Source organism: Camellia sinensis, chromosome 13 (genome assembly GCF_055761805.1).
Source record: "Camellia sinensis isolate YWXY chromosome 13, ASM5576180v1, whole genome shotgun sequence".
Lineage (NCBI taxonomy): Eukaryota > Viridiplantae > Streptophyta > Magnoliopsida > Ericales > Theaceae > Camellia > Camellia sinensis.
The window spans coordinates 134,111,214-134,183,302 of NC_138973.1; positions in this window are offsets into that span (position 1 = coordinate 134,111,214).

Consider the following 72,089-nt stretch of genomic DNA (forward strand, 5'->3'; position numbering starts at 1 on the left):
AATTTGATTTCAAATGCATGCAAACCAAATCCAACCAAACAAGGCCCAATTCCTATCATCAATTCAAGGAACAAGGCATGCATGCAAGATGCAATGCAACCTAGGCATACAAGCTAAGGATGCAACATGGCATGGCAACAAGCTTATGCAAGCATACAAGCATACATATGGCAATGCAAACCAATGGAAAGATGGACTTATACATGGATTAGGCAGCTCTAATAAGGCCCAAAACAGTAGCCATAACGCCCAAAAATGAAGGCTAAACATACATACACACATACACATGTTAAGGCCCAACACTTAGGCACAAAGCAAGCAACATTCAAGCACACTTGAAAGAGGCAATCATGAACAATTGGCATGCAACGCGAGCTCTAAAATCATGTTATAAAATGATGTCAAATCACATTAAACAAGACAAGCAAGTGCATGCAAGCATGGTCCAAGTACTTGAAGCAAGTCATGAAGCTTTGAAGCATGTTTATCACAACAAACATGGCATGCATTAAACTACTAAAACAGATTTTTAGCATGTCAAAACAAGGCCAAAGGACCCCTTAGATGGCATCTAAGTGGCTCAAATACAAAGGCATACATAGACACCAAAACATGGAGCATTGCTACACAAGCTTCCAAAGCATTAAAGAGGCATGCAAGGCAATCAAACAAGCATGGAAATGGGACTGAAATAACATGTAGAGGGACCCCAAATCACCAATTCGATGCAAAGATGTCATGCTACACATGCACATACTCAAGGCTAACAAGCCCAAATACAAAGGAGCTATATCAAGCATGCCAAAATCGACCCAAACACTTATGGACAGACCTAAAACATGGAAAAATAAGCACATAATCTTCACAAGACTAAGCCTAAAACATGCTCCCACAAAGGCTAACAACCTAAGGCACATTAAGGCATAAACATGGCATTACAAGGCAACTATGCTAAGCATGCATGGAGTACCAAAACCAACTTAAAATCATGTTATATTATGGATATATAAGCATGAAAACAGACCAAACATGCTCAACACACACTCAAGCATAATGCTCTCTCAAGAGGCCAAGATATGCCCTTTTCAAGGACAACAAGGAGAGGGGGTGGCCCTCTCCTTCTTGGGACTTCAAGGCATCATCTTCACCACTGAAATCCCTCAAGATTTCAGTGGTGAAGAGACCCCAACACCAAAATCCCGGAGCTAACACAAAATGGCTCAAAATGAGGCCTTTTAAGGCCTAAGGGTGGTCAACTACCCTCAAACAACAAAACACTCTTAATAAAAAATAAAGAGGGCTTAAAAACAGAACTTTTTTATGTTATACAATAAGCACAAAAACAGCTCTAAGATAGGTATAAAATCAATGCAAAAATGGGAGAAAATGGGACTAGATTCTCACCCTTGAAGCCTTCTTCACAAATGATGCTCCAATGGCCTCCTTTAGCTTGGATCCTACACCAAAACTTCAAAACCAGTCCTTTAGAACCTCAAGAGCCAAAGGAAGGTGAAATACTAGGTGTTTGTGTGCAATAGTATGAACTAAACACTATTTTACACACACAAGAAGGAAAAGAGAGAGAGATAGGATGTGTATCTAATCCTAACCCTAAAACCAGAGCTTGGTCTGTATTTTTCTCTCCCTCCAATGTCCAAAATCTCCAACCCTTTTTCCACAAGAGAGAGCCTCTCTCTATATGTCTTGTAAAGCTTACAAGACAAGCTTTACAAGAGGGAGATCCCTCCATACACGTGTATGGAGGGATGCAAAAGTAAGACAGCTGTCTAAAAATATCTGCAAAAGCAGATGAACAGCAATCGGCCGGCCAAAAATGCCATCTTGGCCAAAAAGAGTGCCGACCGGCACAAAATAGTGCTGACCGGCAACAAAAAGTGCCGACCGGCAATAAAAATTGCCGGTGGCAGCAAAACACCAGCCGGTGGCCTCTAGCTACTGCCGGTGGTGGGTGGGGATGGTCTACAAGCCCCACCCTGCCTCTCAAGGGCAAGATGCAAGTGTTTGGTGCAAAACCAGACACTAAACGGTCAAGTTCGGGGATCCTGAGGCAAGGCGCGCGAGCCGAGACCTCCGGGAACTCCAAACGAACACAAACATGGAAGATCACCGTGTGTTCAAACGGTGACGTCCAAGCCTTGAGGACGGTCAAAAATGGGGTGTCTACACACCGTCAACACCATCCTCGCCACAACTACCTGTTGAGTTGCCACAACTGGAGTGGGCTTCACGTTCGCTTGATAAGCTTACACAGTTCAACCTCAACTATTTTCACAATGAACCAGTCACCTCTTGGGCCGTTGAGTAGCTTCGCCTCCGACAACAGTTGGGCCTTTGCACTGTTACGGCGCTTACTTATCCTTATTTGGTGCGGCTCTTCTACCAGAACATGTACGAGTCACTAACTGAGGTATGATTTCTGTCCACTATTGATGGCCACCTTCTTAGTATCACAGAATCCATGATTGTCCGAGTGTTAGGGTTCTTTTCCAAGGCGGACCTCCAGCCCTTCTTGGAAGTTGAGGGCCGACAACCCATACACAGCCTCATCTAAGAGTATTTCTCGGGGGCCCACGATGACGCAAGTTACACATGCTTGCGTCGGAGTAAGCTGCCTGGCCGCTTGTTATTCATTGACTCAGTGATGCATAAGAATGCCCTTCCACTTGGGCATAAAGCTAAGCGCCGCTTGGAGTTTGTTCGAGTCCTACATGGTTATTAATATGGCTATCAGGTCCCACTTTCGCACGTGATCTGGATGCATACGTGAAAATTTCTACAAGAGGCCATTCAGCCTCAACCTATGCAGAACCAGACTTGGCCCCTACCATTTGCCAACTTGCTCACACTTGTCTTTGAGCTGAATGGCCTCTCAATTGATCTGAATAATGAGATTGACACAGCTTGTTCGACTTTCGGGCTGTGGGAATGGCAACATAGTATATCACGCATGCCGTAACAAGTTGGTGCCCTGGTTGATGAGGTCCATGACCCCGTCCATGACCAACCACCTCATCCTGCCTTCCCAAGGGGACCCATTATACATGACTCGCGAGAAGTACTTACAACTTCAGCACTTTGTGGATCAGTCCACAGTACAATTCATAATCACCACTAGATCCTTATGGGGTTGCGCACGGATCTTCAGGCGCATCGGGACTATGCTCAGGTGGTTTTTGACAAGCTCAACGCCGGTCAGCTTGACATTCAACAATCAATTGTATCACTGCAAACTGACTTTTATACATATCGAGTGTCCACCCGGCAGTGTTTTGACCAGCTTGGCGCTCGGGTTTAGGACGAAGCGTTTGAGACGCAGTCATTGATGAACGCTTTGTTTTCATAGTATTTCCCCCCACCGCTACCACCGGATTCTCAATAGTACTAGATTATCTTTTTCTTTGTTTTTTTTTAGTTCTTTATTTTCCTTTTAGTTGTTTCTCTTTCTTAAAAAAAGAAAAGAAAAAGGTGTGTGTGTGTGTTACTATTTGTCTACCTGGATGTGCACCTATAATCTCTAGTAATATTCTCTCTTGCCTATTTACTTAGCATTTTCTTCCATTGAGGACAATGTCATATTCAAGTTGGGGGATGAGGGTATTTTCTTTTGTGAATTTATATTTGGCTCATAATTCATGCTTATACCTGCTTCACTTGATTTCACTACTTCACTTGATGTCGACTTGCTGCTAGTAAGGTGATGATATTTGCATATGTTAAATGGGGAGCATAGTAGACTTGTATGAAAAGGGTTTATTGGGTAAACACTTGCATGTGATGTTTACACTAGGATAGTTGTTTCTGGTTGTGGTATTAGTACACATATCATAAGTACGCCTTGATTCACATGAACATACTATCATAGTGGTGACCTTTCTGTTATAATCCGTAGTGTACATCTTTGATAATTGCAAGTGTTGCAGAAAAGAATAAATGACTAGCCTTGATTCTCAAAATAAAAAAAATAAAAACAAACAAACAAAGACTTGACTTGTTTGGGTTCGTAGCCTTACTAACTTGAGTTAATAAACCCGTAGGGGTGTCTTCACACCTAGTGCCCTAAAACCGTTTGGTTTGGGAGTCATTGGCCCCATACTTGCTACATGGATTAATTAGAGAGCTTAAGGGATCTATTCATTGCACAGTTAAGGAAAAATAAGGAAAATGACTTGTTCGGATTCGTAGCATTTTCAGCTCGAGCTATTAAGCCCGTAGGGGTGTCTTCACACCTAGTGCCCTAAAATCGTCTAGTTTGAGAGTCATTGGCCCAATTCTTCTTACATAGATTGATTAGAAAGCTTAATGGATCAGGACATTGCACAGTCTTTCAAAACAAAAAAATATATATATATATATATTTTTTGAGAATCTTAGTTACAAAAGTTTAATCTTGTCTGTATATGTTGGGAGTTATTATAAGTTACACCTAGCTATTATAGTGGTCAGTTAACTAGTTATGGAGATTGCACGTTACACCAAGGTGTTCTACTAACATTCACAAGTACATAGAACTTGATTTGTGTAATACTGAATTGCGGTCTTTACTTAATAGATTCCTTCATGCTTGTCTACTATGCCTTCAATGACTCACCATGTGTTAATATTGCACTGCAGTGGCACATAAGTTGATTCCTAAGTGGTTTAGTGTGATTGATTTTGCTGGATAGATGTGAATATGTTAATGTTTGTGGGTATCATTTCTGGAATCCCTCACGAGACTTTACTCGTCCACTTGGGGTAATTTTGTGGTTTAAAGGCTTGTTGCATATGCTAAATGCAACCGTCCTTCCCATGAAAGAGGAGATAGTTAGATTTTGTTTAAGTTTATTTTTCTTTCTTTATTCCTTGCCTGAGGACTAGCAAGTTATAAGTTGGGGGACGTGATTGAGGCCAAATTGTGCAACACTGAGGCCGTTAATTAGGTTCTCTTAACTTGCTTGTCAAACTATATATTTTATGCCTGTTTAATGTCAATCAGGTTGTACGTAGTGGGAGCATAAAAGGAGCAAAAATGTAGAATTTTGGAGAGAAAAGTGCTTCCCGTATGTGCAGAGGCCCATTCCCACACATATGGCCTTTACCTCACAGCTAAACAAGGCCTAATCTTCCTGCACGTGTGGCACCCCTTCCCACACATGCGGTGACCACTTCCGCATGTTGTAGCTCGACTTTTCGTGCCCCTTTTCGGAAGACGAATAAGCCCTAAAGTACCGGACTCCCGCGGTTCTGAATCTGATCTCCTAAGTGCAATGCGAAATAGATAAACACCAAAGAGTCCAAATCCGGCAAATCTTTTCGAAAATCGATTTTGAATCAAATTGTCAAAATGGACTACATTGCCAAATACAGAGTCGCCACCTAAATATTTTGGAGAATTTATGAAACCCATGATTCGTGCCAAAGGCCACGTGTTCGTCATCACCAAGATTGTCTCGGCTCAAAAACTTAGGTACGAGAGGGGAAGGTTATGAATTGAGCACCCCCGCTCGCCTGATCAAAGATCGGCCTCTACTAATCATGATATGATTCTTATCTACACTATATGCTCTTGTTCTAATTATTAGGCTAGCATTACTATGTGATGCACACCCACAAATAAGACTAATTTGCAAGAGTTGGAACACTTCGATTCATGCTTGTTGTGAAAATTGTTTCAAATATGTATCACTTGAAAGAGTGATCGCATATAAACATTACTCAAATTATTCCAATTCAAGCAACTAGCCTTCATCCACAGGCATTCAAATAAGTATATCAACTAAGCACCTAGCCTCATAGTGAACATGCTAGATATGGCAACATCAACACTCATGCAATTATGCTAAAGCGAGTAAAGACTCACCTAGTACTCTAAGCCAATAAGAGAAACGAGTTACAAAAATGCATGATTCATAACTATGCAATATGACTAATGCAACACACGCGATATGCAATTTACTAGGCTCGGCTACTAATATAGAAAATGAAGCAATTTGATAGCATGTGGTCTAAGCATGTATTCAAAGAAGTATAAGCAAACAATACAAGTGGATGCAAACATAAAGTATTCTAAGCAAAACATGATGCTTTAAATTAACCATCATAAGCAGTTAAATAAAAGGGAGAAAGACGTGGGGTTGGAAGACATACACATTATTACAACATTTGTGCCCTTACACAGGAGAGTTCGAATAAACTAACTAGCTAACTAATTAAAGCTAAACTAATTAATTAACTATTATAAACCCAAATGAATAATTTAGCTAAATTACTTAACTAATTTATTACAATAACAAATTAATTAACTATTCTAGCTGACTAATTATTACAAGACAAGATTAGCTAACTAATTAATTACACAACGAAGTAACCAAATTACTCCTCCTTAGGAAACAAGGAATGTCCATGCATGCACAGACTTTCCACCCGAAAAAGCCACTGTTTTTGCTGCCAAATGCCTCTATTGCACAGTAGAACACTTGCATTGTTTTTTTCACCTCCAGACCAACTCTGTTCCGCTTCAAAAGTACACTGCTGGAGTTTGCACAAGTATAGCTGGCAGAGGGCTTGTCGTCCACTGATGATGGCCTGTTAGCCACCAATAGTGGTCTGTCGGCAACTGATGACTGGATTGTCCTACTGCAACAGAGAGCAAACAGAGCAGGGACTAGGTATTCTTAAGGGTTTGTTTGCACAATTTACTCCGCTTTATCATTTGAACAACTCAAAGGAGTAGTAAGTTTGATTCACAAACCACTAATAGATGCGATTTCATTACATGATGGCTTATGAATCAAGTGTGCAAGCTTAATGAATACAATAAAAGAAGACTCTCAAAACCACCTCCCCATCATGAAAAATCAAGGGAAGTAGTTGAAAATGAATCTTGAACCATTTTTATCACTAATGAGTATGAAATGACTCAAGACTCAAGGGTTCAATTAATGTCCGATTGAACCCAAACCAAATTATTATCTTGCTCCTTTTTTATTCACCAATTTTATTACTCCGTTTTAGTTACCTCTCAATTCTTGAATAAATTAAGTCCAAAGGTGAATTTAGGTCCTCTAATGGAAAAAGGGCTCAAACCAAGTGTTACTTTGGGCATGAAAGAGACATCATACTATTAGTAATGAACCCCCAAAGGGATTAAACCATTAAGCATGACACCTCAATCTCATGCTTAAACAAACAAATAGTTTGAAACCACTTTCAAAGCAAAGAAAAAAGCAAGAAAGGAAGGAGGTTGCAGAGGTGATTAAAGATCAGAACAAGTAAGAAAAACACTAAATAAATGCAATCAACTCAAATAAGGTGGTGTCTAGGGCCTAAAACAACAAACTCATGAGGACAATTATACTACAAGCATACAATATGAGGTTCAAATGCAATGATCACTTAAAAACAGTCCTAAAACAGTGTTAAATAAGTCCTAAAACATACTGGAATTAAGAAAAAAAATAGTTAGGACAATAAGCTAAAACATGGATCATGCTAGGCTAGTAAGCAAAACACAAGGAGGGGAGGCTAACCCCTCCAATTTTGGACTTCAAAACATGATTTTAGCTACTGAAATAACTTTGCAAATTAGTGTTTAAAAGCTCAAAAAAAGATAGTGTAAAGGTGGGAGACACAAGGGTAAAGGCCTTGAGAGCAAAGTGTGATGAAGAGTGAACCACCCCTCAACCTTTATTGGCCTTAAAGCCCAAGTTTCAGCCCAAAAATATTGAGTTTTTATAGCCCAAAAATAGTTGGAAAATAGTCAGAAAAAGAATAAATAAAGTAAGTAAAGAGGCAAAGATTTATACTTCTTGAAGAGGAGAACCAATTCCAGGCAATAAAACAAGGCAAACACATCCTCAAGAGCTCAAACAAGGCTCAAAGGTACCTCAGCTCAAAGATGGAGAGGTTTGGTTAAGAGTGTATAGGCAAAGGTGAAGAAATTTGCAAGAGAGAGAGAAAATTGTAGAGAGAGAGGGAGAATTTTGCACCAAAATTTTCTAACCTCTAAAGCAAGAGGGGAGGTTCTCTATATATAGATAAACATGAAGCTCCCTCAGAAACATCCAACCATACACGTGGGAGCAGATGCAAGTATCTGTGCAAAAAACTGGCACAGCTATCATAAAATATCTGCAAAACACATTGGTGGCCGATAGGTCACATCAGTGGCTAGTAGCCAAAAGTAGTGGCCAGCAGGCCACGAGAGGTTGCAGGCTTGAAAATCTAAGGTTTTGGTCCAAAAACAAGGCAACAAGGGTGTAGGGTTTGAAAGGCTCAAAGTTGTGGCATTCCACCGAGGACCTTGAGCACTTGGCAAACATATACACTCATCATTGGGTGTGCAAGCGATGACATTAAAGTCGTAAGGGCTGTAAAAAATGGGTTGTCTATAGTTGTCCTTCTTTGATAGAAGTCGGAGTCATGAAATGACGTGAGTGAATGCTAATGCCCGAAGACGACCCATTTTGACAAGGCCCTAAGAGTTGGACAAACAATCAAGACAGGAATAAAAGGTTGTGCTAGCAGGCTGCCTGCGTATCCCTTTGGAAGGAATCAAACCAGCGTAGTTCTGGGACAAGATGCAAATGATATGCACAAAGATACTTTGAAGTTGGACTCACACGCTTCGTGAAGTTGGCTAGTTTGAAAACTCATGATCATGCACGATGATGCAAGAAACAGTAACAGATGCAATAAGCAAAATAATGAGGTAATAACATATGAATGAGCAGCCTCAAGCTTAAAACCAACACAGCTTTCCTGCAAAAAGATCTAAAACATACTCTGGCCATGCCAAAACACAAGACGAGAAAAGAAAACACCGCTCAGGGTTGCGTTTCATGCGTCCTGCGAAATTGAGAAACGAAAACCGCTCGGGGTTGTGTTTTATATGCCCCGAGATAAAGCCACACAAGGTCGCGTTTCACGCGTCTTGAGAAATAGAGGCATGAAAATCGCTTGGGTTCGCGCTTTACGCGTCCCGAAATAAAAACTAGCCTAGGGCCATGCTTCACGCATCCAGAGAAACAAGAGAAATCGCTCGGGCTCACGCTTCACACGTTCTGAGATAAAAACACTTCCAGGGCCACGCTTCACGCATCTTGAGAAACAAGACAAACCGCTCAGGCTCACGCTTCACACGTCTTGAGAAATAAGAAAAACTGCTCGGGCTCGCGCTTCACGCGTCCAGTGATAAAAGAAAAATCGCTCAGGCTCGCGCTTCATGCGTTCCGAGATAAAAGAAAAACTACTCGGGCTTGTGCTCCATGCATCTCGAGAAATAAGAAAAACTGTTCGAGCTCGCACTTCACACATCTCGAGATAAAAAAAATTGCTCGGGCTTCCACTTCACACGTCCCGAGAGAAAACACGCCCAGGGCCACGCTTCATGTGTCCTGAGAAATAACAAATCGCTTAAGCTCGCGCTTCACGCGTCCCGAGATATAACAAAAATACTGAATGTAGATAGATGCACATAATGAACAAATTGATATAGTGACAATGCATATTCCTATCAAGATAGACAACCGACGTATGATATTGATTTGAATGCATGTTCTATGCAAGAAACAAAAGCATATTCTATGTATGAAACAAGAGCATATTCTATGCAAAATTGACAGCGTGTTCTACGCACAAATCATAAATGATGTAAGGCATGCATGCAACATGTGAATATTTGAAATGCACGTTCCATGCAACAGAAGAGAACAAAGACATAATTTGACAAAATGAATAAAATGATATCTGGTGATAACCTCCGATTTACCTCTCGGAAGAATTGCAACATGTTCAGAAGGATACACCTCGTTCATAGTAGCAAGTGGGACACGTTCACACCGGAACGCAGCTACAAGCTTTCGAAACAGAACCTTCCGTACACTATTCAGGAAATAGAAGCACATAACAGCACTAGGACCCATCTGAAAGCCACCGCCCACCTGCCGGTCACAGATGTGGCCTACCGGCCATGGAAGCCACCAATGGCAGATTCAAGGCAAAACTGACTTTTTGCTTCAGGTCTTTAAATATAGGCCTCAACGCTTCATTTCCTCACACCCAAAAGGCCGAAATAACTCTCTCCTTCTCTCTAGGTACTTTCTCTCTCTAGATCCATGCTTTACACACGTTTTCCAATGCCCCATGCAAACTTTTTCGTAAAACCCTTTTTGTTCTCTACATTTTGAGCCGATTAGATTTTGATTTCATTGCCTTTTCTCTGATTTTCACCTTTTTAGGTTTGTTCCCATCGAGTTTCTCTCAGGTTTCGTGAACTTTCCCGGGTTTTGATTTTTTCTTTCACTTTCTCTCTCCTAGGGTTGACTTTTTCCAAGTTTACCCTATTTCCTCCATTTTTCTTCACTTTTCACCTACTTTTCACCCATTTTCTAGATAGCGGATGAGATTCCTCATGATGGAGTTCTTTCCGAGGTTCCACCTGTGTACCCATCTGTTGCCGAGGAAGACGAACCAGTAGTTGTCGAGGCCTGCGGGGTGGTTGAGGACATTGAGGCTGACCTTGAGGGGGAGTTTGCACCAGAGTTGGATCCAAAGCCATTACGATTGAGAGTGAGGCCCTTCGATCCGGCAACGTATTATCCCGACACACACATATTACCACCTGGAGGCATTAGGCGCTTTAGCGATTTTGCTCGCGGTGTACCAAAGGACCTCCTGCTTAGGGAGTCGGCTTTCTACCTTTCTTTCAGCACTACTGAGGTATGAACTCTGTTTTCATGCATTCCTGCCTTTCCTTTCTCTGCATTTCTTGCACTGCCTTTTATCTGATTACACTTCCATCGCTGTATTTCATCTGATTCACCTGTTTTTTGCCACAAGGAGACTCCCATGCCTACAGGGGGTACAGAGCGACGACGGCGAGGGGCTGGTATGATAAGCTCCCTGCTGGGGTTCACTACATCGTTGATGAGGCTGGCTTCGGCCTTTTCTGCTCTGGACTAACATGCATCATAGCAAGCCAGCCACTTCTCGGAGCGCTAGTGGAGAGGTGGTAGGACACCACCAACTCGTTCCACCTCTCTACTACCTGGGAGATGACGATGACACCCTATGATTTTGCCATGATCACAGGCTTAGGAGTAAGGGGTGATCCAATCCCTTTTAACACTGACATGGGCGAGTGGGAGGCTGCTTGGGTCCACCTGTTGGGAGCACGCTCACCACTATACCAGCCAACCATGGTGAGATACAGTTAGTTCGCGGAGCAGTTCTGCGGGAGCGAGCCTGAGACGCTGGAGGAGATGGAGCAGTATACCCGAGGCTTCCTGATGTTTGTCCTCGGTACCAGCTTGTTTTCCAATGCATGGAACACCATGGGTTTATACCTGCTGAATGCCCTGGTGACCCTACCCCAGGTTCAGTTCTATGACTGGGGTGGAGCTACCTTCACTACCCTCTACGGCTATATGAGCTCCACCTTCTGCACGAGAGAAGAGCGGATCAGAGGCTACTGGCGAGCCTAGGAACTATGCATTTTAGTTCTCTCTTTGCACTTTGCCCTTTCTACTTCGCGTTTTCTACTTTATATTTGTTCAGCACCTGTGCTTTCTACTTTTCACTTTCTATATCTATTGGCACTTTTGATCACATCACTGCCCTTTTCATGCAGCTATGGGTTTACGCATATTTTCTGGCCCTCGCTCCAGAGCCTATGGAGGAGCTCCCTCTTGTTGTCCCTTATTCGTGACGATACGATGGTCAGTGTCGGTGCCAGAGCCGTGAGACCTTCGCCTTCTTCCGTCATTACTTTGATACAGTGGCCACCTACGAGGTAACCTGAAACTCACCGTCATTTCTGCTTTACAACTGTTCTGATTCACACTTTGGCAACTAACGGTGGCTAACAATCTCTACATCCCCTGTTTGCAAATCACGTAGCAGCCTTAGGTAATGATGCCGGTCGGGGTCAAAGACTAGTATGCGGGAGCTTGGGGCACATCGCGCTTCCAAATTCTGCTGGAAGGCCCAGTCTACCTGGCTTGGTTTTTGAGCGAGAGAGATTTGTTTGCCAAACTGTGGGCTTACCTGATCCATTCGTTCTGATGCCACCCCCGGAGTCTATGAGGACAGCGGATAGCCTATTTGTTGACACAGTCATACAGTTCATGGTGGGCTTGGACGCTAACTTCTTCAGAGGGGAGGATGATTACGTGACATTTATTCAGACCCATCTTATGCCTCTTTTGGCGGGCGCTCACGCAAGTGAGGGAGCAGGGGCTCCTGTGGCGGGTGAGGTGACTCGAGCAACTAGGGCCCATGCTAGAGGGGTTCTCCCTATTGTGCAGACTATCTGTTGGCCAGAGTTTCCCACTTCACTCACATGTTGGCGGCCTACTAGGACTACTTACCAAATTCTGATCGAGTCGGCAAAGGCTGGGCATGAGTTTGTCGGAGTTCAGCGTACATCTCAGATATGGACCACACTTCACAATTTGCACCCCACATTTCATTTCGGATATGTTTATTCCAAACATTGATCACCCAAATGCACTTGCAGGCATCTATAGAGTATACGGGGAGCCTCCTCGAGCTGGTGGCTTCTCTGATGGATATGGTGTAGAGGTTGGGAGATAATGCTTGGTCTCCACGGTATCCAAGTAATTTTCTTCAGTTCAGCATGCATTTCATTAGTAATTCTCTTTGCGCTTCATGCTATCATATTTCCACTGATACATTGGCATTTCAATCATAGTCTTCCCCAAACTGCACTGGCACACTGTACTCATACTGTATTTGATTTCTACATGATACTTATGTTGTATACTATGCTTCCATCTGATACACACAATGTAGCTGATATGTTGACAACTGTTTTTTTTCCAGATTTCATCTACACTAATGGCACCACCAGCAACACCAGCACCAGCACCAGAACTAGCACCAGCACTGGTAACACCTCCTCCAGCAGGAGGGAGGAGAGAGAGACAAGCCCCAGCCCGTGGCCGAGATGTGAGCCGCGGTCGAGGCAAGGATAAGGCCACCCGAGGCCAGAGCAGTCCTTTAGAGCCCATCTTGAGTGACGAAGAGGCTGAGACTAGTGACTCCGAGAAGGCAGTGAGTCGACATTCTGAGTCATCCGAGAGTGGAGACAATGATACTGGCTCGGGATCTGAGAGTGGAGGTGATGCCGAGGTGGGCTCTGAGGTAGGGAGCGAAGATGATACCGGCTCTAGTTAAGAGTCTGATTCAGACAACGGTGTCGATGGAGATAATGCCCTCGAGTCCTCCCCCCCCCCCCCCGGAGGAAGAGGACGAAGAGGGCCTCTCGAGCATGAGATGACTGGTGCTGATGTTTTATACTTTTTGCTTAGTTTCTTTTTGTGGTAGCATTAACACATGTATAGTTTTAGATAGGTTTATTTTGCTTTTGACACTCGTACTCCTCTTTTGTTAAAAAAAAAAATGATAATAAAACCTCACAGTTTTTTTAAGAAAAGTGTTATCATTTTTACATCATGAGCACCATATTTGCATGAGATAGACATGGAATTGAATTGGCCAAGAGAGCGCTTGATTGAAACAATGTTCTTAATCAGGTAATGAGCCGACCAACAACCGAAATACAAAATACAAAACACAACTCGAATACAAATAAACAAACTTGCTAAAACCAAAAAAGACTCAAAACAAGACCTTAAAAGACTCAAAGATCAAGAAAAGCACATGTTGCCAACACTGCCCAGCACACAGGTAGACAACAGGCCAAAAAGGAGAACTGCCGGCTAGAGATAGAGGTTGCCGGTCAGAGGAGGTGGCCAGCCTGTCAACCACCAGTGTGAGGAACCTCCAGATTGTTGACAGCTGGCATCCACTCACAGCCTTATCTTCTACAAAAGGTTCTACTTATGATTTCTTCTCCAGAACCTTATTTCAGCTGCAATTTCTTCCACAAATGGAGATATTCCTTGCCGAAAACCTCACGGATTGGATAGCTGCTTTAGACGGCACAGAAAAGGTAAATTTCTGGGGTTTTAGCATAAATGCACTTTTTCTGTTGAGTTGTACTCGACTTTATTTTTCGTTCCTCTATGTCGTGGCCCAATGTTGGGACCCAATTACACATGTCTTTCGCTTTTGGCGCACAAGAAATATGCCTGACACTTGAAGAATTTCAGGCACTAATGGAATCTTAGCGCGATAAGGAAATCATGCCTCATTCCCGTTTTGGCCATGCCTAAGCTTTGGGACAGATGTGTGTGCTCACTTTGCATGAGGCTCGATCTTTGGCCCACAACGGAGAGCTAGACATACCCAGCTCGATTCATTGATTTTTCAACATCGATGACAGAGGCGACCTTCTCTGGTGGGGTTTTCGGCAACACGCCCTCTATTTATGTATGCTTGCACATTTCCTTCTTGCCCCTAGTTTCGGCGAATTCAACATTCGATTGATCGAAGTGGCCCAAGGTTTGAAAAAAGGAAAGAGTTGCATTTGTTTGGCGCTGGCCGAGACCTTGATGGGCTTGGATGCCTTTCATCAGTGATAGACTACCAGATTCGCGGAAAGTCCACTACTTTTTCAGATATTGTTTCCCACCCTTTCTCATATGTGTTTCTCACATCACTCGGCATTCATGCTCTATTTTTCTCTCAACGTATATCTCTCTATTCTTTAATCTCTCCTTTCCTTCATCCCTTCCCAGGTGTGGCTTATGGATAAGCTGAAGGTAGTGGACTCTTGCCCTGAGTATTCAGCTCGAGGTTATTTCTTCCGCCACCGACTAGTGGATTTTCCCAACAAGGGATGGTGGTGCAACTGGATGTGTAGCAGGTTTGCTGCTGACATAGCTTGGCGTTACCCCTGGCTTAATCTGACCAAGATGAGTTACAGCATGGCTTGACAGCTTGGCATACAGTTGATCGGCCTCACACATTGTGTGTTCTATTTCCCTTTTCAGTTCAGTCGTCAGTTCGGGCCTAATCAGACCTACCCAGAGGAGAGGGTAGAGCACCCAGTTTCATTCCCAAATTGTGGTTCACACTTGGCTAGTTACCTCACTGCTTGGAGGACGAGAGAGCTTCTGGCCCCTGCCCCTAGTCTTAGTTATGCCCTTTTTGACAAGTGCTTGGCGTGGCTCGAGGATGAAGTGCAAACCAGGCCCACTTTGGATTCAAAAGCTTCCACAAGCATGAGCAGAGGATGCAGGAGCACCTGACTCACCTATGCCCCTAGTTTATTGCTTTGACCTTTCTTTTCATGTTTTTTTTTTTTGATGTAATAAAAGCAACTTTGATTTGTATCGGAGAGTTGGAGAACTCTATGTTGAAATCAATGGAATTAAAGTTGTGAGCACTAAAAATTTTCCTTTTGGTCCAAAAATGGTCTAAGTTGTAAAAGGTAAAATTTTGAACATAATAAACTTTTATTAAAACTTTTCAAAACCATTTTCAAAAAGGATCACCACCTGACACGCAAGGAATTAATCCTCAAGATGTACAACCCCGAATCAAAACATTAGAAATGCCCCTGATTGAACACCGTTGCTCTGCATTGTAACCAGCTTTGCTTCCCAGAATGAAGATTACAACCGAACTCTCAGGAAATGGACAAAGATGACCCGATCAGAAGAATAGACAGGATAGTTGAGTTAGAGATGATCACGGCCGAACTTCAACATGAAGTTGGATACGTATGCCAAAGATGGGAATCAAGCGTTACGTAGTTCGGTTCAGGTTCACTCGAGTATTAACTCTCTCCTTTTGCACTCTAACTTTTGCCAAAGTCGCGCTTTAGGGTTTTTAACCTTGCGAGCTCAGTTTTTCTTTGTTTCTAATTTTTCGTGCTTTAACTTTTGCCTAGGTCGCCCTTTCGGGTTTTCGGCCTAGCGAGCCTCTCAGGGATAGTATTTCTTCAACTTGTCCATGTTGTTCGATTGTGAAAATTCTAGGCCATCTAAGTCCATGGGAATAATAGCTCCACTCGACCAGATAGTTTTGATGATGTAAGGACCAATCCAATTGGGTCTGAACTTGCCCTGAGGTCATGAATGGAAGCTCAGTTGTCTTTCAGCACCATGTCTCCCTCCTTGAGATTCTGGGACTTAACTTTCTTGTTAAAAGCCTTGGAAATTCTGCGCTGGTAGCCCTGAACATGATACAATGGTTTCAGCCTTCTTTCATCAAATAACATCAACTCCTCAAATCTGCTCTGTTGCTAGTCCGCCTCTACTATCTGACACTCAGCCATAACTCACAGCGATGGGACCTCTATTTCAATTGGCAAGACAACTTCCATCCCGTAGATGAGAGAATAAGGAGTTGCCCTTGTAGACATCCTGATTGAAGTTCTGTAACCCTAGAGTGCGAATAACAATTTATCTGGCCAGTCCTTGTAGGTCTCAACCATCTTCTACAAGATGTTCTTGATGTTCTTGTTGGCGGTTCGACAACTCTGTTAGTTTGCGGCCTATATGTAGATGACTTATGAAAAGCCACATTGTATTTCTCCAACAAGTCTATCACCTCTTTTTTGAAGCGGGAGCCATTATCTGATATGATCTCGTTTGGGACTCCGTACCGGCAAATGATATTGTTTCTGAAGAACTTGGCCTCATGTGATGCTTTCAACACTGTATAGGACTGAGCTTCCACCCACTTTGTAAAGTAATCACTTGCCACCAAGATATATTCATGGCCATTTGATCCTTTTGGTGTGACTGCACCGATGACGTCGATTCCCCAAACTGAGAAAGGCCATGGCGAAGTCATGTTGTACAGTTTTGACAGCGGGATATTCATGTGATTGGCATGAATTTGGCATCTGTGGCATTGCTAAACAAAACCAATACAATTCTCTTATATGGTGGACCAATAGTAACCTTGCCTGAGAATCTTCTGGGCTAGCATCACACCGTTCATGTGCGCCCCACACTCTTCTCCATAGATGGCCTCAATCAGGCGCATTGATTCCTCTTCTTTGACACACAACTTATGCATTCCTAGATGACCTCTTCTATATAGTTTACCGTCGCAGATGATAAATTGGATGACCATTCGCCGTATTCCCCTTTTTTTCCTTGGTATTTGCTCTTGGTGGATAAATCTCCTTTTCCAGGAAGTTCCAAATATCGTAGTACCAAAGATTTTTGTCTTGCGCTTCATCTATTGCGACAATAGTTTCATAAGCCGGCATATATTTCTGCTCGATGATAATTGGACGCATCCGGACTCCAAGTGGGATATCTACCATAGAAGATAGAGTTGCTAAAGCATCAATGAACCTGCTGTTCTTTCTGAGTAGATGCGTGAAAGTCATCTTTTCAAACCTTGGAATCAAAACATCCAAGGTCTGGTGATAAACCTTCATCTTTTCTTCTTTGACTTTTCAGTCTCCATTTGCTTGAGAAACAACTAAGTTCGAGTCCCCGATAACATCCAACTTTTTTGCCCCTAGTTTCAGCGCGGCTTCTAAACCAGCGATACACACTTTATATTTTGCTTCATTATTGGTCACCTTGAACCGGAGTTTGAAGGCTAAAGGTATATGGGAGTCGTCGGGTGCTATCAGCAACACACCTATCCCATAACTGTAATGATTGGCTGTACCGTCAAAGTACATCGACCAAGTTTCCTCCTCAACTTGTAAAATGACTTCATTTGGGAACAAGTATTCCACCACCTCATCCCTTTCAACCGGGTGATCTGCCAAGAACTCCGCTACAACTCTTCCCTTGACCGACTAACAGGTGACATATTTGAGATCAAATTTGAAGACGAGAAGCAACCAACGGGCTAGCCTACCCGTAAGTGCTGGTTTCTCAAAGAGATTTGATGAGATCTAATCTCAAAACTAGGATTACTAAGTGAGATAACAATTAGTGCCTCAACTTCCTGGTAGCCCATACCAAGGCTAGACAAGCTTTCTCCAACGGAGTATAGCGAGTCTCATAATCTAGCATTTTCTTACTCAAGTAATAGATAGCATTATCCACCCTATCTTCCAATTTCTGAGCAAGCACGCATCCCATGGCCATGTCTGTTATTGACAGGTACAGAATCAAAGGCTTTCCCGACTCTGGCGGTAACAAAACAGACGGATTCTGGAGGTATTGTTTCACCTGTTCAAAGGCGAATTGACATCGATCATCCCATCGGAATTTCTTCCCTTTCTTCAGGAGACCAAATAGTGGTTCACAAGTCAAGGTCAATTTGGAAATAAACCATCTTATGAATTGCACTTTACCCAAAAAGCCTCGCACCTCTTTTTCACTCCTTGGTGGTGGCATTTCTAGGATGGCCATGATTTTGGAAGGATCTATTTCGATAACCCTCTGTGTGATCAAAAAGCCCAGTATTTTCGCTGCTGTTACACTGAAGGTGCATTTTTGTGGGTTTGACGTCAACATGTATTCTCTGATCCGTCGAAAGAATTTCTCCAAGGCGGTGTAATGGCCCTCTCTTTTTTTGGACTTCACAATCATGTTGTCCACATACGCCTCGACCTTTTTGTGGATCATGTCATGCAAAATGGTGGTTGCAGCCCTCTGATAGGTAGCCCCAGTATTCTTCATCCCAAACGGCGTAACCCGGTACCAGTAGGTACCCTATGGCATAGTGAATATAGTTTTCTCTCTATCCTCGGGCGCCATACCCACTAACTCATCAACATGCGACAGAGGAAAGTTATCCTTCGGACTGGCTCTGTTTAAGTCCCGGAAGTCCACACACACCTAGATTCTACCATTTTTTTTCGGCACTGGGGTGATATTGGCCAACCGAGGGGGATATTCAGATACTAACAAGAAACCTGCCTCAATCTGCTTGGTGACCACTTCCTTGATTTTCAATGCCCAATCCGGATGGATTCTACGCAACTTCTGCTTGACTGGTCGGGCCTCAGGGTCAAGAGGGATCTGATGCTGTACAATCTTAGGATCGATTCCAAGCACGTCTTTCTGTGACCATGCGAAAACATCTTTGAAATCTTTTAATAAAGCGACAAAGAGCTCATGTTCCTCCAAAGACAACATAGACCCGATCTGGACCAGATGCGGATCCTTCTCAGTACCCACATTAATAGCAATGATTTCATCAGCATAGGGTTTAGCAAACCTCTCATTCTCTTGATCAATCAATTTTTTCAAAACTAGAGGAATTTCTTCCTCTTCATTTTCATTAAAATTCTGAAAATCTTGGTTAATACAATAAATAAGAGGCACAGAGAAATACTCAAAATTGGCAGCGTTCTCATTCATAAGTTTCAATTCCTCGGTTACAATCAACTCAAAATAAAAAGAAAAATAGGACCTTGGTATCCGGGTTACCACCCCCGGGAATACCAGACTCAAACTTAGAAGAACCGGAATCTGATCTCGACTCCATAAACTCAGTGCAATCAGATTCTAGGTCATCACCCGACTCAGAACTAGATAGATAGCCTTTCTCTAGCTGCCAGATAAGAGATGGTGCCTCTGATGCATCAAAAATGCTGCTGGTTAGGTTGACACCCGATTCTTCCCCTATTATGGTGATGGTAAGGTTATCCCCCAAGTTCTGTGAGTCAGCCATAGGATCTGTAAAGAGACAAGCCAGTGTTACCCCTACTCCAAGTTAGTTGTTGTCTGAGTCACTTTCCATGCTCTGTTCAGCTTCAGTACTTGGTTCAGCCTTTTTCTCGGTATCACTATCTTGCATCTGCAAGTCAAAGAAGATTTTGAACCTAGGGACACGCAGCTTTGTGGAATTCACCCAGGGCTTAGGAAAGCTGTAAAAGGGGAAATATTCTCCCTCCCGAACAAAGTGGCCATTCAGCGTTCCCTGGATTGGCTTATGGATGAGCTCATAGTGTTTCCCGACTTGTTTGGCCCTGGCTTTGCCTCTGATTTCTCCTCCTTTCCTGATCCAGTCCTTTTTGGTGGGTACAGAGCCCAGACCAAAGGCATGTGGATTGTGTGACACATCTACCAATACTGTGACACCTTTCCGGCCACTTCTTTTGAGTCCCATTCCTGGCACATGCTGCAGTTTGTTCATGAAATAGATAGACTGGGTGCTAACATACATGCCCTCATCTGTGGCCAAAATAGTCTACACTACCCGGGCTTCAACCAGAGTGAACCCTAAAAGGAATACATCCTCCTCGCCTTGAGTGATTTTCAACACTGGTGTAGTTACCTCTGGCGAGGAATGGATAGATGAATTTTTGAAAACAATCGCCACTCTTTTCCTGTGAGGATACTTCAACATTTGATGGAGGGTGGAGGAGACAGCTTTCACATGATGTCACCAAGGCTGCCCTAATAGTAAATTGAAGGTGGCCGGCACATCTAGGATATGGAACTCAACATCTTGCTAAGCTAGGCCCACCTAGACTCTGATTTACACCGTCCTATGAACTTCTTGCTCATATTATCATATGCTCGAATTACTTGGGCTATGGGCACAAAGTCTGCTGGTCTAAGGCCGATTGCATAAGCTGTGTGGGAAGGACAAACATCGATGGCCGAACTGGTATCTACTAACACCACCGGTACCTATTTCTCCCTGTACTCAACAGATATATACAAGGGCTTGTTGTGAGATGAGCCTTTCGGTGGCATTTCTTTGTCAGAAAAGGTTAGGGTTGTCTTGGCGCCACCTGGAAAGACCAATCCTATAAGCTGTTCAAGGGTAGTGTCAATGGACAATTTAGCTTTGTCCATTGCTGACAATACTACTTGTCAATGTTCTCGAGAGGCCATGAGAAGGCCCCAGATTGAGATGTCAACTTGGATTTTCTTAAGCTGTTTCAACATTGCCTCTTCTTCCAACTGCTTCTCTTTCTGTCTCTCAATCTCTCTGTCTTTTCCAGATGCCTTAGCTTGATCTATGTGCGGTGGCTTAGAATAATGCCCACTTCTTGTCATGTGATCTATTTCCTCAGCGTATGACATGTTGTCCGAAAGGCACATAGCCTAGTCCTCATTAGTGTGAGCCAAATCCAGATCGTCATCATCCCACCATGCACCTTCAGCAACCGACAAACAATTATCCAGCTCCGATTGTATGACCTTCATATCACAGGTATCCCTCATAGGGTGTTGGGCCATTACAGCTTCCTGGTTGTCTTCAATCCTTTCTCGATCAAACTGCTTCAGTGCAACTTCCTGTTCTGTGTTTGCAATGCTCACAGCGCCCAGTTCTTGAGCTGAATCTTCTATGCCAGCATTCTCCGGTAGCTTTCCCTTCTCATCGGCCCTTCCGGCCATTGCAGCAATCCCTACTTCCTTTTCCTCTGGTTTCATTTCAGTCCTTTCTTCCTTATTCGGCTCATCACTCAGCCACCCAGAGTTGTCAATTGATCCGTTCAAATCGAACCAATCTGCACATCCCCTTGATCCTGTTCGTCAAAGAACTATAGGTTATCTAAATCCTCCTCGAGTTCTACCAAATCATCCAAACTCTGGCTCAGGACATCTTCCCTAACCACATTAACCACTACCAGAGTTGGCAATACCAATTCAAGTTTATTTTGACCAATCGGCACAATGTAGCAGCTTGGATCATACACCTCCTTAGGCAAGTCCTCAGAGCTCTCCAGCAATGGACTCGTACTTTCCTCTAAGGCCAGCCTCTCTTCTACTACAACTGTCACCACCACAGGCTTTGTTGAAGTGCGGACATGTCCATCATGCACAAATCTGTGCTTTCAGGAATGAACAACGTCGGTCTTGGTAGGTGGGAAGGGGTAATATATACACTGGGGTCGTAAGGGATAACCAGTGTATGGATTAGGTTTAGATTTTGAGGTAGAGGAACTTGATTGTGGGCCATGAGAGGGTTTGTAGTTACACTTGGTTTCTGGGGTGGTGCGTTCACCTTGTTGTCAATGAGGTCTTGAATCTCATGACATAATCGAAAGCATTGGTCGGTATCATGACCATGCTGTTGGTGAAATGTGCAGTATTTTGCTGGGTTGTGTTTGGGTGGAAGAGAATTAGGCAACGGGTGGGGTTCTAATGGTTTGAGGTGTCCTTTTTTGACCAGCACCTTCATGGCTTGAGACAGGGCCATGTAGAGTTGGGTAAAGGTCCTCTGGGATCGGGTAGGGTTGGCTGAAGTTTGTGGAGTAGTGTTGGCAAAAGGGTTGGCAGTCTTGGTTGTGGTGGTAACAACACTCACGTCTGACGGCCTTACAGCTGTGCTACCACTGGTGGTAGCATTGGAACTGTGCAGAAAAGGCCTTTTTGCCTGCTCTTTTTCATTTGTAATCAGCCCTTGTTTCATGGCATCTTCGATCTGAAACCCCATCTCATGAAGCTCGGTCAATGTGTGTAACGCCCCACTTTTTATTACTCGAAGTCATTACCAAATTCATTAGCTTAATTCAATTACAAGGATAACATGCGGAAATAAACTCATATATTCAATCCGTAGAAGTGATTAACGATACTCTCATTCCTATACAAAGTAAATATTACATGAACATACTTAATAAATTGCCCTTGGGCTTACATCACTTTAAGGTACAAAAAGAAGGGTGTAACCCTTTTGCAACAATGGCATTCCGCCAACATAACTGAGGCCTCATGGCCAATAAATAAGTCGATCCAATCTTGCAGCTCAACCTGCTTAATACCTGAAAAGGATTTAACAACGTGGGATGAACATATAGTCCAGTAGGGAACTCAACATGATCCTCAACAATAACAACTTACAGATAGCTATGATCATGAATGCTCAATCTCATACTAGAATAGTAATGTGACAGTTTACCAAAATATATGTACGAACTTTTCTTGAAAACAACCATTTCAATCAACGTCATAAGCGATTCATCTTTCCCTTTCTTTTCATTAATCCCTGTTCTCAATCTTTCATAGCATTAACAATACCTTAGGAAATAAATTCACTAAGCCCATTACTCTCTTTCATTTCCTATACATACTCAGAGGTACCTTTTCAAACATGTTTATCTTTAAAACATACGTTCTCCTCCACACTTTCCAAAAGACGACAAGACATTTTGGTTCGTTTCCATTACTATCATAACTATACATGCATATCTTTGTAAAAATATAAATTTACAACCCACCAACATGTATACAATCAACCAATGGAGTAACTCGGTCCTCCGAACTGTAACCAATCAAAATCCATGATATTTTCAGTTACAACGAAACAACAACAATCCCACTTTGCTCTACTAGCTATGTGCGTAGTAAGCCAACAATATACGGAAATAACTACAACCAACTTCGCTCTACTAGCTATGTGCGTAGTAAGCCAACAATATACCTTTTACAACAACAAGCCAGTTTACCAGGCGCTAGCTGGAGGGGTATGGTACCTTCGATTATTAGCGCAGACAGTTCTCCAGGCGCTAGCTGGAAGGTAACGGTACCTTTGATTTTAAGCGCGGGGTATAACACCAACAATCACAGCACATCAAGGCATAACCAACATGTATAATGCATATACATAAACTATCAAGACACCAGCAATGTGTTAAAGTATATGAACACATGACTATCTGCTTCCGAGCAAATATACATATACATAATGTATCTAGCAGTTCATCACATACGATGTTCAATTAATCAATGGTAAAATGCATACCCGACAATTCAACACAACCGTGTCATCCTCCACCGATGACCAAGGACAAAACCTCTAGATGCATATAGTTAGTACATCTATTAAAAGACTCAAATATCATGAATCACAAACCCAACAACAATATTAACATGGTAGTTAAAGAAACAACTTCTACACGTGTGTGTTCAACACTCATGAAACAACAATCCAATTTTCATATGTATTTCAAAATAACTTTCCCATTTCACAAAACAAGTTCCATATTCCTTTTGTTTTCACAAAATCAACTCCATCCCTTTTGTTGTTACAAAATCAAATTGATTCCTTTGTTTTACAAAACCGCTTCCATTGATAATAAAGTCATAACTCACATTAGTCCACTACATTCATTTCAAACCATTCCAAAGCCAAAGTTAATCCCTTAGGCATTAACACCTTCACCCAACCCACATCAACACTAGAGATTTACAATATAGATTCACTACCCTCCATTTTAATTTATCAATCAATATATGATTTAGGGATTTTTCCTCTATCAACTACAACATGCTAATTTACATTCCAATTAGCCCAAAACAACCATCAATGACAACATAACCATTTTCCAACACCCAACCCTAGGTTCCTTCTCATGATTTCAAACAAATCCAACATGGATGTGATTTTTATGCAATACAAAATTACCACACGTCTATCTATAGACGAAGTATTGAAAAAGAACAAGGAGAATCCCTACCTCAAATGGAGAACTCAAATGGAGAAGATGACCCGAAATCAAAGTGCTCAAAATCCCAAATTTCTTGGATCAAAACGAAGCCCTCGACGATCAACACACTTCTTACAAAGGCCCAAGGTGAGGAAAACACTCTAGCTAGATCAATCCTAAGAGAGAAGTTAGGTTTTAGAGTGAGGTGCTCTCCAATGGCTTTTGAAAAAGTAAGAGAGAGAAAGGAAATCAAAAAGTGATTCAAAAAGCTGAATCTCGGTGTGTTTTACAGGTCGCCCCGCTCGAGCGTGGAAACCCCCGCTTGAGCCTCACTCACAGACTCCCGCTCGAGCGCCAAAAACTCTGCTCGAGCAGCGGATACAACCATCCAGAAGTTTTGCAGAACAGGCCCCTGCTCGAGCGTCCAACTCCCCGCTCGAGCGTCTCACACAAACTCCCACTCGAGTGTCAAACCTCACGCTCGAGCGTCCAACACTACAGAGGAAATGCTGGGAAGGTGATTTTCCCGCTCGAGCGCCGAAACCCCCGCTCGAGCGGAGAGGTCAAAAACTGGGCAAAGATTCTAGGTTTTAAAACACAACCAACATAACCCAACAAGTCCAACACAACCCAAAACTCTAAGATAAAGAGTATGGGACAGAAAACAGAATGAGACAACAACAACAAATCTACGGAACCGAGTCCGGATTATGGTTCAAGAACAATAGGGAATATCGGGATCGTTATAACCTCCCCCCCTTAAAGAATTTCGTCCCCAAAATTAAGGATATGCCAAAACACATGGTCAACTGATCACGCGACACCAACACCCGAGTACTAGAAAAGAAATTACTCTCACTGCAAACCTTTAATCCACTCTTACCAAAGAAGAGACTAACCAAGGGAACACGTTCCAAACGACGACATTCCAGACGTGACCGTCTTCAACAAAATCAAACCTTTTGAGTAAATAATAAGAAAACATTTTCTTGCTCGAGAGACATTTCTCAAAGATAGTCAAATTTTCAATGTTGACATTTCGAAATAAACTTTGCATTTTCCATGCGAAACTCAAAAACTTTGTATACATTTTTCACCAGCACGGTGTTATCCAAAACACAATCATCCACCGTTTATTTGCCAAAAATCATTCATTTGAAATTCCTCATAACCCTTGAATTAAATCAATTTCTCAACAACACCCTTAGGCGGCCCAAACACTAGGAAAAGTTTTGTTTTCCATTTCTTTCCGAAATAACGCTATCAACAACCATCACGCACACAGTGATACCACAACCAACACAGAACATAACATTTCTATAATGATAGTTAATAGAAATAACAACAATACTATCAACACAAAAGTATAAAAACTATATCACACTTTCAAAGATAAGCATATGAGCTTTATCTACACTTCTTTAGACAAGCATAAGAGCTGTGTCATCACCACAATGGGAGAGCATACGAGCTGCATCCCTGGGTCCATCCCCCATTTTCCCTTAACCATTAACCGGTTTAGAGGTACATCCCCCATCTTCCCCTAAACCGTGGAGTACATCCCCCATCTCCTCCCATACACAAGCAATGCATATAAACACAAGGGTTCTATACACAATCAATCAATACAAAGAATTAATGTATTCAATTCACCGTCATACTCTATGACACGTCCATTCGATTAGTTTTAGTTTTCCTAATTATCATGCAAAGTCTACAACAATGAGACTAACTTCAAGGTGACCGATGTCGACCCAAAACCCGATACCCACCAGCGGACTAATCAAATCAACAAACCACCACTCTTAGTAAACCACATACTGAAGTGCCGCTAGCCCCAAATACGGAGTTCCCCACACAAACCCCCCAATTTCGGAATCTCAACGGATCTCCTAAAATCGAACCACATCAACACTGTTTCTAAGGGAATCACCACCCTCCATGGCTAGATAGCAAGCTTGCTCATCTCCTCAACCGAAGACCGACAAGGTCAACTCTAATTACGACTACCCAATCACGAAGGATAATTCAACCAACGCTATTCTCGTTACTCTAGAACTCAAACTGTTCTCCCTCCAAAGAATGCTGCCAGCATCCACTCACAAACCATACCCCACAATTGATAAGCAATCACACCACAAACATTACCCCAATACAACCGATGGGGTCACCACGGACTCACTAAGTAGCAAGGCCCAAAACACGAACCAACCAACAGGTACCATTCTCGCTAACTTGAGATACAAATCTCACATTCCTACGACATTCACACATAATCTTGCCAACATCCGCAACTCTCAAAACCACCACATCTAACACATATTCCCACGGATTCCTGTTCTCAACAAATAATCATAAAAGTGAATAAGGCACACAGGCCGTCACACAACTAACTCATCATACAGTACCAAGCAAGCAACAACATTAGGATCATTGACCCCATTAACAACTTCTCAATATAAAAGAGAGCTTAAAACCCATACATACTCCCTAATACCTGAGGATTAAACAAACAACACTATGCGTACATAAGCGATACATAAACATGGTGCCTTAGCATCCAACAGTACACCGGTCAACAACAAAATCATCCATATAATACATTACCGGTCAACAACACAAAAGTCCCCCTCCAAGGTAATACTATAGGGCTACCTACTAAGTCGCCCCTCGCGAGGCTCTGGAAGCCTGGCCCACCCGTTTCTGGTACCGATAGCGCCCCCGACTGGACGGGTACGACTGAGTCCGACTGGGTTTTGAAACACCCGAGGAATTCACACGCAAAGGGCAAAAATGTCTACCATGGCCCTGCTGGCCACAAACGAAACAACCACCAGACCCCCTACTCTGAGACTGGTCTGAAACCTGCACCTCCCCGGGCCTTCCAACCGAAGTGTCCGAAACCCCTGACGAAGAAAAGGAACCAGCCCCCGACTGAGCATGTTTCCGCCTCCACCCCTTACTGAGCCTAGAGAATTTAGGAACCGAAGGACTTACCGCAATGGTCTCCTCCTTAACCCCATCATCACTCACAACCATGGCCTCCACATGGGCCGCTGCCTCAACTAAATAATAATAATCCTTCCAAAAGGACCCAGCTACCTTCTCCCGAATATCGAAACACAACCGCCTTTCAAACTCAAAACAACGACGCTCCTCTGTTGCCACCAATTCTGGAGCAAACCTCGACAAGCTAGCAAACCGCATCTCAAACTGTGCCACAGGAGTATCATCCTGACGCAACTCCAAAAACTGATCCCTCAACCTTTCCCGAGCAGAAGGAGGGAAATACTTGGCCAGCCTCGGTAAAAGCAACCCACGTGCTACCCACATTATTCTTAACATACTTCCACCAATAACTCGCATCACTCTTCAACTGAAAAGTCGCCAAAGAAACCCTCAACTCCACATCTTCGACTCTGAGCATATCAAGAGTCTTGGTAATCTACTCTAGCCAACTCTCTGCCTCCAACGGTTTTGCCTCCCCCACAAACTCAGGTGGACTGGAGCGAAAGAACTCCTTAGTAAGCTTGAGAGCATGCCCGCTGCCGCCCTCAGTGCGAGCTAGGGCGTCCTGCACTGCTCTCACAATTTCTTGGGCGACATCCTCGCCGACAGCCGATGCTGCAGCGGCAGGTGCTAAAGGAACTGTTGTGCCCCTACCCACACTCCTACTACTCAACCGCCCTCTACTTCCTTGTGTAGACATCCTATAAAGCACAAAAGCAAACACCACACTTAGTGCACAACACAATAGCCTTCTCCGAGGCATACTCCACTACCGTTAAGGTACAAGACACACTTAGTCTCAAAATTTACATCTCTATTGCATATAATCATCTAAACATATAAACACATAATCGAATCAAGTCCACAAAGATAGCCACTGATCCCGGAACTCTCAAGGAATTCCTATCAGAAACCACGTTAATCAGGCGTGTTTCCAAAAGGACCTCAAAGCAAGTTCACCGGCTATGAATATTATCCGAGAGACAAAATCCCATGATCACATAAATGAAACACATAAGTCCTAATTCTCATGGTATCTATATGCAACGTCCTTACTGTACGTAGTAAACCCACTCTGGTAAAAACCACTTCCCACGAGCCCAAAGTATTCAAACCCGGCTCGCTCTGATACCAAGTTGTAACGCCCCACTTTTTATTACTCGAAGTCATTACCAAATTCATTAGCTTAATTCAATTACAAGGATAACATGCGGAAATAAACTCATATATTCAATCCGTAGAAGTGATTAACGATACTCTCATTCGTATGCAAAGTAAATATTACATGAACATACTTAATAAATTGCCCTTGGGCTTACATCACTTTAAGGTACAAAAAGAAGGGTGTAACCCTTTTGCAACAATGGCATTCCGCCAACATAACTGAGGCCCCGTGGCCAGTAAATAAGTAGATCCAATCTTGCAGCTCAACCTGCTTAATACCTTAAAAGGATTCAACAACGTGGGATGAACATATAGTCCAGTAGCGAACTCAACATGATCCTCAACAATAACAACTTACAGATAGCTATGATCATGAATGCTCAATCTCATACTAGAATAGTAATGTGACAGTTTATCAAAATATATGTATGAACTTTTCTTGAAAACAACCATTTCAATCAACGCCATAGGCGATTCATCTTTCCCTTTCTTTTCATTAATCCCTGTTCTCAATCTTTCATAACATTAACAATACCTTAGGAAATAAATTCACTAAGCCCATTACTCTCTTTCGTTTCCTATACATACTCAGAGGTACCTTTTCAAACATGTTTATCTTTAAAACATACGTTCTCCTCCACACTTTCCAAAAGACAAAAAGACATTTTGGTTCGTTTCCATTACTATCATAACTATACATGCATATCTTTGTAAAAATATAAATTTACAACCCACCAACATGTATACAATCAACCAATGGAGTAACTCGGTCCTCCGAACTGTAACCAATCAAAATCCATGATATTTTCAGTTACAACGAAACAACAACAATCCCACTTTGCTCTACTAGCTATGTGCGTAGTAAGCCAACAATATACGGAAATAACTACAACCAACTTCGCTCTACTAGCTATGTGCGTAGTAAGCCAACAATATACCTTTTACAACAACAAGCCAGTTTACCAGGCGCTAGCTGGAGGGGTATGGTACCTTCGATTATTAGCGCAGACAGTTCTCCAGGCGCTAGCTGGAAGGTAACGGTACCTTTGATTTTAAGCGCGGGGTATAACACCAACAATCACAGCACATCAAGGCATAACCAACATGTATAATGCATATACATAAACTATCAAGACACCAGCAATGTGTTAAAGTATATGAGCACATGACTATCTCCTTCCGAGCAAATATACATATACATAATGTATCTAGCACTTCATCACATACGATGTTCAATTAATCAATGGTAAAATGTATACCCGACAATTCTACACAACCGTGTCATCCTCCACCGATGACCAAGGACAAAACCTCTAGATGCATATAGTTAGTACATCTATTAAAAGACTCAAATATCATGAATCACAAACCCAACAACAATATTAACATGGTAGTTAAAGAAACAACTTCTACACATGTGTGTGTTCAACACTCATGAAACAACAATCCAATTTTCATACGCATTTCAAAATACCTTTCCCATTTCACAAAACAAGTTCCATATTCCTTTTGTTTTCACAAAATCAACTCCATCCATTTTGTTGTTACAAAACCAAATTCATTCCTTTGTTTTACAAAACCGCTTCCATTGATAATAAAGTCATAACTCACATTAGTCCACTACATTCATTTCAAACCATTCCAAAGCCAAAGTTAATCCCATAGGCATTAACACCTTCACCCAACCCACATCAACACTAGAGATTTACAATATAGATTCACTACCCTCCATTTTAATTTATCAATCAATATATGATTTAGGGCTTTTTCCTCTATCAACTACAACATGCTAATTTACATTCCAATTAGCTCAAAACAACCATCAATGACAACATAACCATTTTCCAACACCCAACCCTAGGTTCCTTCTCATGATTTCAAACAAATCCAACATGGATATGATTTTTATGCAATACAAAATTACCACACGTCTATCTATAGACGAAGTATTGAAAAAGAACAAGGAGAATCCCTACCTCAAATGGAGAACTCAAATGGAGAAGATGACCCGAAATCAAAGTGCTCCAAATCCCAAATTTCTTGGATCACAACGAAGCCCTCGACGATCAACACACTTCTTACAAAGGCCCAAGGTGAGGAAAACACTCTAGCTAGATCAATCCTAAGAGAGAAGTTAGGTTTTAGAGTGAGGTGCTCTCCAATGGCTTTTGAAAAAGTAAGAGAGAGAAAGGAAATCAAAAAGTGATTCAAAAAGCTGAATCTCGGTGTGTTATACAGGTCGCCCAGCTCGAGCGTGGAAACCCCCGCTCGAGCCTCACTCACAGACTCCCGCTCGAGCGCCAAAAACTCCGCTCGAGCAGTGGATACAACCATCCAGAAGTTTTGCAGAACAGGCCCCTGCTCGAGCGTCCAACTCCCCGCTCGAGCGTCTCACACAAACTCCTGCTCGAGCGTCAAACCTCACGCTCGATCGTCCAAAACTACAGAGGAAATGCTGGGAAGGTGATTTTCCCGCTCGAGCGCCGAAACCCCCGCTCGAGCGGAGAGGTCCAAAACTAGGCAAAGATTCTAGGTTTTAAAACACAACCAACATAACCCAACAAGTCCAACACAACCTAAAACTCTAAGATAAAGAGTAAGGGACAGAAAAGAGAATGAGACAACAACAACAAATCTACGGAACCGAGTCCGGATTACGGTTCAAGAACAACAGGGAATATCAGGATCGCTATAATGTGAATAGAGGTAGGACGATTATTTTTTGCAACAACTTCCCGTGCAGATTACGGACTACCATCCTTATCTGATCTTTCTCAAAAGGCCTTGTGGTCATCATTGAAGCTTTAGCCCTCCACCTTGTCACAAATTCTAAGAGAAGCCCTTCTTCGACTCTTGGCGTGTTGCCTCAAGATCAATAAAGGCCTCGGCTATTTCCTCCCAATTCTATTTAACAGAATCCTCCAACTTCGCATACCAAATGGCTACTATATCAGACATGGTACGGCCAAAAAGAGACAGCTTCTGTAATCTAGTTAGGCCCATCAGCCGCAGGATGTCTGAAAATAGCCGTAGATGAACCATGGGATCTCTCGAGTCGTCAAATTGATCAATATGCGGCATTTTGAACCGATCTGACAACGTTAGTGCAGAGTTGGTATATCCGCCCTCTATATCGAGAATGGAGTTAACACATTGTGTTCTCTTGAATAACTTCTCCAGTTTGTTAACTTTAAGCGCAGTCGGATCCACCTCAAACTCAAACAGAGCCTTAGTTTGATACACAGGTGTTTTGGAGGCTTGTGTTGGGATCGGCTCTGCCAAATTGCCCTGATTTTCTTAGACATTAGCAGTATAGGCAGTGGCTCCGGGTGCTGGGATGCTCGTGGGAGGTGCATGGGATACAGAAACTGCTATAGGCTATGGTTGTTGTCGTTGTTGTAACCTGTTTATTACCTCAGCCTGACGGGCTATAACCACGGCCTGACGAGCAGCATCTTGCTGCAGGGTTTCAACTATTTGCTGAAGATGATGGATCAATTCCTCCATACTAACTGGGGGATACTCTGTCATCGGAATAGGCGAGTGATCTTGTGCTGGACTAGAAGTAGAAGACTGTCCCTGAGCTTGACTGGATGCAGGTGAATTAAAGGGTGACTGTTGTAAAAACTGAACCGTTGAATTCTGCCTGACTCTCCTCCATCGTGTAACCGATGGAAGTGAAGTAAACACGGGCTGTTCCCTAACAAGATCCTCGATTTTGCAAAGCCTTCTGAGTTGGGTCTAGAGCACTTGGGGGATATCGGAACTTTCTGAAGCTATGGTGTTAAACTACCTAGCAAAAAGAAATAAAGCAAAAATAAAGCAGTAATCAGAAACCGCACAGTACCTCAGCTAATGATGTTACCAACACAAATGTAATGAAAGTTGTAGGACTACACTTAACACTAAATTATGTCCCCAAATCAGATACCAAACTTGCAACTGATACTCACATTCCTATACAGTTTCACTGTAAAGCACATACCAGTTAAGCGAGAGCCAAAACACCCCTATAAGGGGGTAAGGTTACCCTGTCCTAGTTTCGTCAGGAACTAGAGTTCACAATTCAAACAAAGTAGTTTCACGCAATCCTGTATTTGGGTGAGCATCCTGTCCTAGTTTGGAACAGTCTCTATGGATTTTCGATATGCAACTAGGCCAAATGGTCTGAAGGGTACCTCGACAAGACTACCTAATATACCTCTCACACCTAACACCGAGAAGTGAAAGAAGGATCAAACGGTACAACGGTAGTCCAAATCCAAGGGTTGTGTTCCCATCATGGCAGAGCCCGTGACCGGTCAGCCTTTTGGCAAGCTTTTCAGGTAAGCCTCCGGCAAACCATCCAGGAATAGCAGATGGCAAATACAGTGACTTAAACGCACCAATGGAAATGCAATGCAAAGAAACATATAAGTGTAGATAAAATTTCATATCATGAATTTCGAGTCAAGTTCTCTGATTCCCCAGCAGAGTTGCCAAAAACTGTAGCTCGACTTTTCATGCCCCCTTTCGGAAGACAAATAAGCACTACAGTGTTGGACTCCCGTGGTTCTGAAACTGATCTCATAAGTGCAATGCGAAATAGATAAACACCAAAGAGTACAAATCCGACAAATCTTTTGGAAAATCAATTTTGAATCAAATTGCAAAAATGGACTACTTTGCCAGATACAGAGTCGTCACCTAAATATTTTGGAAAATTTAGAAAATCCATGGCTCGTGCCAAAGGCCATATATCCGTCATCACCAAGATTGTCTCGGCTCGAGAGCTTAGGTACGAGAGTGGAAGGTTATGAATTGAGCACCCACACTCGCCCGATTAAAGATCGACCTCTACTATCATGATATGATTCTTATCTACACTATATGCTCTTGTTCTGATTATTAGGCTAGCATTACTATGTGATGTGCACACACAAATAAGACTAATTTGCAAGAGTTGGAACACTTCGATTCATGTTTGTTTTGAAAATTGTTTCGAATATGTAGCACTTGAAAAAGTGATCACATATAAACATTACTCAAATTATTCCAATTCAAGCAACTAGCCTTTATCCAGAGGCACTCAAGCAGGTATATCATCTAAGCACTAAGCCTCATGGTGAACATGCTAGATATGGAAACATCAACACTCATGCAATTATGCTAAAGCGAGTAAAGGCTCACCTAGTACTCCAAGCCAATAAGAGAAATGAGTTAGAAAAATGCATGATTCCTAACTATGCAATATGACTAATGCAACACACGCGATATGTAATTTACTAGGCTCGGCTACTAATATGGAAAATGAAGCAATTTGATAGCATGAGGTCTAAGCATGTACTCAAAGAAGTATATGCAATAACAATGCAAATTGGAATGATGAACCGAGCCTCGATGCATGCAATATAAGTGGATGCAAACATGAAGTATGCTAAACAAAACATGATGCTTTGAACTAACCATCATAAGTAGTTAAATAAAAGGGAGAAAGACGTGGGGTTGGAAGACATACACATTATTACAACATTTGCGCCCTCACACAGGAGAGTTCGAATAAACTAACTAGCTAACTAATTAAAGCTAAACTAATTAATTAACTATTACAAATCCAAATGAATAATTTAGCTAAACTACTTAACTAACTTATTACAACAACAAATTAATTAACTATTCTAACTAACTAATTATTTCAAGACAAGATTAGCCAACTAATTAATTACAAAATGAAGTAACCAAATTATTCCTCCTCGGGAAACAAGGAATGCTCATGCATGTATGGACTTTCCACCCAAAAAAGCCATTGTTTCTGCTGCCAAATGCCTCTATTGCATAGTAGAACACTTGCACTGTTTTGTTTACCTCCAGACCAACTTTGTTCTGCTTCAAAAGTATACTGCTGGATTTTGCATAGGTGGCCGGCAGAGGCCCTGCCGTCCACCGATGATGGTCTATCGGCCACTGATGACTGGATTATCCTGATGCAACAGAGAGCAAACAGAGTAGGGATAGGGTATTCTCTCAAGGGTTTGTTTGCACAATTTACCCCTCCTTATCATTTGAACAGCTCAAAGAAGTAGTAAGTTTGATTCACAAACCACCAATAGATGCGATTTCATTGCATGATGGCCTATGAATCAAGTGTGTGTAGACTCGACTTTGTTTGCGCCCCCTTCTCAGAGAGCTCGAATTGGTCCTACAGTTCGGACTCCTGTCACGGTTCTGAATCTAATCTCACAAAGTGCAATGTGAGACTGATAAACACCAAAGAGTCCAATCTGGCAAATCATTTTTGGAAAATCAGATTTTAAATCAAATAATGCCAAAACTAGATTGCTTTGCCAGATTACAGAGTCACCACCTAAATATTTTATTTTTGAGAAATTTAGAAAACCCTAACTCGTGCCAAAGGCCACATCACCAAAGTTGCCTCGGCTCGGGAACTTGGGTACAAGAGGGGAAGGTCCTGAAATGAGCACCCCCGCTCGCCCGATCAAAGGATCGGCCTCTACTAATCATGATATGTTGTTTTATAAACCTCATGTGTTCTTATTCAGGTTATTAGCTAACTTTACTATGTGACGTACACAAGCAAGTATAGACCTAAATCGCAAGAATTGGAACAATTCAACTCATGTTTGTTTCGAAAATGGTTTGAATTTGCTACCCTCAAGTGGGCTAGAACACAGATTTTCCATCAAACATGATGGGCTTAAAACATGATTTTCTACTTCGCAAAATGGGCTTAAAACACACATTCATTGAATTGTCCCAATTCAAGTAATAAAACCTTCATCCACAGGCATTCATGCAGTTTAGCACTTAAGTGCATAGCCTCCTGGCAAGCATGCGAAACATGGTGACGGTGACCAAGAAAAAGTGGCACGTTTTATCACTTTGGGTATGAAATGTCTCATTTTCCTTGTGTTTGGATTAACGTCCGCTCCAAACACATGCAATGCAACACAAATATGCTTATCTTGCTCAAGTTTGATTTGGTTCATTTTGTTTACACATTTTAGCTTACCGATTAGTTCTTAACCGATTAAGTCTAAAGCGAGAGTCCTCTAATTGGAAAGAGGGCTTTAAGCCACAAGTACCTTGAGCATGAAAGAGGTCCCATGTTGTTGGTTAGTAGAAATCTTCAAGAGAGGATTAAAACCATTAGGCATAAGAGCCTCAATTTCACACCCAAGCCAGCAAGCGCCTCACGGCAACTTTCAAAAGAAAGTAAAAAGTGAAGAATAGAGGGAGGTCGCAGATATTTCAATGCTGAAATGGCATGCAAAAAAGACACTAAATCATGCAAGCAACACATGCAAGACATGCTTAAGAGCCTAAAGCATTAAGCTAGCGAAGATCACAACACTATAGGCATGCAATTCAAAGCTCAACTAACCAAACCAGCTCTAGGCAGAGTTGAAACATGCCAAAATAGTGGCTAAAACATGATGAGATTGAGGCACAAAAGGCTAGAAAAACATGCTCACATATTAGCTTGCAACCAAGACTCAAGCCACAACTCTCAAAAGCAATGAAAAAGTCAAATAAATGAGCATGTGATAGAGCTGTATACACTGAAATTACATGCAAAATGATGCTACACCATGCAAGCAACTCAAACACTTCATGCTTAAAGCCTTAAAACAATGAGCTAGTGAAGACCATTACACTATAGCCATGCAATACAAGCCTCAAAGGACTTAACCAACCCAAAACAGGGTTAAAGTAGGTCAAAATAGTAGCTAAAACAAGCTGAAGTTAAGCTAACATGAGCCACAAAATCAAGCTAAACCATTAGGCATGCTAGACTAGTAAGCACAATTGCACTACAAGTACAAAAAGCAAGTAACAAATGCTCCAACCAACCCAAAACAGAGTTGAAACATGTAAAAACAGAGCCTAAAACATGCTTGAACTAAGCTAACACAAGCTACAAAATCAAGCTAATATGTGAAGCTAACTAGGCATGGAAGCAAGACACAAGGAGGGGCGGCTAACCCCTCCTATTTTGGACTTTAAGAGTTGATTTTTACCACTAAAATAACTTTGGATTGCAGTGGTTTACAGGCCCAAAAAGTTTGATTTAAAGGTGGTAAGAAATGGCACAAAAGGCTTCACAAGCCCAAGAGCTAAAAGAGGAGACAATCCCCTAACTCACCAAGACTTATACTACCATTTTTAAACCTTAAAAAAAGAGTTTTTTTATGGTTGAAAAACCAGGTCAAAACAGTGTAAAAAGACAACCAAGCAATTGATTAAAACAAAGTCTACAAGGCAAGGCCTTCACCTCTTGAAGCACAGCACAAAATCAGTCACAATTCTAAGCTTAAACCACCCTTAGGAGCTCAAACTAAGCCTCAAAGAACCTTAGCTCCAAGATAAAGATGTTTGGTTAAGGGTCTTAGTGCAAAAGTGTAGGAAATTCTAACTTTCAAGCACAAAATAAGAAGAGAGAGAGAGAGAATTATAGAGAGAGAGGGAGAAATTTGCTCAAAATTATCTAACCCCTCAAAATGGGGGAGAGACCCCCCCCCCCTTATATAGAAAATCAAGCTAAAGGCTTGCATTCATCCCTCCATACACGTGTATGAAGATGAGCATCGGTGAACAATAGCTGGCACAGCTGGCAAGGAAATATCTAAAAAAGGAGAAAAATGGCCGTCAGCCATCATTAGTGGCCGACCGGCCATCAATGTAGCCGACCGGCCATCAACATAGCCGACCAGCCACCACTGGTGGCCAACAGGCACAAGACATGGCCGCCATGCTAGGGGGATGGTGGACAGGTCACCCTCTCCACCAGAAGTGAAGCAACAAGCTCTTGACCCACAACCAAGCACAAAACAAACAAGATCAGAGGCTCCATGGCTAGGCACTCAGCCAAGACCTTTAGGGCCTCAAAACGAACACGAGCGAGCACAATCATCGGGTGTTGAAATGATGACGTCCAAGTCTTGAGGACGGTCGAAAATGGGGTGTCTACAGTTGCCCCTCTTTGACAGAACTCTGAAGTTATAAAATGACGGGAGTGAATGTCAAAGCCCAGAGACGACCCATTTTTGACAAGGCTGAAGACTCAGACAAACAAGCAATCAAAAGAAAGAATGGTTGCGCCCGCAGGCTGCCTACGTATCCCTTCGCAAGGAATCAAACCAGCGTAGTTTTGGGGCAAGATGCAAATGACATGCACGATGCAAGAATATAACTTATGATCATGCAATGAAACTGTAACAAAACATCTAGATGCAAATGCTATGCAAAGAAACGCTACAGCAAACTCGTACATAAGTAAGTCAACGCGAACCAAACCACATTTCATGCAGAAAGGATGTAAGAAAACTATGCAAGCTTAACTACGCATCACGCAGGAAAGGTAATAAGGAACCACAACCGTTAGGCACACCCGAGGGGACAAACAAGATCCTAACGCGTGGCACATGCGAGGAGTGAGATAGTGCGAACCTAAGGACACATCCTAAGGTTTCGAGCCACAGAGAACAGCAAAAATAACAAGTGAAACACATCCAACCATTGTGTAGCCAAAACAAAAAGCGATATAAGCATTGGAATCCATTTAGATGCATTTAACCAAAGCATCCTAATGCGCCGTGCGCGAAAGGGACAAGAGAGCGGTGCAAACATCGGAGGGTGGTATAAACATCAGAGCACGTTCCAATGTTTCTAACCAAAACAGAGAGGTATAAGCGTTGGGACACGGTCCAAATGCTTCTAACTGGAGAGGGATATAAACATGGGGCACATGACCCAATGTTTCTAACCAAAGCAGAGTATAAACATCGGGCACACGATCCAATGTTTCTAACCAAAGAGGGGGTATAAGCGTTGGAATACGTTCCAAACGCTTCTAACCAAAGGAAGTGGTATAAGCGTCGGGCACACGTCCCAATGTTTCTAACCAAAGAGGCAGTATAAGCGTTGGAAAACATTCCAAACGCTTCTAACCAGAGAGGGGTATAAACATCAGGCACACGACCCAATATTTCAAACCAACAAGAGAGGTATAAGCGTCGGGCACACGGTCCGAAGGCTTCTAACCGGCAAGGTTGGTATAAACATCAGGCACATGACCCAATGTTTCTAACCAAAAGGAGGCTCCAAGGACAGGAATGATCTTACCTGGAGTTCCTCTAAATGAACCGCACATACAATATCGTCTGGTTGCACCAGCTTTGAATGAACCGTACATACAATATCATGCCTGCATAAGAAAGAGACTTAATAGATACAGCAAGACGAGGATGCATGTTCCATGCAAGATTAACAGCATGTTCTATGCGAATGTGAGAAGCACATATTCTATGCAAGCGTGGGAAGTGCATATTCTATGCAAAGGTGACAAATGCATGCTCCATGCTCGATTAACAAATGCATGCTCTATGCCAGTGAGAAGTGCATATTTTATGCAACAAAAATTGTGGCATGCTCCATGCAACATCAAGATGCATATTTTATGCCATACTAGCAATCTTATGCTCCATACAACAGACACAAACATTTTCATGCGAATATGAGAGCATATACAAGGCAATGAATGCGAGCGTTTTCTATGCAAGATGAAAAGCATGTACAATGCAAGACATAAGCATTAAACACATATACAATGCAAGACATGAGCATTAAAGTTCAAAACACGTGTTTGATGCCCAAGTAGAAGCACGCCCCATGCTAAAATACAAGATGCATGCTCTATGCGGAAACACAAGATGCGCGCTCTATGCGAATAAGAGACAATGCAAGACCTCAAGTGAAAGGCATGTTCCATGCAATGACAAAGAGGCACACATTTTGGGAAATGACAAAAATGGTGCACTGTAAAAATGAATCAACCGCAACCTCCAACCTACCTCTCGGAGGAGTCGCAAGAATTTAAAAGGATACACCTCGTTCGTGTTGAGTACCACACACTGAAAACACAGTTTGGAGCTTCCGCAGAGGCCACTTGAGCTTAATTATGTACTTCCCTTGCACTTTCTTGAGGGATGAAGGCACAAAACAATAGAACAACATCCAAGGAGAGCACCAGGGGCCTACCGGCCACTCTGGAAAGCCACCGGCCACCCATCGGCCACTAGTGGCAGATTCGGGGCATTTTTGTCATTTCACCATGGGTCTTTAAATATAGGGCTTCAAGCCCTATTTCCACACTACCTCAAACCCAAAAATCCTTCTCCTCTTGCTCTAGACCATTTTCTCCTTCCGATCCACACTTTATACTCATTTTCAAACATCCCACGAACGTCCGATTCGCTAAAACCTCTTTGCACACTCCATTTTGAATCGATTAAAAAGTGATTTCGGTACTTCTTTCTTGACTTCCATCACTTGGGGTTTGTTTCACTCGAGTCACCCTTGAGTTCAGTGCCCTTTTCCAAGCTTTGACTTTTTATTCCATTTTTCCTCTCTCAGAGTTGACTTTTGTTGACTTTTGGCTTTCCCCGTCCATTTTCCACATTTTCGACCATTTTATCATCCTTCCTCGAGATGGCAGACGACATCCCACATGACGGAGCTCCTCCAGGGATGGAGGTGGATCCAGAGTTTGAGCCATTGCCGCTAAGTATTCGATCGTTTGACCCGATGACGTACCATCCTGAGGTACACGTGCTACATCCCGATAGAATCCGCCAATTTAGAGGGTTTGCACGAGGTGCACTGGAGGACCTCCTGCTATGCGAGCCGGAGTCACATTTATCCCATGGCGCCTCCGAGGTATACATTTTTCTTTAATTTTTGCACTGTAGGTTACATTTCTTGTATAGCTCACACTGTCTTTCATCTATTCATCCCAAACACATTCTTGCACTATATTTCTTACACTACCTTGCATCTATTTGTCCTGCTTACAGGGGGATTCACATGCCATTCGAGGATACGGGACCACCTCCGTAAGGGAGTGGTATATGGAGCTTCCCGACGCCATCCGTCACATCATTGACGAGGCCGACTTCGGCGCATTTTGCATGGGGATCTCACGTCTCATAGCGAGCCGGCCTCTACTGGGCGCTTTAGTAGAGAGGTCGTGGGATACCACTGATTCCCTCCACTTCTCTACAGTAGGGGAGATGACGATGACTCCCTTTGACTTCTCTATGCTCACAGCCATAGCGGTAGGGGGTCATCCGATTCCTTACCACACAGAAATGGGCGAATGGGAGGCCGCTCAGATCTACCTGCTGGGGATTTGCCCACCCATCTCCCGATCAGCGATGGTGTGATATACATGGTTCGTTGATCATTTCAAAGGGATGACACCGATGACCCGCGAGGAGACCGAGTACTACGCCTCGGGTTTCCTCATGTTTCTGTTTGGCACTACTCTGTTCGCCGACCTGGCGAACACCGTTGGGCTCTACCTCATAAGCACCTTGGTGGACCTGTCTTGCATCCGATTCTACAATTGGAGCAGCGCAGGCTTGGCTACACTATACGGGTACATGAGCTCCACCTACCGCTGGAGCGAACATCTGCTAGGAGACTACTGGAGGGCCTGAGAGGTACGTCTTACCCTTCTCCTTTATATTTCTGCTTCGCATTCCCTGTATACTACACACACCATTCACTGCACTGCACACAATCTGTTTTCTACTTTACATATATGTACACTGCACACACTGTACGCTTTCTACATTACATTATCTGTACACTGCACACACTATACGCTTTCTGCATTATATTATCTCTACACTGCACACACTGTATGCTTTCTACATTATTTGTATTCATTTGTGGTATTCTCACTATTGTCCTTCTGCCTTCTGCAACTATGGGCGTATGCCTATTTTCCGAGGCTTGCCCCAGAGCCAGAGGTGGAGATGCCACCTGTTGTCCCGTACTCGCACAGGTACGATGGGAGATGCCAGCAGAGGCCCCGGGAGTCATTCTCATTTTTTCATCGATTCTTCGACACCGTGACTGCAGTGGAGGTACCTGTAGACACCCCATTTTTTACTGTCCTTAAGACTTGGACGTCATCTTTTGAACACTCGATGATTACCCATGTTTGTGTTCGTCTTGAGTTCCTGGAGGTCTCGGCCACGCGCCTTGCCTCAGGATCTCTCGACTCGACTGTTCTGTGTTTGGTTTTGCACCAAACACTTGTGTTTTGACTTTGAGGGGCAGGGAGTGGCTTGATGGCCATCCCCACACATCACCGGCCATGGCTTGGGGCCACCGGCTGTGTTTTGCTGCCATCGGCCAAATGTTTGGCCGGTCGGCACTTTGTTTGGTTGGCCGGCCACTGATTTTGGTCAATCGGCCACTTTTTCTGGCCAGCACCACCTTTTTACCTTTTTCAGGCATGGTGCATGCCAGCTGTGCCAGCTGGAATGCACAAATCCTACCCCCGTGCACGAGTGTGGCTGTTTTGCCCCTTTTGCACCCTTTTGGTCTAGCTTCTTGAGGAAGCTTGGACCTTTGTCTTAGCTTCCTCAAGAAGCTTGGACACCTGTCCCAGCTTCCTGAGGAAGCCTTGGCCCCTTTGCCTTGGCTTCTTTAGGAAGCCTTGACCCTTTTTGAATAGCTTCCCCTGGAAGCTTGGTCTTGGCATGGTCTATATAAGGAGACCTCCCATCTCCTTTGTTGGGGTTGAGCAAAAACCAGAGCAAAATACATATATATATATATATCTGATATACACTTTCTCTCTCTATATCTCCCTCTCTCTCTTCATTTTGTGTGTGTTTTATAGCCTAAAAGTGTGTTTAGTTCATAGTATTGCACTAAGACACACACTATTACACCATACTTCGACTTGGGAGGCCTTGAGGGTTTGTTCTTGAAGTTTTGAGCTGATTTTGATCACAAGAAGGGGCCTGAGCTTGCTATTCTTCAAGGGTTCTTCAAGGGTAACATTACTTACTTTACATTTCCCAATCTTGCACTAGCCATTAGCCTATCTTTCTTATTGCTTTAGACTTTGTGTATAACTGAAAAAAGTCTTGTATTTGCATGCTTAAGATACTTCATTAAGGTTGTTTTGGTGTTGGGGGTCGACCTCCCCCTCTAAGGCCTTGTTTGGCCCTTTTTGTGCTTCCTTTGTTAAGCTTTGGTCACTTTGGTGTATTGGCCTTCTCACCACGGAAATCCAGTGGATTTTCAGTGGTGAAGAAGAGGGTTTGAAGTCTTGCATAGGGGAGGGACACCCCTCTCCCCTTTGTGTCTCATTTGTGCATGCTTTGGCCTCATAAGGGTAGCATATGTGGTTGGTTGTTTTTGGTTCCATTTTAGAGGTTTTTAGGTGTTTTTTAGTCATAATATGTCTCTGTTTTTGGTTGGATTAATGGCCTCTCCCATGCTTAATACACTTGCTTTGTATTTCCCCATTTTGCCTAGAAATGCACCTAGCCATTAAACCCTCATGCTTGCATATTTCTACCTAGCTTTGTGAAGCTTTTGGTCATTATTTATCATGATTGAGGTCTGTTAGGTGCTGGCTTGGTCGTATTTGATATGTTTTGTATGGCCCCCTTTGCATTCTAGCACGTTGGTATCGGGTGTGTGAGTCATTAGCATGTATTGGCTAGACTATTTTAGTGATTTGGAATCACTTATTAGGTCATTTCAGTCCATGTTTGATGTATACATGCATTGCATTGTTTGGTTTGGGGTGTCAAACCAAACATGAGAATTAAGGTGCGTTCGTACTCAAAGTGACGTAATGCGTCTCGATCCTCTGTTGCCGACGCCCTTGACCTCAACATGATAGGGCATTGGCACTCAGTTGTTTTGTTTGCATGCATTTACATTGATTTGCAACTTGGCCTCTTAGGCCATCATGCATCGAAATGTGCAATTGATGGCCCGAGGGTCGAGGGCCACACTTCCTTGAGGCCATTACATGATTGGGAGAGTGGCCATGCGTACATTTGCTTGAAAATTCCATGCCATATACTGCTTGCCCTCTACTGCTGTCAGCTGCAGGTTTCAGCAGAAAGAATTGGCCGGCCAGCAGTGTTGGGTGCCGACCGGCAGAACATGTTTGGCCGAGAGAATAATATTTGGCCGATAATCCCATTCCCATGGCCGGTGGCATTTTGTTCTGGCCGGTGACACCCCAGAGCACTCAGGGAGTGATTCAAAGCAGTTCTGGAAATTTATGTGGTCCTCAGAGGAGCAGGGCAGTGTTAACAGAGGCAACAATGCTATGGCAGCGAGTTTCCGGGCGAGACGAGTCAAGCATGCATCATTCACGCATCCCGAGGCGGGGCTGTGGCCACCTTCTTTCTGCATTTAATTTTTTTAATTAATTAGAAATTCTGTAATAATTAATTTAGTATTATTTATTCGGACTGTAATATTTATTCGGACCGTCCGAGTGAGGGCAATTGTGTAATAAGTGTGCGTGAGTGTGTGTATGTCTCCCAACCCAACGTCTTTCTTTCCTTTTATTTACTAGCTTTCGATGGTTAGTCTAGGGCATGTTTCAATTAGCATACAGTATGATAGCACGTTTGCATCCATTCATTTGTTTTGCATGCATCGGGCTCGGCGCATCATTCTAACTGCATTTGTATTCCAATTCCAAATTGAATATGTGTTAGTTGTACCATTTCGCATGTCATTGTAGATTAGCCGAGCCCATCTTAGTTGCATTTTGCATGTGTTGCATTAGCTATCTTAACATGAACTATGATCATGCATATGATTACTAACTAGTTTCTGTTTTGGCTCGGAGTACTCGGTAAGTTCTCATGCTTTAGCGTCCTTGCATGTGTGTGAGTGTTACCATGACAGCATACTTACCATGAGGCTAGCTGTTTATGTGATATAACTGCTTGAGTGCCTGTGGATGGAGGTTGAATTACCTAAATTGGAATAATGCACTAAAACTGTGAGTTTTAAGCCCACTAGATAGTGCTAAAACCATATTTTCTAAAGCCCACTAGAGGGTGGCAAAATCTGCATTTTAGCCTACTTGCGAGTAGCAAACCATTTTCAGAACAAACATGAAATGTTTTGTTCCAATTTAGGCGATTTGGTCTATATTTGTTTGCTGTGCGCATAACATAGTAATTCTAGGCTAATAACCGGAATAAGAGCATATAATGTTTTCAAAACAAGATATCATCGTTAGTAGAGGCCGGTCTTTGATCAGGCGAGCGGGGGTGCTCATATTTGACCTTCCCCAATCGCACCCAAGTTCCCGAGCCGAGGCAACTTTGGTGATGACGGACACGTGGCCTTTGGCACCGAGTCAAGGTTTTCTAAATTCCCTAAAAATAAAATATTTAGGTGGCGACTCTGTATCTGGCAAAGCAGTCCATGTTTGGCACTTCTTTTCTAAAAATCTGTTTTCTCAAAACGATTTGCCGGATTTGGACTCTTTGGTTCAGATTAAGAACCGTGACAAATCGAGTCCGAACTGTAGCATGGGGCCTACGAGCATAAGGTATGCTAATCGAAAATAATCCCTAAACTAACCATCAAAAGCGATTAAATAAAAGGGAGAAAGAGGCAGGGTTGGAAGACATGCACACACGCACGCACACTTAGTACAACGTTGTGCCCTCTCGAAGGAGGGTCCAAATGAATAAGCTAACTAGCTACGCTAATTATTACAAAACAACTTATTAACTAACTTAGCTAATTAATTACAAACCGAATTGAATAACTAGCTATGCTAAGCTAATTAAGTACAACACTTGAAATTGAATAATTAGCTACGCTAACTAACGAATAAAGTGATTAAACGGCCTCGAGGGACGAGGGATGCATGCATGCTTGCTCCACCCGAAAATGCCCTTGCCTTGCCATCGGATGCCTTTATTTGAACTCGCTTTGATTACTGAAAATTGTACCAATTTCCAGATTGCCTCTGCTCTAACACAGGAACAAATTTGTGCAAAACTCACTGGTGGCCGGTCGGCTAGCTCAAGTGGCCAGTCGGCTACTTCAAGTGGTCGGTCGGCCACCCACAGAGAGCAAACAGAGGCAAAGCAATGCCTTTTCAAGTAATGTGTGTACTGCTACCCTCCTTATCATCTCTCAATCTCAAAGGAGTGTATCACTTGGCTCTCAAGCCATCAACCAAGCATTTTCAATGCATGATGGCTAAAGAGTCAAGCTTGTACAAGCTTAATGAATGCATAAACAAGACCAAAACAACCACCACCCTATCATGCATGATCAAGGGTGACGGTGACCAAGAAAAAGTGGCACGTTTCATCACTTTGAGTATGAAACGTCCCATTTTCCTTATTTTTGGAGCAACGTCCGATCCAAACACATGCAATGCAACACAAATATGCTTATCTTGCTCAAGTTTGACTTGGTTCATTTTGTTTACACATTTTAGATTACTGATTAGTCTTTTAATCGATTTAGTCCAAAGTGAGAGTCCTCTAATTGGAAAGAGGCCTTCAAGCCATAAGTACCTTGAGCATGAAAGAGGCCTCATGCTGTTGGTTAGTAGAAACCCTCAAGAGAGGATTAAAACCATTAGGCATAAGAGCCTCAATTTCACACCCAAGCCAGCAAGCGCCTCACGGCAACTTTCAAAAGAAAGTAAAAAGTGAAGAATAGAGGGAGGTCGCAGATATTTCAATGCTGAAATGGCATGCAAAAAAGACACTAAATCATGCAAGCAACACATGCAAGACATGCTTAAGAGCCTAAAGCATTAAGCTAGCGAAGATCACAACACTATAGGCATGCAATTCAAAGCTCAACTAACCAAACCAGCTCTAGGCAAAGTTGAAACATGCCAAAACAGTGGCTAAAACATGCTGAGATTGAGGCACAAAAGGCTAGAAAAACATGCTCACATATTAGCTTGCAACCAAGACTCAAGCCACAACTCTCAAAAGCAATGAAAAAGTCAAATAAATGAGCATGTGATAGAGCTGTATACACTGAAATTACATCCAAAATGATGCTACACCATGCAAGCAACTCAAACACTTCATGCTTAAAGCCTTAAAACAATGAGGCTAGTGAAGACCATTACACTATAGCCATGCAATACAAGCCTCGAAGGACTTAACCAGCCCAAAACAGGGTTAAAGTAGGTCAAAATAGTAGCTAAAACAAGCTGAAGTTAAGCTAACACGAGCCACAAAATCAAGCTAAACCATTAGGCATGCTAGACTAGTAAGCACAATTGCACTACAAGTACAAAAAGCAAGTAACAAATGCTCCAACCAACCCAAAATAGAGTTGAAACATGTAAGAACATAGCCTAAAACATGCTTGAACTAAGCTAACACAAGCTACAAAATCAAGCTAATATATGAAGCTAGCTAGGCATGGAAGCAAGACACAAGGAGGGAAGGCTAACCCCTCCTATTTTGGACTTCAGAAGTTGATTTTTACCACTGAAATAACTCTAGATTTCAGTGGTTTAAAGACTCAAAAAGTTTGATTTAAAGGTGGTAAGAAATGGCACAAAAGGCTTCACAAGCCAAAGAGCAAAAAGAGAAGACAACCCCCTAACTCACAAAGACTTAAACTACCATTTTTAAACCTTAAAAATAGAGTTTTTTATGGTTGAAAAACCAGGTCAAAACAGTGTAAAAAGACAGCCAAACAATTGATTAAAACAAAGTCTACAAGGCAAGTCCTTTACCTCTTAAAGAACGGCACAAAATCAGTCACAATTTTGAGCTTAAACCACCCTTAGGAGCTCAAACTAAGCCTCAAAGAACCTCATCTCCAAGATGAAGATGTTTGGTTAAGGGTCTTAGTGCAAAAGTGTAGAGAATTCCAACTTTCAAGCACAAAATAAGAAGAGAGGGTGAGAATTCTAGAGAGAGGGAGAAATTTGCTCAAAATTGTCTAACCCCTCAAAATGGGGGAGAGACCCTCCCCCCCCCCCCCTATATAGAAAATCAAGCTAAAAGCTTGCATTCATCCCTCCATACACGTGTTTGGAGATGAGCATCAGTGAACAACAGCTGGCATAGCTGGCAAAGAAATATCTAAAAAAGGAGAAAAATGGCCTTCGGCCATCATTAGTGGCCGACCGGCCATCAATGTAACCAACTGGCTATCAACATAGCCGATCAGCCACTATTGGTGGCCGACAGGCACAAGTCATGGCTGGCAGGCTAGGAGGATGGCCAACAGGTCACCATCTCCTCCAGAAGTGAAGCAACAAGCTCTTGGCCCACAACCAAGCACAAAACAAACAAGATTAGAGGCTCCAAGGCAAGGCGCTCAGCCAAGACCTTCAGGTACTCAAAATGAACACGAGCAAGCACAATCATCGGGTGTTCAAATGATGATGCCCAAGTCTTGAGGACGGTCGAAAATGGGGTGTCTACAGTGTGCAAGCTTAATGAATGTAATAAAACAAAACTCTCAAAACTACCTCCCCTTCATGGAAGATCAAGAGAAGTAGTTGACAATGAATCTTGAACCGTTTTCATCACTAATGAGTATGAAACGACTCAAGACTCAAGGGTTCAATTAACGTCCGATTGAACCCAAACCAAATTATTATCTTGCTCCTTTTTTATTCACCAATTTTATTACTCCATTTTAATTACCTTTCAAATCTTTAATCAATTAAGTCCAAAGTTGAATTTAAGTCCTCTAATGGAAAGAGGGCTCAAACCATGTGTTGCTTTGGGCATGAAAGAGACATCATACCATTGATAATGAACCCCTGAAGGGATTAAACCATTAAGTATGACACCTCAATCTCATGCTTAAACAAACAAATAGTTTGAAACCACTTTCAAACCAAAGAAAATGCCAAGAAAGGAGGGAGGTTGCAGAGGTGATTAAAGATGAGAACAAGTAAGAAAAACATAAATAAATGCAATCAACTCAAATAAGGTGGTGTCTAAGGCCTAAAACAACAAACTCGTGAGGACAATTACACTACAACCATACAATATAAGGCTCAAATCCAATGAACACTTAAAAATAGTCCTAAAATAGTGCTAAATAAGTCCTAAAACTTGCTAGAATTAAGACAAAAATAGCTATGACAATAAGCTAAAATATGGATTATGCTAGGCTAGTAAGGAAAACACAAAGAGGGGAGGCTAACTCCTCCAATTTTGGACGTCAAAATATGATTTTAGCTACTAAAATAACTTTGAAAATCAGTGTTTAAAAGTTCCAAAAAAGGATAGTGTAAAGGTGGGAAACACAAGGGTAAAGGCCTTGAGAGCAAGGTGTAAAGAAGGGTGAACCACCCCTCAACCTTTATTGGCCTTAAAACCCAAGTTTCAACCAAAAAATACAGAGTTTTTACAGCCTAAAAACAGTTGAAAAATAGTAAGAAAAAGAGTAAACAAAGAACGTAAAGGGATAAAGCTCTATACCTCTTGAAGAGGAGAACCAATTTGAGGTAATAAAACAAGGCAAACACACCCTCAAGAGCTCAAACAAGACTCAAAGGTACCTCAGCTCAAAGATGAAGAGGTTTGGTTAAGAGTGTATAGGCAAAGGTGAGGAGTGTATAGGCAAAGGTGAAGAAATTTCCGAGAGAGAGAAAGAGACAGAGAATTATAAAGAAAGAGAGAGAGGGAAAATTTTTCTCCAAAATTTTATAACCTTTAAAGCAAGAGGGGAGGTCGTCTATATATAGAGAAATATGAGCCTCCCTCAGAAACATCTAACCATACACGTGGGAGCAGATGCAAGCATCTGTGCAAACAACTGGCACAGCTATCATAAAATAACTGCAAAACACATTGGTGGCTGGCAGGCCACATTAGTGGCGGGCAACCAGAAGCAGTGGCCGACAGGCCACAAGAGGTTGCAGGCTTGAAAATCCAAGGTTTTGGTCCAAAAACAAGGCAATAGGGGTGTAGGGTTTGAAAGGCTCAAAACTGTAGCATTCCGCTGAGAACCCTAAGCACTTGACAAGCATATACACTCATCATTGGGTGTGCAAGCGATGACGTCCAAGTTGTAAGGGCCGTCAAAAATGAGGTGTCTACACACGTGCGTCTGTACCTTGAAATTTGTGCCACTATTTTGAGCCTGTTTGAAAGATAGCAAAAGTATAAAAAGAAAGAAAATAGGCTGGAATAGGGTTCTGAAAAATTCAAGGAGAAAGAGGAGGCTAGGGTTTGGAAAAAGGTGATTCTCAATATTCAAAGCCAATTCCCATGGAGGGTTCCATCTCTCCACCATTTCCCACACCTCCATGAGTGGCTGGGCTCTTCTTTTCTAGGGTTTTGATGAAACTCTAGCTATGTAATTAGGTTTTGTTTTTGGTTTTTGATTATGTAAATGTTTGAACAATTGTATGGTGTTTTAATAGTTTTAAATACATATTTTCTACTATTTCTTTGAGTATTCGGCTTTTTATGATTGTTGAAAGCTTTCCATACAATGGTTTTCTTTTCATTCATAATCAAGTGATGATACAAGCCATACTACGAGGGACGAGTCGTTTTGTTACCCTAGTTTAGAGCGAACGACTCATACTACTTGAGATGGTTCATGCCCGTACATTGAACATGATAACTCTCTTGATAAATGCTTCAAACTTGAAGTTGCAAAGTATTATTTAGTTCGAACCGTAGCATAATTGATTTTAAATTGAAACCTTATTTACGTAACTAGTGGTAAACTCATCGCCCTAGGTTTTTCCCCAAATCAGTAAATTCATCTTTATCTATAATTGTTTGTTTATTCGATTTGGCTAATTTAATTATTATTAGGTTATGAACAATCAATCTTTTTATCAAAATTAATTTAGGAATTTAACAATTAAATTAGTTTAATTTCCCGTTTGTCCCTGTGCATCGATACCTGGACTTGCCATTATTCTAAAAAAAATTTGGTATAATTTAGTGTTTATTTTTGGTGTGTGAAATGACCCATCAAGAATTGAATTCCCAAATCCTAATTTAAGTAATTATTACACTTAATAAATGTTCCAATTTATAAATTAAGGCCTTAGCCCCATATTTTACTTGAATTACAAATTGACCTCAAGTTAGTACCATTGTGTATATATATATTTGTACCTTTTATTCATCAAATCTTTTTTACACAATATCTATGGAATTTGTACACAAAATAAATAGGAAAATTCCCCAAATCTTGAGCCAGCCATACCTCCTCTAGGATATAATCATTGTACTTTAGAGACAAATCCCTTGAATCATGGAAATAATTATGACCTTTGGTACCAATTCCATTATATCTAACATACTTGTAACTAGAATGAATTAAATTAGACTTAAGCCTAACTAGATCATAATTAGCTACATAATTAAGGTCCTAATTATCCACTATTCCATTTCATTTCAACTAAATACAACTCAATTCCATTCCATTTCAAGCAAAGGCCATTTTAGACAATTCACGCCATTTTTCCTATAAATATACCACCATCCCCCATCCATTTGAACATCAAACACCACACCCACACAGCATGGCGAGAGGGAGAGGAGTGGAAAGTGAGCTTGTGGGAGGGAGAAAGAAAAGCAAGAGAGCAAGCATTGCAAAAACTAGTTCATAGGCATTCAAATTGTCACGATCCAACCAGCCCCTATAGGTTTAGCGTCATGATCGGCCAATAATCTTAGATTACCTACAGCCTCTATTGACAAAATCAATTCTAGTATAATTTATGGGGCTTAGCGAAAGCAATTTAAGACATGAAGATAATCCATTGAGTTGTGCATACATGAAAACCTCATACATAAAAACTATGCAACCATTCTTAGTTGTATACATTCACACAACACAATGCATCTTAAGTGCTTAGTACCACAATCAAACATCCATGAATTTAAAACAACCCCCCCCCCCTCCAAAAAAAATGAAAGAAAGAAAAAAAAAAGTACAAATCCAATTACAAAACAAAAAGGGGTTTAGACTTCGCTTGGCCCACTCGAGCCCAAGCATGCTCCTTCTCGGAAGCTCATCAAAAAAGTTGACATGGGGTTGACTCCGAGGTTTTCTCTAAACATGATGCTCGGCTTGCTCACCTACATATACACATAAATAGTGAGCTAGGGCCCAGTTAGTATTAATAGAATAAAGAGGTTATATGAATGAAGTTTGATAACATTTCAAATATCAATTTCCAATTCTATTCGAGTCTCGATATCAATAGCCATTTCAATCAACTTACATGGTACATCCAATAGACTAACAATGCATCAATGACAATGAGACCACAAAGGTCAATCAATGGGACCATAATGGGTCATTCAATATCCCATATTCAATGTGACCATGTGGGTCTAACATCAGAGATCTCTATGTTTCAATTAATCAATGGGCCACGGTATTGTTTCTCCCGAGCGAGGGCCAATGAGCCATGGTATTGTTTCCATTCAGGCAAGGGCCTATTAAACAATGGGCCTTAGTATTGTTTCCCCCCTGCAAGGGCCTCACTAAAGGATGCCACGAGTACAATTTTAAAAGGGAACTCCATTCATTCATAAGAAAATAACGTTTCAATAAGCCATTTCATCAATCATATATCGATTTCAAGAACAATAACAGTTTCAAAAATAAATATAAATTGTACATATCTTTATAAAGTTACTACTCACAATTGGTTGAATCAATGCTAGGCCTCAGACGTCCACCTATACAGAATACATAACAAAAACACATTGAGGTTCCATTTCGATTTAATGCTTAACCTCCATTCAATTCTCTTCTTGTATGCTTCTACATCAATTCCTCATTATTGTGGTCTTAATCAATGTCTAAGAATGCTCTAATAAGCATGAGGATACAATGATGCACTTATGAAAGCTCTTTAAAAGTTACTGAAAAAGGGGTATTTGCTCAAGCGCACACTTTGTCGCTCAAAGGGTCCATCAATATGCAAAGGGTTTGCTCGATCGCTCACTTGCTCACTTGAGCCATCTGTAAAGACTACAAAAGTACTTGATACTTGATTTTCATGCTCAACAGTCGCTTGAGCCAAGCACTGAGTAAACTTGGGTTCGCTTGAGCCATCGTGCAATTGTCTGCAAAACTACTGGGAGCTTGAAATTTACGCTCGAGCGACACTTTCTTCGCTCAAGCGAACTGGTCGAATTCTGGAATTTCTAGAATTGAGTTTGAAACTCAAAATTGATTTTTCAAGTGTGAGATTTGCTTGGCTTGTTCCAAAACATAGAAAAACATTGTAAAACATAAAACACAATTACTTTGAAATCAGTTGTTCAAAATCATGGTCCAATTTCCCCAATTAACATTCAAAGCATCAAGCTGAAACCATGCAAGCCATGATTCAAACTCTTTTCTTTCCAAAATACAACAAAGTGCTGAAAAATGTATGAAATCATGTAAGACCTTCAAGTTCATGCCTTCTAGACCTCATGCATGTATGAAATTCATGAAATCTTAACTCAAAAATGTAAAATGAAGCATGCATGTACGCAATGTAACTCAATTCTTCTAATTCATGGTAATTCTAGCCTCCATTATACAATTGCATACAAGTGAACTTAAGAAGTAGATGAATTAAACTTCTATACATTTTGTCTACAAGGATTAAGGGTGAATTTCATACCTAGAGTGTGAATTCAAGAGTATGTTAGCTTATTTTTTCAATCTCTCCTCAAATTCTTCACCAATCTTTCTTATCTCTCTCTAAGCTTGTTGAATTGCCAAGTCTCTCACTAATTTCAACCCATAGATGATATAAAAATGAATTCTTAAACTCAATTAGGGCCTTATATATGTGTAGATTAACTTAAACTAATCAAGGTTGGTTAGTGTTAATTAACTCCACTTATTTCTTTTTAATTCTAATTTATTAATCTAATTATTTTGATTCGAATCAAATTTCAATTAAAGTTGCCATAAAATTCTAAGTATTCTAATTAACCTATTAGGCCAATCAATTTCGGTTTCTAAAGCCGTTTAGGCTTTCAATTTTTGATTTTGTATGTTGGTTTTCAAACAGATATTCCATACACTAACAGATATACACACCAATAATCACATAGTTATGCAACTAAACTCACACAAAATAATATATAAAAATAAGATACGGTCTGGGGTCCTCACACAAATACGTCACAACACAACCCTTTCTTTTGTTTTCCTCTTTCAAATAAATGTTCTTAGAGGTTCTACACATTAATTTCATATGTGTTTTAATGGTATTGTTGTAATAAAAATGAAAAGAATTGAACCCTTGTGTTTTCTCTTAATAGGTGAAAACTATCTTTTTCTACACCTATCTCACATAATTTCCAAAGGCACACCTTCAATCCAAATTGTTGAGTTTAATATATAATATTTAGCAAGTTTTCATCATGACGGAAGTTAAAAACTATCCATGGTTAGGCCATTTTCTTACTTTTTCTCTTGTTTTAAGCTTTGTGCTCAAGAATCGACATTTACAGCACACTTGGAAAAATTCTAGAAAAAAGAAGAAAAATCTCCTTAACCTCCTTTTTATGTCAAAACCTTCCTTTAAGTATTAGCCTTCATGGAAAAAAAAGATTTTTATCCAAAAGGAGTGAGTGGTTTGAGAGGAAACCCAATTTTCGTAACGGTTGACGAATCTGAACAGTGCTAGAGTATTTCTTAAATAACTATAAATCTCGGAAAGCTATGAAACTTTTGAAAAATGTTCTGAAAATTAGATAAAATTCTCTACAAACCATATGAATGCCAAGTTTAGGAAAAATCTAAAATGCCTCTTTAATTGCAATCTTTAAAGTGCACCAAATCTGGAAATTTACTTTGTTGATGAATTTATGCTCTTAATTTCATGGGTGTGCTTATTATTACTTGTTCATGTCTTTGCATGTGTTATGGTTATGTTCCTTACCATAGTCCTTTGATGATGTTCATGCTTATGTAGAAATTATTGTCTTGATAAGTTTGTTCTAAATTTAACTTAAAACAAGGAAACTTGATTGGGGTGGTAACTAGGTTTCGATCATTTGAATAATGTTATGAGAAAATGTTGTATTTGAATTGAATTGATTGGCAAGACGTGTTCCCTATTTTAAGTAAAGTCTTGTGTAAGTGTGTTTTCGAAGCCTAACTTGGCACGTATGGTATTCTGGCTGCTTAACGGAATTAGAAGGTATAAGGGTGGTAGTGAAGGTCTAACTCAGGGAGAGTAGCCCTGGCAGTCTGTTCCCTTGGGGTAGACTATGATGTCACCACTCAAGTATGTAACTTCGATGGGTGGGCATCATTGGTAATTGTTTAACCAAAGGGGAGTCAGAATCACCCATGGCAAGTGTTAGTGGTTGGGTAAGAACAACATTCCTCAGGGAGTTGCCTAGAACTAACTTGCTTGAGTGTTATTTTTGAGAATTGAAATTTATTATAAACTCTGCTTGATTATTACTTCTGCTATATATGTTATGATCATGTCATTATTATGTATTGGATTGGGAAAAATGGATGGGGTGTGTGTGCGTTTACTAGGCATTCAAAGCTCATGGCATTTCAGATCAGGTATTTAAGACTATTAGACTGATCAAATGTGAAGCTGAAGCATTTGAGGGCGTACAGCTACTCTAGAAGAATTAGAACCTAGTTTTGTAAACATGTCTGGAGATTACAGTGATAAACTCTCATGTTGTGTTAAAGACACATATCTTTTATATTACATATTCCTTATTTTTCTCGTTGACTCGTGTAGACCTTGTGTTAATATCTTGTTCAAATCTGTCAAAAGGGTAGCTTTACTATCTAAGATGGTTGGACTTTGAAAGGAGGCTATATTGACTGCTTCAACCTTGCTGGGATCTTACTTAGTTATTAACCAAAGGACTCATTAGTGACGTTTCCTACACTTGTAACCTTATATAAATCATGTATTTATTTGTTAATATATTCCTTGATGTTCCCAATTTTTTAGACGCCACAACTTGGTATCCGAGCCTAGGTCCAACTCTTATCCACGTGTTTCAGCTTGCAATTAGAGACTACCTTGCCCCAACTATGTTATATTATTATGACACTATCTAATCTATCAACTAAAATACACAAAAAATAAAAATTTTCTTTACCAACCTTAGGACATTCCTTCAAATTTTGGACATGGCATAGTCAACTTGTGAAGGTGTACAGTGGTGTGCTAGCAATTTCAGCATCCGAACCGGGGGCCTAAAGAGAGCATTCAAATAAGACCAACAGAAAGGAAAACCTTGATCAATGAATCAGGACATATAGTTTACCCCAGAACAATTGAGAATGGTGATGGCATCAGTAGTTGAGTAAGACTACGTTATGAGCTTATTAGGAGTTATTTGGATTATATTTTGATTAGAGCATTACACCTTTGTAATACCCTTGACTAACCGCGTTAGCAACACCCTAAACTGCACTTAATTGCGTATTTGGCTGATGGTTAACCATACAAGAGCAAACAATTACGCAAGTAACAACGACAACACCAACTACAATGATGACGTCAATATAAACAGGAATGAGACAATCGGGATCAACAATCACAATCATGAACACGCCCCTGCACCCGTTGTCAATTTACCTGGAAATATCAGAAATCAAATTATGGAAGAGTTGGGAAGGCTACGGAGAACACATCAGAATGAGAGAACACATCTATTCTCTGAACTTCACAAACAAAGACTGCCAATCTTCATTGGCGAACCCAATCCTAAGATCGCTGAAAACTAGATCCGACAGATTGTAAAGATGTTCGATTCGATGGGAATAACTAAACACGTTAATAGGATTGCTCTAGCAATTTACCAACTAGAAGGGGAAGCAGATCATTGGCGAGCCATGATCTGGGAATCCAAGGACATCACCATAATGATGTGGGCACAGTTTTAAGGAATTATTTTTTAAGAAATACTTCCCTAACACCATCAGGCAAGAACGAGTCTAGGAATTCCTGAAGCTCGAGCAAGGAAACATGACTGTAGCACAATACACTGCAAAGTTTGAGAAGTTCATCTACTATGCTACTAGATACGTAGCGGATGATGAAGAAAAGGCAAGGAAGTTCGAATGGGGGTTGGACCCTACAATCAAAGGAAGAGTCCTACCCCAACGACTCCAAACATATGCAGAACTAGTAGACACTGCCTTAGACTTTGAGAGAGAAGTAGCTGACACAAGAAGGATTTGGAACAAGCGGAAAGGAGATCAATCCGATGAGGAACTAGAGAGGCACAACTGGAGGCAAGCAATAAAGAAATTATACTCCCAAGAGCCACAATAACAACTGCAGCAACAACAGCAACAGTACCAAAAAGGAAATTCTCTAACAAGACCAGTTAAGGCGATCCAGTGTTATCATTGTCAACAGATGGAACACAAGAGGTTTGAATGTCCCCAATTGGCTAGAAATTAAGGAGAGCGCACAAGTGCAAATACGCATACTATCGACAGGCAGCAACCATAAGTAACTAAGCCATAAATTATTGGGCAACAAAATTACAAGGCAGAGAGCAACCGAAACTTAGGAACGGTCAACAAATAGAGGCCAACCAGAAGAGTGTTCACGCTACAAGAAGAAGGAAATAAAAGAGGATGTTGTAATTACTTTTACGCTTGAGTACATGTTTTATTCATAAAAGAGGATTTACATTTTTATCCGATATACCATAGTTACGAAGGAATGTGATGAATACATGTATGCGAACCCTTAGAAATTGTTTGTATACCATATTCCTTCGTAACTATGGTATATCGGACCATTAGAACTTGTATGCGGACCCTTGGAAATTGTTTGTGCGTTGATTCTTAACTCCTGAAACATTAAGATACCCGACATCAACCTCATCTTAAAAATAGATTCATTACTTGTACATCAACTATTATCGATAGTTACCAAAAGAAGGAGATGACTCACCCATCCAATGGAATGTCTTTGTTATTTAAGGAGGATAGATTAGTTTCCATGATTCAACAAATCGACAAAAACCGTAGCGTCGGTAAATTACCAAAGGGTCAATATTCTTAATAAGAGTGTAGATCCCCACATTAGGAATTTGGCAATACAATCTCTCACACTGGAGTAGCAACATCATTACCTGTACGACGAGCAGTTTAGAATTTTTAAAGAACGTAGAAGATTAACGCACCACTTACGTCATTAATTAGGAAGGAGATCGATTCAAAATGCTACTGTTAGAACGAGACCAATGGTGGCTTTGGATCGAAGGGAGCAAAATTTAAGAGAATGAAATGGTTCATGGCAGGGCTTACTTGGAAGCGCAGGGACGCAATGCTAACAAATTACCTACAACATTTCGAGACATGAAGAGTGGCTGAAATTTCGACGACAAAATTTATTTAAGGGGGATAGGTTGTGAGGCCCTCACTTTTATAAATCCTATTAACACTACGTCAAAATTGGGCTTTAGCGGCGGTTTTTTACTGCCGTTAAAGGCTGTAAAACCGCCGTTAAAGCCTGTAAAACCGCCGTTAAAGCCTTTAACGGCGGTATTAACGGCGGTTTCGTTACCGCCGTTTATGCGTGTGTCGGAAAAAGTGAAACCGTCGTAAAAAGGCAAATTACCGTCGTTAAAAGTCGACCAAAAACGGCGGTAATATAGGACCAAAAACGGCGGTTTTTTACTGCCGTAAATAGGTTCAAATTTTTCAAAAAATAATTCTTTCTTCTTGTACTCCCCAAGTTTTGAACCCAAGACCTCTCATCCACCAACACCAACCACTCTGCCATAGCCACTCTTCATGAAATATATTCCCTAAATAAATATTTAAACATTACTTTTACTTTATTGTAGATGGTTTCGCCGGAGCTCGCCGGAGTTTCGCCGGAGCACGCCGGAGTTTCGCCGGAGCTCCGCCGGCAAAGACCGCCGTCATTAACGGTGGTAATGATTGGGCATTAGCAGCGGTTTTGTTACCGCCGTTAAAAGTGGGCATTAACGGCGGTTTCGTTACCGCCGTTAAAAGTGGGTTTCATTACCATCGTTAAAGACACTTTTAGTGGCGGTTTTTTAACGGCGGTAACGAAACCGCCATTAATGATACATTAACGGCGGTATTAACGGCGGTTTTCATTACCGCCGTTAAAAGTACCTTTAACGGCAGTTTTCGTTACCGCCGTTAAAAAAACCGCCGTTAATGCCCTGTTTTGGCGTAGTGTAAGTTCCTGAATTTTGAATTATTATAATAAAGTCCTTAGTTCCTCATTTATTCACAAATTTAAACCTAGAATTAGATACGCATCACGAATGAACCTGTCCAAACCCTAATTGACCCCGATAGCTTTGTAATCATTTATACACTCCAATATTAATTATTTAACCATGAGGCCCTTGTAATTTCATTTAAACCCTTACTTTCGAATTTTTTCAATGAAGACCCTCGATTCCTTATTTGTTTTCAATTTTAGCTATAGAGTCAAAAACATGCACCAACCAAGAACTCGCAAACCCTGATTGAACTCGAGAACTCAGGAATCATTTCCAAAGTCCTAATAATATCCCAATTGCACCAGGGGACAGAAAAATTTTCATCGCGGTAACGAACTACTTCACAAAATGGGTGGAGGCATAAGCGCTAGCATCCATAAAGGAGAAAGATGTCAAGAGGTTCATCTGGCAGAACATCATAACAGAGTTTGGAATCCCTAAGGATTTGATATCAGACAACGACACTCAATTTAATGGACACATTTTTAAAGGCTTCTGTAAAGAGCACAAGATAGAGTTTTACAACTCCACCCCAACATGTCCTCAAGCCAATGGTCAGGCCGAAGCATCGAACAAATTTATTCTGGATGGTCTAAAGAAAAGATTAGAAAAAACAAAAGGAAAATGGGTTGAAGAACTTCCCCACGTATTATAGGCATACTGAACTACACCAAGATGATCAACTAAAGAAACACCCTTTGCCTTGGCATATGGCATGGAAGCAGTAATCCCCTTGGTGATCGGCCTCCTAACCATCAGAAGTGATAATTTTGATCCAAACTTGAACGGTGAGGCAATAGCATTGTAACTAGACCTAGCTGAAGAAAGAAGGAAAAAGTGCTAATCCACATTGCTTTGTATCAGCAAGAGCTATCCAGGAAGTATAACAGGGTGGTCCATCCAAGGCAGTTCAAAAGTAGGGATTGCGTGTTGCGCAAAGTCATAGAAAACACTTTGGTGCCTGGTGATAGCAAATTAGTACCTAACTGGGAAGGACCATACACAGTGGCAGGACTGGCAGGGAATGGAGGTTACCATTTGGAAGACATTCAAAGCCGAGCTAACCCAAGGCCATGGAATACAGCCAATTTGAAGATATTTTATTTTTAAACTTTGCACACTTGTAATTTTTTCAAAATTTTGATAAGTTAACAAAAGAAGTAGCCAGTTTTTCATTACTTGTATTCATTTCGGTCTAATTGAGAATAGTCTTTGCTCGACTGGAGAGCAGAATAAGTTGGCAGGTTTGACCAACAAAACCCTTTGCACCCTTTGACCGAGTTGGTTATCTCGGCCAAAGGAGGTTGGCAGGTTTGACCAACAAAACTTTTTGCACCCTTTGACCAAGTTGATTATCGCAGCCAAAGGAGGTTGGCAGGTTTGCCAACAAACGTTTTGCACTCTTTGACTGACTTGAGTGTCTCTGCCAAAAGAGGTTGGTAGGTTTGACCAACAAAAACTTTTTGCACCCTTTGACCGAATTGGTTATCTCGACCAAAGATGGTTGGCAGGTTTGACTAACAAAACTTCTTACACCCTTTGACCGAATTGGTTATCTCAGCCAAAGGCGATTGGCAAGTTTGACCAACTAAACTTTTTGCACCCATTGACCAAGATGGTTATCACAACCAAAAGTGGTTGGCAGGTTTGACCGACAAAGATTTTTGCACTCTTTGACTGAGATGGTTATATCGACTAAAGAAGGTTGTAAGGTGTCGTCGATTTTTTGAACTCTATGACCGAGATAATTATCTCAGCCAAAGAAGGTTGGCAGGATTAGATATAATCAGGTTATTTAACTTGGCTTTAGAGATATTCTAAATCGTATACTCGAATTGAATCAGAAAGGATGAGCAAAAGCTTGAAGTTTTTCACTAATGGAGAAAACGATTACATGAGATGGAGCATATAGCTCGGTCATCTTGCAAAAGCATAAAAGAAAGAGGAGCAACAAAGGCAACTTAAAAGAAGAGTGGCGAAAAGATCAAGTAAATAGATCATCAAGCTCAGTCTCAGGATGCGCATCAGATTGGAGCACAGCAAGGTCGGGCCCAATGGCTTCTTCAAGGGTCAGATCAATTACCTCCCTTCAACGACTAGACTAGTCTCAGTCTGATTGAGGACACATGGTTGAGATAGAGTAGTGTGTTGGCGACTGGGGACAACTGAGACTGAGGGGATTGTGTTTTCCGCCAGGCTATCCTCTTCCGCCTGCAGAAATTTTTGTTGAATTTCATTGTCATAAGCAGCTATGTAGCTTGGTATGTAATAAAGGGGAGAATTGAGGAACAGCATTGCGTTCAGCACCTGACCGAGCTTCTCCGTGGCTGCCTTCTAACCGCACTTAAAGAAGATATCCTTGGACGGCTCGCATTGTTGGATATAGGTCCACCTTCTTTATAGCCTCAGTCCGCAGCGTCTTCCATCTCTTTTTTAAGCTTATTTATCTTGGCATATTTTTTCTTCTCCAACTTGATGAGCTCGCGCAAATATCTATCCTTTTTCTTGGCGAGCACCTTTTGTTTGTCTAACTTGACCGCGTTAACTTGTTCGGCTAACTTTTCTTTCTCCACGAATAACTCAGCCAGAGTTACTTTAAGTGATTTCAGCTCGGCTTCCTTAGCAACGGCATTTGCAATCACCGCCGAAGCTTTCTTTCTTAACTCCAGTACAAGCTTGTGTGCGATATGATTCTTTTGTGTGGCTTGTAATTCGGATAACCAAACTAGGTAAGAAGTTCAAGAAATAGAAACTACCAATAGTGTCACGACCCAAACCCGCCTCTAAAGGTTCAGGGCATGATCGGCATGTACTTAGGCCTCAAAGACAAAATTTCAAACATTATTAATACAATATGGGGGCCTTAGCAGAAGCAATTAATATAACAGAGTGTCCAATGAGCAATGCTTAGAAGCCTGAATAAAAGCATCACATTGAATAACAAAAGTTATACATGCCATTCATATACACATTCTATATAGATCATACACTGTTCACAGCCACACAAGTAAGAGGTTACTCTAATTAAACAAATTTAATCATTAGGAATCAAATTTTTACAAAACTTTATATTATATCCTAAAAATCATGTTGATCATGCCTATGGGGTTGATTTTGCATTATCGCGCCTCTAAGGCTTTTAATTTTAATCCGAAAGGTGCAATTTCCAAAAGATTTTTCCATAACCGACAGATATAATTACAAAATCACACAACTCACACAAGTTAAGCAAATAATTCCACATCAAGCATATAACTGCACATATAATGAAAGAGATAAAGCATATTTAAAGGGTCAGGTTGTCACACTCCTCCCTCTTTTAGGAAGTTTGGTCCCTCAAACATGTATTACCTCAAGTTGTCAATAATTCCAGATATCGTTGTCTCATTTCTTCTCCTATTTCCCAAGTAGCCGCTTTTCCGTAATGTTCTTGCCATTCAATCTTTACCATTGGAATTGTCTTGTTTCGTAATTGTTTCATTTATTGGTCTATTATCTGAATGGGTTTCTCGTCATAAATCATTTTATCATCTAGCACAATCTCTTGATAATCTATGACATGGGATGGATCTAGAAGGTAGCTTCGTAGCATTGAGACATGAAATGCATTATGTACGTGTGCCATATTCGGGGGTAAAGCAATAAGATAAGCAACAGGACCCACTCTCTCCAAAATTTAAAATGGACCAACATATCGGGGTGCCAATTTCTGTTTCTTTCCAAATCTCATGTGCCCTTTCATCCGGGTGACTTTCTGTAACAACGCCCGCGGAGGGGGACCTCGTTGCTACAGTTCGGACTCCCGATTTTTGTTGTCGCGGTTCTAAATCTGAACCAAAGAGTCCAAATCTGGCAAATCGTTTTGAGAAACAGATTTTTGAAAAAGTAGTGCCAAACATGGACTGCTTTGCCAGATACAGAGTCGCCACCTAAATATTTTTAAAATGGGAAATTTAGGAAACCCTGACTCGGTGCCGAAGGCCACATGTCCGTCATCACCGGAGTTGTCTCGGCTCGGGAGCTTGGGTACGATCGGGGAAGGTCAGCTATGAGCACCCTCTTTCGCCCGGTCCGAAGACCGGCCTCTACTAACCGTGATATCCAGTTTTGAAAACGTTATGTGTTCTTATTCCAATTATTAGCCTAGAATTACTATGTTATGCGCGCAGCAAACAAGTATAGACTAGATTGCCTAATTTGGAAATAAACATTGCATATCCGTTTGTTTTGAAAATGCTTTGGAATTTGCTACTCGCAAGTAGGCTAAAATGCGGATTTCAACGAGTCTTTCCAACTCAAACAATCCGGCCTTCACCCACAGGCATTCAAAACAGTTTAACACATAAGCATCTAGCCACATGTTAAGCATGCTGTCATGGCAACATTCACACTCATGCGATATGCTAAAGCGGAAATACTTACATAGTACTCCATGCCAAAACAAAGAACTTGTTAGCAAACATGCATGATCCAAGTCCATGTGAAGTGCCTAATGCATCGCATACAAAATGTTACTAGAATAGGCTCGGCTATCCTAAACATGTTATGTGAAAATGCACGATTATCACGTATTCAGTTTGGGAGTTGAAGTATTGATGCAGTTAGCGTGGTGTACCGAGCCTAATACATGCAATACAAATGCATGGATGCACACATGCATAGCATAAGGTATGCTAAATTAAACGTGCCCTAATCTACCATCGTAAGCAGGTAAATAAAAGGGAAGAAAGACGTGAGGTTGGAAGACATACACACACTCACGCACACTTATTACAGGTTTGCCCTCGCTCGGAGGGACCGAATAAATATTACAAATTAATTAACTACGCAAGCTAATTAATATTACAAATTAACTAATTTAATTAACAAATTAAATAAATTAATTAAAGCAGGAAAACGCATCGGGAAGCGCGCCACCATGCGCAAGCTGCCTCTGTTTTCCTTCCTTTCCTCCTCTGGAGGCTGTCAAAGCCTCAGGACTGACCCCTTGGACAGAGAGGATCACCACCGGCTGATTGAGATTGCCACCGGCAGTGTGGTATGTCCATCGGCACAAAATTGAATCTGTCGGCAGAGAAAAGGTTGCCGGCCGGCACCTTACACTGCCGGTCGGCAAATAAAGTCTGCTGGACCTGCAACTCACAGCAACAGAGGGCAAAACAAGGCATGGCAGCACAATTCAAAGCATGTATGCACCAACCATGTCTCTTATCATTGTAATGACTCAAAGGGACATGTGCCTCGGTTCTCGGACCACCAATCACGCATTTCCATGCATGATGGCCCAAAGAACCAAGTATGCAACTTTGGTTTCAAATGCAATGCAAACCAATCAAACAAAACTCCCAATCCCTATCACCCAAGTCAAGGGACAAGGAATGCATGCAAGATGCAATGCAACCTAGGCATACAAGCTAGGAATGCAACATGGCATGGCAAGGCACTTATGCAAGCATACAAGCATACATATGGCAATGCAAATAAATGGAAAGATGGGCTTATACATGAATTAGGCAGCTCTAATAAGGCCTAAAACAGTGACCATAAGTGCTAAAGAGTGAGGGCTAAATGGCATACACACACACATGCACATAAGGGCCAACACATAAGCACAAATCAAGCAACATTCAAGCACACTTGAAAAGGACAAACATGAACAATTAGCATGCATTATAAGCTTTGAAATCATGCTAATACATGGTGCCAAACCAAACAACAAATCAAGCCAAACATGCACCCAAATGGCCTAAGTGTTCGAAGCAAATCAATGAGGCATTGAACTACACTTAACATGACCAAACATGGCACACGAGGAAAGACCAAAATTAGAGGTTTAGCATGTTAAAACAAAACTAAAGGACTACTTAGATGGCATCTAAGTGGCCCAAATACAAAGGCATACACCATGGCCAAAACATGGAGCATTGCAACACATGCTTTCAAAGCATTAAAGAGGCATGCAAGGCAATCAAACAAGCATGGAAATGGGACCGAAATGGCATATAGGATGATCCCAAATCACCAAAACAATGCAAAGATGGCATGCTACACATGCACATACTCAAGGCCAACAAGCCCAAATACAAAGGAGCTATATAATGCATGCTAAAATCAACCCAAATACTTATGGACAGATCTAAAACATGGCAAAATAAGCACATAATCTTCACAAGTACAAGCCTAAAACATGCTCTAACAAAGGCTAACAACCTAGAACATGTTAAGGCACAAATAAGGCATTACATGGTAACTATGCTAAGCATGCATGGAGTTCCAAAACCGTCTTGAAATCATGTTATATTATAGACATATAAGCATGAAAAACAAACCAAACATGCTCAACACACACTCAAGCATAGGCTTTCTTAAGAGGCCAAAACATGCCCTTTTTAAGGACAACAAGGAGAGGGGGTGGCCCTCTCCTTCTTGGGACTTCAAAGCATCATCTTCACCACTGAAATCCCTCAAGATTTCAGTGGTGAAGAGACCTCAACACCAAAATCCCGGAGCTAACACAAAATGGCTCAAAATGAGGCCTTTTGAGGCCTAAGGGTGGTCAACAACCCTCAAACAACAAAACACTCTTAATAAACAATAAAGAGGGCCTAAAAATAGAACTTTTTTATGTTATACAATAAGCACAAAAACAGCTCTAAGATAGGTATAAAATTAATGCAAGAATGGGGAAAAAAAGGACTAGAATCTCACCCTTGAAGACCCCTTTACAAATGGTGCTCCAATGGCCTCCTTGAGCTTTAATCCAACACCAAAATCTCAAAACACACTCTTTAGAACCTCAGCTCCAAGAGGAAGGTGAAACACTAGGTGTTTGTGTGCAATAGTGAGACACAAAACACCTAGTGTACAAATAAGAGGGAAAGAGAGATAGAGAGTGTATATCTAACCCTAACCCTAGAAAAACCAGAGCTTGGTCTGTATTTTCCTCCCTCAAAAATGTCTAAAAGCCTCTTTTTTTTTCCTTAGAGAGAGACCCTCTCTATATGCCTCTTGTAAAGCTTACAAGACAAGCTTTGCAAGAGGGAGATCCCTCCATACACGTGTATGGAGGGGAGCAAAAGCAATACAGCTGTCTAAAAATATCTGCAAAAGCAGATGAACAGCAATCGGCCGGCCAAAAATGTCATCTTGGCCAAAAAGAGTGCCGACCGGCACAAAAGAGTGCTGACCGGCAACAAAGAGTGCCGGCCGGCAAACAATATTGCCGGTGGCAGCAAAAACCAGCCGGTGGCATCTAGCCACTGCCGGTGATGGGTGGGGATGGTCTACAAGCCCCACCTTGCCTCTCAAAGGCAAGATGCAAGTGTTTGGTGCAAAACCAAACACTAAACGGTCGAGTTCGGGGATCCTGAGGCAAGGCGCGCGAGCCGAGACCTCCGGGAACTCCAAACGAACACAAACAAGGATAATCACCGAGTGTTCAAACGGTGACGTCCAAGTCTTGAGGACGGTCAAAAATGGGGTGTCTACACTTTCACAAAAACATAATTCCCCACATCAAATTCTAGATCCCTTCTTCTTTGGTCCACATAACTCTTTTGCTTGCTTTGAGCGGTTTTCAGCCTTTGCTGGATAATCCTAACCTTCTTTGTAGTTTCTTGTACAAGTTCAGGCCCAAACAATGGCCTATTGCCAACCTCGGCCAAACAAACTGGAGATCGACATTTCCTTCCATATAAAACCTCGTATGGTGCCATCCCTATACCTGAGTGGAAACTGTTGTTATATGCGAATTTAGCCAATGGTAGGTACGTGTCCCAACTTCCCTGAAAATCCAGAGCACACATCCGAAGCATATCCTCCAATGTTTGTATGGTTCTTTCTGACTGGCCATCGGTTTGGGGGTGGAATGTCGTGCTAAATCTCAACTTGGTTCCCATTGCATCCTGTAAACTCTGCCAAAATTTTGACACAAACTTAGGATCTCTGTCAGAAACCATTGACATTGGATGCCATGCAATTGAACAATTTCATCTATGTACACAGTGGCAAGTTTATCCACATTGTACTGAGTTTTCACCAGTAAGAAGTGAGCAGATTTAGTCAGTCTATCCACAATCACCCATATGGAATTCATACCCCGAGGCGTTCGAGGCAAGCCAATAATAAAATCCGTAGTTATATGTTCCCACTTCCACTCCGGGGTTGGGAAAGGTTGAAGTAAACCCCCTAGTCTTTGATGCTCCACTTTTACTTGCTGACATTACAAACATTTAGAAATTCCAACCACCGTCTCTATCGTATATTCAACTCCTTCTGGGTGAAGAAATACTTCAAGCTTTTATGGTCAGTGTAGACCTCACATGTAGCACCATACAAATAATGTCAACATACCTTCAAAGAAAATACCACTGCAGCTAACTCCAAGTCATGTGTGGGATAATTCTTTTCATGAGGTTTAAGCTGTCGCGAAGCATATGCAATAACCCTTCCATTCTGCATAAGAACACATCCTAATCCTTTGTAAGAGGCGTCACCGCAAATCACAAACCCTTCTATCCCGAATGGTAGAGCAAGAACTGGTGTAGTAGTTAGCCTTGTTTTTAACTCTTGAAAAGCAGACTCCGTCTGTTCTGTCCACTCAAATGGAACTCCCTTTTGCGTCAATTGAGTAAGAGGTACTGCAATTTTGGAAAAATATCTAACAAATCTTCAGTGGTATCCTGCAAAGCTCAAGAAGCTACGCACCTCCATTACATTTGCAGGAGTTGGCCAATTCACAATGGCTTCTATCTTTTACGGATCCACGAATACACCCTCCTTGTTACCTACATGCCCCAAGAAAACTACTTCATGCAATCAAAACTCACACTTCTTCAATTTAGCATACAACTTCTTATCTATAAGTGTTTGGAGGATCAATCTTAAATGGTTCTCATGAGCTTCCATATTTTGCGAGTAAATAAGTATGTCATCAATGAATACCACTACAAATTCATCCAAATACTTAAACACACGATTCATTAAATCCATGAAGGTTGCCCGTGCATTAGTAACCCCAAATGGCATAACTAAAAATTCATAATGCTCGTACTTAGTTCGGAAAGTTGTATTCTCAATGTCTTCAGCCTTTACCTTTAATTGATGATACCCGGATTGCAAATCTATTTTCGAGAAGACTTGGGCACCTTGTAGCTAATCAAATAAATCATCGATTCTAAGCAAAGGATACTTATTATTCACCGTTACTTTATTGAGCTCCCGATAATCAATACAAAACCGAAGTGTCCCATCTTTCTTCTTCACAAACAAAACTGGTGCTTCCCAAAGCGAGGTACTCGGTCGGATAAATCCTTTATCAAGCAACTCTTGTAACTGTTTCTTCAATTCCTTCATCTCAGTTGGTGACATCCTGTAAGGGGTTTTTGAAATTGGTTGGGTCCCCGATATAACATCGATCACAAACTTAATTTCTCAATCCACCAACTCCCCAGGCAACTCATTAGGAAGGACATCCAGAAACTCACAAACAAAGGAAATATTATTAACACATATTTCAATCGGTTGCTCATTTAGAATACTACACAAATACCCCTAACAACCCTTGTTTAACAACTTGCATGCTTTTAGAGGTGAGATCAAATAAGGTGGAGAAGTTACCCCATGTCCTGTAAAAATAAATTCAGATTGCTCCGGAGGTCGAGAAATAACTTGTTTGGACATACAGTCAATAGTGGCATGCTATTTACTTAACCAGTCCATCCCCAAAATTATATCAAAGTAGGTCATATCAATAGGGATCAAGTTAACATGTAACGACACATCCCCAACTAAGATTTCACAGGCAAAATAGATTGAAGTACACAACTTGAAGCCCCAGATGGTGATGACACACACAACACATAATGCAAGGGTTCTATAGATCTATTTAAGTGACTGTCAAAAGCTGTTGAAACAAACAAGTGGATAGAACATGAGCCAAATAACACATAAGTAGAGTGACCATCAATAGAGAGTGTACTTGATACCACAGCTTCTGTGTTTTGCATGTCACCTGGAATAAGAGCAAAAGCTGTTCCCTGTTTGGCATTATCTTTGGCACTAATAGGCTTTGCAGGAGTTTTTGTTGTTGGAGTTGGAGTTGAGCCGACTAAACTTGCAGTGGTTCTATTCAAATTATGTCTCTCCCGTTGAGGACAATCTCTGACTATATGGTCCATCTTTCCTCACTTAAAACAAGCTCCTATTGCCCGACGACATACACCACGATGCCTATTTCCACATTCAACACATACTAGTGCTAAATCACGAGTAGAATTAGAAAACCTAGATGTCCCCGAGTTCAATTTCTTACTCTGTAATGAGCCTACCCCTTTCTTCCCATATGTATTCTGTCTTTTCCTTCTCCATTCTGAACTTCGGTTTTGAGCAACCGCTATAGTACCTTCTGCCATTATTGCCCTCTCTAGCACATCAACATATTTTGGTAATTTCAACATATTTACCCAATTATGTATGGTAGGCCGAAGTCCTCCCTTAAACTTCTTTGCTTTCTTATAGTCCATGTCCACCATGTGTGGTGAAAAACGAGCTAACTCTATGAATTGAACTTCATACTCTACTATAGTTTTGTTCTCTTGTTTTAGGTCCTGAAACTCAGTGGCCTTCTTATCCCTCATGCATTGTGGAAAATATTTTTCATAGAAAACCTCTTGCCCAGTCCAAGTCTTGATGTTTCATCCTAGTAAGCATCCACCATCTTCGGGCTTCAACTTCTAAAGTAAAAGTGACTAGTTGGACTTTTTGTGTCTCGATATATGGGAAAACCGCAAATAACTTCTCTATGGCCAACACCCATGCCTCTGCTTTCATCCGTTCAATTTCCCCCTTGAACAACGGTGGTTTCATCTTTTTAAACTTATGTGTAAGTTCAATTGTTCAGTCATCAGTCTGATGGTCTTGTACCTCTGGTGGAGGTATGGGCATCAGTGGTGGCGGTGGTTGCCGTTGTTGTTGCTGTCTAAACGCTTTCGCCATCTCCATTATCATCCTTGCCATCCTATCCAACCCAGGTAGACTCCTCTATTTCCTCTGCCCTTGTTCTCACCATGATCTGTATGGCAAAATATTATAACACATACAAGATGTATACACAACTATATATTAACAAGTTTAGTTCATAAATCATATCACATTTCATTTCAAATAACAGTGCATTTTATATCATTTCCAGGTCATATGCAAGTCATGAATGCAACTTAAAGCATTTCTAGACTCCTTATCGCTCAATTGAACTAGTGTGTGAGGTATTAACTCATACTCTGATTCCAACTGCCATGACCCAAACCTGCCCCTAAAGGTTCAAGGCATGACTGGCCTATACTTAGGCCTCAAAGATAGAATTTCAAACATTATTTATACAATATGGGGGCCTTAGCAGAAGCAATTAATATAATAGAGTGTCCAATTAGCAGTACTTATATGCCTGAATAAAAGCATCACATTGAATAACAAAAGCTATACATGTCATTCATATACACAGTTTATATAGATCATACATCGTTCACAGCCACACAAGTAAGAGGTTACTCTAATTAAGCTCATTTAATCATTATGAATCAAATTTATACAAAACTTTATATTATATCCTAAAAATCATGTTGATCAAGCCTATGGGGTCGGTTTTTCATTATCACGCCTGTAAGGCTTTCAATTTCAATCTGAAAGATGCAATTTCCAAAAGATTTTTCCATAACTGACAGATATAATTACAAAATCACACAATTCACACAAATTAAGCAGATAATTCCACATCAAGCATATAATTGCACATATAATGAAAAAAATAAAGCATATTTATAGGGTTAGGTTATCACAAATAAAGATCTCGTTTACCAGGACGAGTGACTTTGTAGCCGAACGAATGGTTTTCAACTCGGTTAATTGCTCATGTCGCTCTATGTCGGTAGGCAGGTAGAGGCTTTTTGATAGGTTGAAGGCCTGCAGATGATCTTTCTCTTAGGCCACTGAATCAGTGGCAGTGACAGCTCGACCTTTAAATGTCACGGCTGGTGTCCATTGAGTGGGTGGGAAAGGAGTAGATTGGCCAGAATGGCTGGCCCCTTTGGATGGTTCTGGTACAGGCAGCTCGGTTTGTGGTAGCTCAGTGTCCTTATCCAGTAACCACTGTTGTTGGACCAAAGTACAGGGCCTCTTGCTGGACCGGGATGATACATCCCTGGTTGTTGGTAAGACAATGACGATTTTACGTGGCTACCCAGTGGGAGCCAGCTCGGCCTGAACTTCGTCATTGGAGAAGGAAGGTTTCTCTTTGATTAGGGCTTGAACAACTCTTTTTTTGGCCATTTCTTGTTCTTTCATAAAACAAATTAAGTTGATCTGTTGAAGGCTAGGGTATGGCTCCGGTGAGGATTTCAAGAGGAAATCAGTTACTTTGGTTTTTTGCTTGCTACTGTAGCGGTAGGTCAGTTCTACGCCCAGCAGTTTAGCTCAATCTTTGTGGCGGTATCGTACCATGGCTTTTAACACGACCTGGTTGGCATAGGCATAGTCGGCCTTCAACTGTTTAAGATCTGTAAATTGACTAGTGTTAGCGCGGTTGAAGGGATAGAAAATACAAAGCAAAAGGGCTAAGCTATTCTTACCCAGTGTCCCTTTGTTCCAATTAATGTTGTAGCTCGATGTAGACACCCCATTTTTGACCGTCCTCAAGACTTGGACGTCACCGTTTGAACACTCGGTGATTATCCATGTTTGTGTTCGTTTGGAGTTCCCGAAAGTCTCGGCTTGCGCGCCTTGCTTCAGGATCCCCGAACTCGACCGTTTAGTGTCTGGTTTTGCACCAAACACTTTTGTTTTGCCCTTGAGAGGCAGGGTAGGGCTTGTAGACCATCCCCACCCATCACCGGCAGTGGCTAGAGGCCACCGGCTGGTGTTTGCTGCCACCGGCAATGTTTATTGCCGGCCGGCACTATTTGTTGCCGGTCAGCATTATTTTGTGCCGGCCAGCACTCCTTTTGGCCAGGATGGCATTTTTGGCCGGCCGATTGCTGTTCATCTGCTTTTGCAGATATTTTTGGACAGCTGTCTTACTTTTGTATATGGAGGGATCTCCCTCTTGTAAGGCTTGTCTTGTAAGCTTTACAAGACATATAGAGAGAGGCTTGTCTCTAGGACAAGAGGAAGAGGGGGAGAGATATTTTGAGAGCAAAAAACAGCCATTGTTGAGCTCTTGTTCTAGGGTTTGAGTTACATACATTTTCTATCTCTCTTTCCCTCTCTTTTGTTCACTAGGTGCTTTGTGTCTTACTATTGCACACAAACACCTAGTGTTTCACCTTCCTCTTGGAGCTGAGGTTCTAAAGGGTTTGTTTTGAAGTTTTGGTGTTAGATTCAAGCTAAAGGAGGCCATTGGAGCATCATTTGTGAAGGAGGCTTCAATGGTGAGAATCTAGTCCCATTTTCCCCCTTTTTTTGCATTGATTTTATACCCATCTTAGAGCTGTTTTTGTGCTTATTGTATAACATAAAAAAGTTCTGTTTTTAGACCCTCTTTGTTGTTTATTAAGAGTGTTTTTTTGTTTGAGGGTGGTTGACCCCCCTTAAGCCTTGAAAGGCCTCATTTTGGGCCATTTTGTGCTAGCTCCGGG